Source organism: Hyla sarda, unplaced genomic scaffold (assembly GCF_029499605.1).
Source record: "Hyla sarda isolate aHylSar1 unplaced genomic scaffold, aHylSar1.hap1 scaffold_288, whole genome shotgun sequence".
In the NCBI taxonomy this organism is placed as follows: domain Eukaryota; kingdom Metazoa; phylum Chordata; class Amphibia; order Anura; family Hylidae; genus Hyla; species Hyla sarda.
This window is the reverse complement of record NW_026609586.1, coordinates 293,985-359,734: the sequence shown is the minus strand read 5'-3', so window position 1 is coordinate 359,734 and position 65,750 is coordinate 293,985. Positions and strand designations below refer to the sequence as shown.

The window sequence follows — 65,750 nt, the reverse complement described above, 5'->3', positions numbered from 1 at the left end:
GGTAACAATGACCCCTTATTATTATTCTGTGGGTCCATAAGGTAACAATGACCCCTTATTATTATTCTGTGGGTCCATAAGGTAACAATGACCCCTTCTCATTATTCTGTGGGTCCATAAGGTAACAATGACCCCTTCTCATTATTCTGTAGGTCCATAAGGTAACAATGACCCCTTCTCATTATTTTGTGGGTCCATAAGGTAACAATGACCCCTTCTCATTATTCTGTGGGTCCATAAGGTAACAATGACCCCTTCTCATTATTCTGTGGGTCCATAAGGTAACAATGACCCCTTCTCATTATTCTGTGGGTCCATAAGGTAACAATGACCCCTTCTCATTATTCTGTAGGTCCATAAGGTAACAATGACCCCTTCTCATTATTCTGTAGGTCCATAAGGTAACAATGACCCCTTCTCATTATTCTGTGGGTCCATAAGGTAACAATGACCCCTTCTCATTATTCTGTAGGTCCATAAGGTAACAATGACCCCTTCTCATTATTCTGTAGGTCCATAAGGTAACAATGACCCCTTCACATTTTTCTGTAGGTCCATAAGGTAACAATGACCCCTTCTCATTATTCTGTGGGTCCATAAGGTAACAATGACCCCTTCTCATTATTCTGTGGGTCCATAAGGTAACAATGATCCCTTATTATTATTCTGTAGGTCCATAAGGTAACAATGACCCCTTCTCATTATTCTGTAGGTCCATAAGGTAACAATGACCCCTTCTCATTATTCTGTAGGTCCATAAGGTAACAATGACCCCTTCTCATTATTCTGTGGGTCCATAAGGTAACAATGATCCCTTATTATTATTCTGTAGGTCCATAAGGTAACAATGACCCCTTCTCATTATTCTGTAGGTCCATAAGGTAACAATGACCCCTTCTCATTATTCTGTAGGTCCATAAGGTAACAATGACCCCTTCTCATTATTCTGTAGGTCCATAAGGTAACAATGACCCCTTCTCATTATTCTGTAGGTCCATAAGGTAACAATGACCCCTTATTATTATTCTGTGGGTCCATAAGGTAACAATGACCCCTTATTATTATTCTGTGGGTCCATAAGGTAACAATGACCCCTTCTCATTATTCTGTGGGTCCATAAGGTAACAATGACCCCTTCTCATTATTCTGTAGGTCCATAAGGTAACAATGACCCCTTCTCATTATTTTGTGGGTCCATAAGGTAACAATGACCCCTTCTCATTATTCTGTGGGTCCATAAGGTAACAATGACCCCTTCTCATTATTCTGTGGGTCCATAAGGTAACAATGACCCCTTCTCATTATTCTGTGGGTCCATAAGGTAACAATGACCCCTTCTCATTATTCTGTGGGTCCATAAGGTAACAATGACCCCTTCTCATTATTCTGTGGGTCCATAAGGTAACAATGACCCCTTCTCATTATTCTGTGGGTCCATAAGGTAACAATGACCCCTTCTCATTATTCTGTAGGTCCATAAGGTAACAATGACCCCTTCTCATTATTCTGTGGGTCCATAAGGTAACAATGACCCCATCTTATTATTCTGTAGGTCCATAAGGTAACAATGACCCCTTCTCATTATTCTGTAGGTCCATAAGGTAACAATGACCCCTTCTCATTATTCTGTGGGTCCATAAGGTAACAATGACCCCTTCTCATTATTCTGTAGGTCCATAAGGTAACAATGACCCCTTCTCATTATTCTGTAGGTCCATAAGGTAACAATGACGCCTTCTCATTATTTTGTGGGTCCATAAGGTAACAATGACCCCTTATTATTATTCTGTGGGTCCATAAGGTAACAATGACCCCTTTCTCATTATTCTGTGGGTCCATAAGGTAACAATGACCCCTTCTCATTATTCTGTAGGTCCATAAGGTAACAATGACCCCTTCTCATTATTCTGTGGGTCCATAAGGTAACAATGACGCCTTCTCATTATTCTGTAGGTCCATAAGGTAACAATGACGCCTTCTCATTATTCTGTGGGTCCATAAGGTAACAATGACCCCTTATTATTATTCTGTGGGTCCATAAGGTAACAATGACCCCTTCTCATTATTCTGTGGGTCCATAAGGTAACAATGACGCCTTCTCATTATTCTGTAGGTCCATAAGGTAACAATGACCCCTTCTCATTATTCTGTAGGTCCATAAGGTAACAATGACCCCTTATTATTATTCTGTGGGTCCATAAGGTAACAATGACGCCTTCTCATTATTCTGTAGGTCCATAAGGTAACAATGACCCCTTATTATTATTCTGTGGGTCCATAAGGTAACAATGACCCCTTCTCATTATTCTGTGGGTCCATAAGGTAACAATGACCCCTTATTATTATTCTGTGGGTCCATAAGGTAACAATGACCTCTTCTCATTATTCTGTGGGTCCATAAGGTAACAATGACCCCTTCTCATTATTCTGTGGGTCCATAAGGTAACAATGACCCCTTATTATTATTCTGTGGGTCCATAAGGTAACAATGACCCCTTCTCATTATTCTGTGGGTCCATAAGGTAACAATGACCCCTTCTCATTATTCTGTAGGTCCATAAGGTAACAATGACCCCTTCTCATTATTTTGTGGGTCCATAAGGTAACAATGACCCCTTCTCATTATTCTGTGGGTCCATAAGGTAACAATGACCCCTTCTCATTATTCTGTAGGTCCATAAGGTAACAATGACGCCTTCTCATTATTCTGTAGGTCCATAAGGTAACAATGACGCCTTCTCATTATTCTGTAGGTCCATAAGGTAACAATGACCCCTTCTCATTATTCTGTGGGTCCATAAGGTAACAATGACTCCTTCTCATTATTCTGTAGGTCCATAAGGTAACAATGACCCCTTCTCATTATTCTGTGGGTCCATAAGGTAACAATGACCCCTTCTCATTATTCTGTGGGTCCATAAGGTAACAATGACCCCTTCTCATTATTCTGTGGGTCCATAAGGTAACAATGACCCCTTCTCATTATTCTGTGGGTCCATAAGGTAACAATGACCCCTTCTTATTATTCTGTAGGTCCATAAGGTAACAATGACCCCTTCTCATTATTCTGTAGGTCCATAAGGTAACAATGACCCCTTCTCGTTATTCTGTGGGTCCATAAGGTAACAATGACCCCTTCTCGTTATTCTGTAGGTCCATAAGGTAACAATGACCCCTTCTCGTTATTTTGTGGGTCCATAAGGTAACAATGACCCCTTATTATTATTCTGTGGGTCCATAAGGTAACAATGACCCCTTCTCATTATTCTGTGGGTCCATAAGGTAACAATGACCCCTTCTCATTATTCTGTAGGTCCATAAGGTAACAATGACCCCTTCTCATTATTCTGTAGGTCCATAAGGTAACAATGACCCCTTCTCATTATTCTGTGGGTCCATAAGGTAACAATGACCCCTTCTCATTATTCTGTGGGTCCATAAGGTAACAATGACCCCTTCTCATTATTCTGTGGGTCCATAAGGTAACAATGACCCCTTCTCATTATTCTGTGGGTCCATAAGGTAACAATGACCCCTTATTATTATTCTGTGGGTCCATAAGGTAACAATGACCCCTTATTATTATTCTGTGGGTCCATAAGGTAACAATGACGCCTTCTCATTATTCTGTAGGTCCATAAGGTAACAATGACCCCTTCTCATTATTCTGTGGGTCCATAAGGTAACAATGACCCCTTCTCATTATTCTGTGGGTCCATAAGGTAACAATGACCCCTTCTCATTATTCTGTAGGTCCATAAGGTAACAATGATGCCTTCTCATTATTCTGTGGGTCCATAAGGTAACAATGACCCCTTCTCATTATTCTGTAGGTCCATAAGGTAACAATGACCCCTTATTATTATTCTGTGGGTCCATAAGGTAACAATGACCCCTTCTCATTATTCTGTGGGTCCATAAGGTAACAATGACCCCTTCTCATTATTCTGTGGGTCCATAAGGTAACAATGACCCCTTCTCGTTATTCTGTAGGTCCATAAGGTAACAATGACCCCTTCTCATTATTCTGTGGGTCCATAAGGTAACAATGACCCCTTATTATTATTCTGTGGGTCCATAAGGTAACAATGACGACTTCTCATTATTCTGTGGGTCCATAAGGTAACAATGACCCCTTATTATTATTCTGTGGGTCCATAAGGTAACAATGACGCCTTCTCATTATTCTGTGGGTCCATAAGGTAACAATGACGCCTTCTCATTATTCTGTAGGTCCATAAGGTAACAATGACCCCTTCTCGTTATTCTGTAGGTCCATAAGGTAACAATGACCCCTTCTCATTATTTTGTGGGTCCATAAGGTAACAATGACCCCTTCTCATTATTCTGTGGGTCCATAAGGTAACAATGACCCCTTCTCATTATTCTGTAGGTCCATAAGGTAACAATGACGCCTTCTCATTATTCTGTAGGTCCATAAGGTAACAATGACGCCTTCTCATTATTCTGTAGGTCCATAAGGTAACAATGACCCCTTCTCATTATTCTGTGGGTCCATAAGGTAACAATGACCCCTTCTCGTTATTCTGTGGGTCCATAAGGTAACAATGACCCCTTATTATTATTCTGTAGGTCCATAAGGTAACAATGACCCCTTCTCATTATTCTGTGGGTCCATAAGGTAACAATGACGCCTTCTCATTATTCTGTAGGTCCATAAGGTAACAATAACCCCTTCTCGTTATTCTGTGGGTCCATAAGGTAACAATGACCCCTTCTTGTTATTCTGTAGGTCCATAAGGTAACAATGACCCCTTCTCGTTATTTTGTGGGTCCATAAGGTAACAATGACCCCTTATTATTATTCTGTGGGTCCATAAGGTAACAATGACCCCTTCTCATTATTCTGTGGGTCCATAAGGTAACAATGACCCCTTCTCATTATTCTGTAGGTCCATAAGGTAACAATGACCCCTTCTCATTATACTGTAGGTCCATAAGGTAACAATGACCCCTTCTCATTATTCTGTGGGTCCATAAGGTAACAATGACCCCTTCTCATTATTCTGTGGGTCCATAAGGTAACAATGACCCCTTATTATTATTCTGTGGGTCCATAAGGTAACAATGACCCCTTATTATTATTCTGTGGGTCCATAAGGTAACAATGACGCCTTCTCATTATTCTGTAGGTCCATAAGGTAACAATGACCCCTTATTATTATTCTGTGGGTCCATAAGGTAACAATGACCCCTTCTCATTATTCTGTAGGTCCATAATGTAACAATGACGCCTTCTCATTATTCTGTGGGTCCATAAGGTAACAATGACCCCTTCTCATTATTCTGTGGGTCCATAAGGTAACAATGACCCCTTATTATTATTCTGTGGGTCCATAAGGTAACAATGACCCCTTCTCATTATTCTGTAGGTCCATAAGGTAACAATGACCCCTTCTCATTATTCTGTAGGTCCATAAGGTAACAATGACCCCTTCTCATTATTCTGTAGGTCCATAAGGTAACAATGACCCCTTCTCATTATTCTGTGGGTCCATAAGGTAACAATGACCCCTTATTATTATTCTGTAGGTCCATAAGGTAACAATGACCCCTTATTATTATTCTGTAGGTCCATAAGGTAACAATGACCCCTTATTATTATTCTGTGGGTCCATAAGGTAAAAATGACCCCTTCTCATTATTCTGTAGGTCCATAAGGTAACAATGACCCCTTATTATTATTATTCTGTAGGTCCATAAGGTAACAATGACCCCTTATTATTATTCTGTAGGTCCATAAGGTAACAATGACCCCTTATTATTATTCTGTAGGTCCATAAGGTAACAATGACCTCTTCTCATTATTCTGTAGGTCCATAAGGTAACAATGACCCCTTCTCATTATTCTGTGGGTCCATAAGGTAACAATTACCCCTTATTATTATTATTCTGTAGGTCCATAAGGTAACAATGACCCCTTCTCATTATTCTGTAGGTCCATAAGGTAACAATGACCCCTTCTCATTATTCTGTGGGTCCATAAGGTAACAATGACCCCTTATTATTATTATTCTGTAGGTCCATAAGGTAACAATGACCCCTTATTATTATTCTGTAGGTCCATAAGGTAACAATGACCCCTTATTATTATTCTGTAGGTCCATAAGGTAACAATGACCCCTTATTATTATTCTGTAGGTCCATAAGGTAACAATGACCCCTTATTATTATTCTGTAGGTCCATAAGGTAACAATGACCCCTTATTATTATTCTGTAGGTCCATAAGGTAACAATGACCCCTTATTATTATTCTGTAGGTCCATAAGGTAACAATGACGCCTTCTCATTATTCTGTGGGTCCATAAGGTAACAATGACCCCTTCTCATTATTCTGTGGGTCCATAAGGTAACAATGACCCCTTCTCATTATTCTGTGGGTCCATAAGGTAACAATGACCCCTTATTATTATTCTGTGGGTCCATAAGGTAACAATGACCCCTTCTCATTATTCTGTAGGTCCATAAGGTAACAATGACCCCTTCTCATTATTCTGTGGGTCCATAAGGTAACAATGACCCCTTATTATTATTATTCTGTAGGTCCATAAGGTAACAATGACCCCTTCTCATTATTCTGTGGGTCCATAAGGTAACAATGACCCCTTATTATTATTCTGTAGGTCCATAAGGTAACAATGACCCCTTCTCATTATTCTGTGGGTCCATAAGGTAACAATGACCCCTTCTCATTATTCTGTGGGTCCATAAGGTAACAATGACCCCTTCTCATTATTCTGTAGGTCCATAAGGTAACAATGACCCCTTCTCATTATTCTGTAGGTCCATAAGGTAACAATGACCCCTTCTCATTATTCTGTGGGTCCATAAGGTAACAATGACCCCTTCTCGTTATTCTGTAGGTCCATAAGGTAACAATGACCCCTTATTATTATTCTGTAGGTCCATAAGGTAACAATGACCCCTTCTCATTATTCTGTAGGTCCATAAGGTAACAATGACCCCTTCTCATTATTCTGTGTGTCCATAAGGTAACAATGACCCCTTCTCATTATTCTGTAGGTCCATAAGGTAACAATGATCCCTTATTATTATTCTGTGGGTCCATAAGGTAACAATGACCCCTTCTCATTATTCTGTAGGTCCATAAGGTAACAATGACCCCTTCTCATTATTCTGTGGGTCCATAAGGTAACAATGACCCCTTATTATTATTCTGTAGGTCCATAAGGTAACAATGACCCCTTATTATTATTCTGTGGGTCCATAAGGTAACAATGACCCCTTATTATTATTCTGTAGGTCCATAAGGTAACAATGACCCCTTCTCATTATTCTGTAGGTCCATAAGGTAACAATGACCCCTTCTCATTATTCTGTGGGTCCATAAGGTAACAATGACCCCTTATTATTATTCTGTAGGTCCATAAGGTAACAATGACCCCTTCTCATTATTCTGTGGGTCCATAAGGTAACAATGACCCCTTCTCATTATTCTGTGGGTCCATAAGGTAACAATGACCCCTTATTATTATTCTGTGGGTCCATAAGGTAACAATGACCCCTTCTCATTATTCTGTAGGTCCATAAGGTAACAATGACCCCTTCTCATTATTCTGTAGGTCCATAAGGTAACAATGACCCCTTATTATTATTCTGTAGGTCCATAAGGTAACAATGACCCCTTATTATTATTCTGTAGGTCCATAAGGTAACAATGACCCCTTATTATTATTCTGTGGGTCCATAAGGTAACAATGACCCCTTCTCATTATTCTGTGGGTCCATAAGGTAACAATGACCCCTTATTATTATTCTGTAGGTCCATAAGGTAACAATGACCCCTTCTCATTATTCTGTAGGTCCATAAGGTAACAATGACCCCTTATTATTATTCTGTAGGTCCATAAGGTAACAATGACCCCTTCTCATTATTCTGTGGGTCCATAAGGTAACAATGACCCCTTCTCATTATTCTGTGGGTCCATAAGGTAACAATGACCCCTTATTATTATTCTGTGGGTCCATAAGGTAACAATGACCCCTTCTCATTATTCTGTAGGTCCATAAGGTAACAATGACCCCTTCTCATTATTCTGTAGGTCCATAAGGTAACAATGACCCCTTCTCATTATTCTGTGGGTCCATAAGGTAACAATGACCCCTTATTATTATTCTGTAGGTCCATAAGGTAACAATGACCCCTTCTCATTATTCTGTGGGTCCATAAGGTAACAATGACCCCTTCTCATTATTCTGTGGGTCCATAAGGTAACAATGACCCCTTCTCATTATTCTGTGGGTCCATAAGGTAACAATGACCCCTTATTATTATTCTGTGGGTCCATAAGGTAACAATGACCCCTTATTATTATTCTGTAGGTCCATAAGGTAACAATGACCCCTTCTCATTATTCTGTGGGTCCATAAGGTAACAATGACCCCTTCTCATTATTCTGTAGGTCCATAAGGTAACAATGACCCCTTCTCATTATTCTGTAGGTCCATAAGGTAACAATGACCCCTTCTCATTATTCTGTAGGTCCATAAGGTAACAATGACCCCTTATTATTATTCTGTAGGTCCATAAGGTAACCTTGACCCCTTCTCATTATTCTGTGGGTCCATAAGGTAACAATGACCCCTTCTCATTATTCTGTAGGTCCATAAGGTAACAATGACCCCTTATTATTATTCTGTAGGTCCATAAGGTAACAATGACACCTTCTCATTATTCTGTGGGTCCATAAGGTAACAATGACCCCTTATTATTATTCTGTGGGTCCATAAGGTAACAATGACGCCTTCTCATTATTCTGTGGGTCCATAAGGTAACAATGACCCCTTATTATTATTCTGTGGGTCCATAAGGTAACAATGACCCCTTATTATTATTCTGTAGGTCCATAAGGTAACAATGACCCCTTATTATTATTCTGTAGGTCCATAAGGTAACAATGACCCCTTCTCATTATTCTGTGGGTCCATAAGGTAACAATGACCCCTTCTCATTATTCTGTAGGTCCATAAGGTAACAATGACCCCTTCTCATTATTCTGTGGGTCCATAAGGTAACAATGACCCCTTATTATTATTCTGTAGGTCCATAAGGTAACAATGACCCCTTATTATTATTCTGTAGGTCCATAAGGTAACAATGACCCCTTCTCATTATTCTGTGGGTCCATAAGGTAACAATGACCCCTTATTATTATTCTGTGGGTCCATAAGGTAACAATGACCCCTTATTATTATTCTGTAGGTCCATAAGGTAACAATGACCCCTTCTCATTATTCTGTGGGTCCATAAGGTAACAATGACCCCTTCTCATTATTCTGTAGGTCCATAAGGTAACAATGACCCCTTATTATTATTCTGTAGGTCCATAAGGTAACAATGACCCCTTCTCATTATTCTGTGGGTCCATAAGGTAACAATGACCCCTTATTATTATTCTGTGGGTCCATAAGGTAACAATGACGCCTTCTCATTATTCTGTGGGTCCATAAGGTAACAATGACCCCTTATTATTATTCTGTGGGTCCATAAGGTAACAATGACCCCTTATTATTATTCTGTAGGTCCATAAGGTAACAATGACCCCTTATTATTATTCTGTAGGTCCATAAGGTAACAATGACCCCTTCTCATTATTCTGTGGGTCCATAAGGTAACAATGACCCCTTATTATTATTCTGTGGGTCCATAAGGTAACAATGACCCCTTATTATTATTCTGTAGGTCCATAAGGTAACAATGACCCCTTCTCATTATTCTGTGGGTCCATAAGGTAACAATGACCCCTTCTCATTATTCTGTAGGTCCATAAGGTAACAATGACCCCTTCTCATTATTCTGTAGGTCCATAAGGTAACAATGACCCCTTCTCATTATTCTGTGGGTCCATAAGGTAACAATGACCCCTTCTCATTATTCTGTGGGTCCATAAGGTAACAATGACCCCTTATTATTATTCTGTAGGTCCATAAGGTAACAATGTCCCCTTCTCATTATTCTGTAGGTCCATAAGGTAACAATGACCCCTTCTCATTATTCTGTAGGTCCATAAGGTAACAATGACCCCTTCTCATTATTCTGTAGGTCCATAAGGTAACAATGACCCCTTCTCATTATTCTGTAGGTCCATAAGGTAACAATGACCCCTTATTATTATTCTGTGGGTCCATAAGGTAACAATGACCCCTTATTATTATTCTGTGGGTCCATAAGGTAACAATGACCCCTTCTCATTATTCTGTGGGTCCATAAGGTAACAATGACCCCTTCTCATTATTCTGTAGGTCCATAAGGTAACAATGACCCCTTCTCATTATTTTGTGGGTCCATAAGGTAACAATGACCCCTTCTCATTATTCTGTGGGTCCATAAGGTAACAATGACCCCTTATTATTATTCTGTAGGTCCATAAGGTAACAATGACCCCTTCTCATTATTCTGTGGGTCCATAAGGTAACAATGACCCCTTATTATTATTCTGTGGGTCCATAAGGTAACAATGACCCCTTCTCATTATTCTGTGGGTCCATAAGGTAACAATGACCCCTTCTCATTATTCTGTAGGTCCATAAGGTAACAATGACCTCTTATTATTATTCTGTAGGTCCATAAGGTAACAATGACCCCTTATTATTATTCTGTGGGTCCATAAGGTAACAATGACCCCTTCTCATTATTCTGTTGGTCCATAATGTAACAATGACCCCTTCTCATTATTCTGTAGGTCCATAAGGTAACAATGACCCCTTCTCATTATTCTGTAGGTCCATAAGGTAACAATGACCCCTTATTATTATTCTGTAGGTCCATAAGGTAACAATGACCCCTTCTCATTATTCTGTGGGTCCATAAGGTAACAATGACCCCTTATTATTATTCTGTGGGTCCATAAGGTAACAATGACCCCTTATTATTATTCTGTAGGTCCATAAGGTAACAATGACCCCTTCTCATTATTCTGTGGGTCCATAAGGTAACAATGACCCCTTCTCATTATTCTGTAGGTCCATAAGGTAACAATGACCCCTTCTCATTATTCTGTAGGTCCATAAGGTAACAATGACCCCTTCTCATTATTCTGTAGGTCCATAAGGTAACAATGACCCCTTCTCATTATTCTGTGGGTCCATAAGGTAACAATGACCCCTTATTATTATTCTGTAGGTCCATAAGGTAACAATGACCCCTTCTCATTATTCTGTAGGTCCATAAGGTAACAATGACCCCTTCTCATTATTCTGTAGGTCCATAAGGTAACAATGACCCCTTCTCATTATTCAGTAGGTCCATAAGGTAACAATGACCCCTTATTATTATTCTGTGGGTCCATAAGGTAACAATGACCCCTTATTATTATTCTGTGGGTCCATAAGGTAACAATGACCCCTTCTCATTATTCTGTGGGTCCATAAGGTAACAATGACCCCTTCTCATTATTCTGTAGGTCCATAAGGTAACAATGACCCCTTCTCATTATTTTGTGGGTCCATAAGGTAACAATGACCCCTTCTCATTATTCTGTGGGTCCATAAGGTAACAATGACCCCTTCTCATTATTCTGTGGGTCCATAAGGTAACAATGACCCCTTCTCATTATTCTGTGGGTCCATAAGGTAACAATGACCCCTTCTCATTATTCTGTAGGTCCATAAGGTAACAATGACCCCTTCTCATTATTCTGTAGGTCCATAAGGTAACAATGACCCCTTCTCATTATTCTGTGGGTCCATAAGGTAACAATGACCCCTTCTCATTATTCTGTAGGTCCATAAGGTAACAATGACCCCTTCTCATTATTCTGTAGGTCCATAAGGTAACAATGACCCCTTCACATTTTTCTGTGGGTCCATAAGGTAACAATGACCCCTTCTCATTATTCTGTGGGTCCATAAGGTAACAATGACCCCTTCTCATTATTCTGTGGGTCCATAAGGTAACAATGATCCCTTATTATTATTCTGTAGGTCCATAAGGTAACAATGACCCCTTCTCATTATTCTGTAGGTCCATAAGGTAACAATGACCCCTTCTCATTATTCTGTAGGTCCATAAGGTAACAATGACCCCTTCTCATTATTCTGTGGGTCCATAAGGTAACAATGATCCCTTATTATTATTCTGTAGGTCCATAAGGTAACAATGACCCCTTCTCATTATTCTGTAGGTCCATAAGGTAACAATGACCCCTTCTCATTATTCTGTAGGTCCATAAGGTAACAATGACCCCTTCTCATTATTCTGTAGGTCCATAAGGTAACAATGACCCCTTCTCATTATTCTGTAGGTCCATAAGGTAACAATGACCCCTTATTATTATTCTGTGGGTCCATAAGGTAACAATGACCCCTTATTATTATTCTGTGGGTCCATAAGGTAACAATGACCCCTTCTCATTATTCTGTGGGTCCATAAGGTAACAATGACCCCTTCTCATTATTCTGTAGGTCCATAAGGTAACAATGACCCCTTCTCATTATTTTGTGGGTCCATAAGGTAACAATGACCCCTTCTCATTATTCTGTGGGTCCATAAGGTAACAATGACCCCTTCTCATTATTCTGTGGGTCCATAAGGTAACAATGACCCCTTCTCATTATTCTGTGGGTCCATAAGGTAACAATGACCCCTTCTCATTATTCTGTGGGTCCATAAGGTAACAATGACCCCTTCTCATTATTCTGTGGGTCCATAAGGTAACAATGACCCCTTCTCATTATTCTGTGGGTCCATAAGGTAACAATGACCCCTTCTCATTATTCTGTAGGTCCATAAGGTAACAATGACCCCTTCTCATTATTCTGTGGGTCCATAAGGTAACAATGACCCCATCTTATTATTCTGTAGGTCCATAAGGTAACAATGACCCCTTCTCATTATTCTGTAGGTCCATAAGGTAACAATGACCCCTTCTCATTATTCTGTGGGTCCATAAGGTAACAATGACCCCTTCTCATTATTCTGTAGGTCCATAAGGTAACAATGACCCCTTCTCATTATTCTGTAGGTCCATAAGGTAACAATGACGCCTTCTCATTATTTTGTGGGTCCATAAGGTAACAATGACCCCTTATTATTATTCTGTGGGTCCATAAGGTAACAATGACCCCTTTCTCATTATTCTGTGGGTCCATAAGGTAACAATGACCCCTTCTCATTATTCTGTAGGTCCATAAGGTAACAATGACCCCTTCTCATTATTCTGTGGGTCCATAAGGTAACAATGACGCCTTCTCATTATTCTGTAGGTCCATAAGGTAACAATGACGCCTTCTCATTATTCTGTGGGTCCATAAGGTAACAATGACCCCTTATTATTATTCTGTGGGTCCATAAGGTAACAATGACCCCTTCTCATTATTCTGTGGGTCCATAAGGTAACAATGACGCCTTCTCATTATTCTGTAGGTCCATAAGGTAACAATGACCCCTTCTCATTATTCTGTAGGTCCATAAGGTAACAATGACCCCTTATTATTATTCTGTGGGTCCATAAGGTAACAATGACCCCTTATTATTATTCTGTGGGTCCATAAGGTAACAATGACGCCTTCTCATTATTCTGTAGGTCCATAAGGTAACAATGACCCCTTATTATTATTCTGTGGGTCCATAAGGTAACAATGACCCCTTCTCATTATTCTGTGGGTCCATAAGGTAACAATGACCCCTTCTCATTATTCTGTGGGTCCATAAGGTAACAATGACCCCTTATTATTATTCTGTGGGTCCATAAGGTAACAATGACCTCTTCTCATTATTCTGTGGGTCCATAAGGTAACAATGACCCCTTCTCATTATTCTGTGGGTCCATAAGGTAACAATGACCCCTTATTATTATTCTGTGGGTCCATAAGGTAACAATGACCCCTTCTCATTATTCTGTGGGTCCATAAGGTAACAATGACCCCTTCTCATTATTCTGTAGGTCCATAAGGTAACAATGACCCCTTCTCATTATTTTGTGGGTCCATAAGGTAACAATGACCCCTTCTCATTATTCTGTGGGTCCATAAGGTAACAATGACCCCTTCTCATTATTCTGTAGGTCCATAAGGTAACAATGACGCCTTCTCATTATTCTGTAGGTCCATAAGGTAACAATGACGCCTTCTCATTATTCTGTAGGTCCATAAGGTAACAATGACCCCTTCTCATTATTCTGTGGGTCCATAAGGTAACAATGACTCCTTCTCATTATTCTGTAGGTCCATAAGGTAACAATGACCCCTTCTCATTATTCTGTGGGTCCATAAGGTAACAATGACCCCTTCTCATTATTCTGTGGGTCCATAAGGTAACAATGACCCCTTCTCATTATTCTGTGGGTCCATAAGGTAACAATGACCCCTTCTCATTATTCTGTGGGTCCATAAGGTAACAATGACCCCTTCTTATTATTCTGTAGGTCCATAAGGTAACAATGACCCCTTCTCGTTATTCTGTAGGTCCATAAGGTAACAATGACCCCTTCTCGTTATTCTGTGGGTCCATAAGGTAACAATGACCCCTTCTCGTTATTCTGTAGGTCCATAAGGTAACAATGACCCCTTCTCGTTATTTTGTGGGTCCATAAGGTAACAATGACCCCTTATTATTATTCTGTGGGTCCATAAGGTAACAATGACCCCTTCTCATTATTCTGTGGGTCCATAAGGTAACAATGACCCCTTCTCATTATTCTGTAGGTCCATAAGGTAACAATGACCCCTTCTCATTATTCTGTAGGTCCATAAGGTAACAATGACCCCTTCTCATTATTCTGTGGGTCCATAAGGTAACAATGACCCCTTCTCATTATTCTGTGGGTCCATAAGGTAACAATGACCCCTTCTCATTATTCTGTGGGTCCATAAGGTAACAATGACCCCTTCTCATTATTCTGTGGGTCCATAAGGTAACAATGACCCCTTATTATTATTCTGTGGGTCCATAAGGTAACAATGACCCCTTATTATTATTCTGTGGGTCCATAAGGTAACAATGACGCCTTCTCATTATTCTGTAGGTCCATAAGGTAACAATGACCCCTTCTCATTATTCTGTGGGTCCATAAGGTAACAATGACCCCTTCTCATTATTCTGTGGGTCCATAAGGTAACAATGACCCCTTCTCATTATTCTGTAGGTCCATAAGGTAACAATGATGCCTTCTCATTATTCTGTGGGTCCATAAGGTAACAATGACCCCTTCTCATTATTCTGTAGGTCCATAAGGTAACAATGACCCCTTATTATTATTCTGTGGGTCCATAAGGTAACAATGACCCCTTCTCATTATTCTGTGGGTCCATAAGGTAACAATGACCCCTTCTCATTATTCTGTGGGTCCATAAGGTAACAATGACCCCTTCTCGTTATTCTGTAGGTCCATAAGGTAACAATGACCCCTTCTCATTATTCTGTGGGTCCATAAGGTAACAATGACCCCTTATTATTATTCTGTGGGTCCATAAGGTAACAATGACGACTTCTCATTATTCTGTGGGTCCATAAGGTAACAATGACCCCTTATTATTATTCTGTGGGTCCATAAGGTAACAATGACGCCTTCTCATTATTCTGTGGGTCCATAAGGTAACAATGACGCCTTCTCATTATTCTGTAGGTCCATAAGGTAACAATGACCCCTTCTCGTTATTCTGTAGGTCCATAAGGTAACAATGACCCCTTCTCATTATTTTGTGGGTCCATAAGGTAACAATGACCCCTTCTCATTATTCTGTGGGTCCATAAGGTAACAATGACCCCTTCTCATTATTCTGTAGGTCCATAAGGTAACAATGACGCCTTCTCATTATTCTGTAGGTCCATAAGGTAACAATGACGCCTTCTCATTATTCTGTAGGTCCATAAGGTAACAATGACCCCTTCTCATTATTCTGTGGGTCCATAAGGTAACAATGACCCCTTCTCGTTATTCTGTGGGTCCATAAGGTAACAATGACCCCTTATTATTATTCTGTAGGTCCATAAGGTAACAATGACCCCTTCTCATTATTCTGTGGGTCCATAAGGTAACAATGACGCCTTCTCATTATTCTGTAGGTCCATAAGGTAACAATAACCCCTTCTCGTTATTCTGTGGGTCCATAAGATAACAATGACCCCTTCTTGTTATTCTGTAGGTCCATAAGGTAACAATGACCCCTTCTCGTTATTTTGTGGGTCCATAAGGTAACAATGACCCCTTATTATTATTCTGTGGGTCCATAAGGTAACAATGACCCCTTCTCATTATTCTGTGGGTCCATAAGGTAACAATGACCCCTTCTCATTATTCTGTAGGTCCATAAGGTAACAATGACCCCTTCTCATTATACTGTAGGTCCATAAGGTAACAATGACCCCTTCTCATTATTCTGTGGGTCCATAAGGTAACAATGACCCCTTCTCATTATTCTGTGGGTCCATAAGGTAACAATGACCCCTTATTATTATTCTGTGGGTCCATAAGGTAACAATGACCCCTTATTATTATTCTGTGGGTCCATAAGGTAACAATGACGCCTTCTCATTATTCTGTAGGTCCATAAGGTAACAATGACTCCTTATTATTATTCTGTGGGTCCATAAGGTAACAATGACCCCTTCTCATTATTCTGTAGGTCCATAATGTAACAATGACGCCTTCTCATTATTCTGTGGGTCCATAAGGTAACAATGACCCCTTCTCATTATTCTGTGGGTCCATAAGGTAACAATGACCCCTTATTATTATTCTGTGGGTCCATAAGGTAACAATGACCCCTTCTCATTATTCTGTGGGTCCATAAGGTAACAATGACCCCTTATTATTATTCTGTGGGTCCATAAGGTAACAATGACGCCTTCTCATTATTATGTGGGTCCATAAGGTAACAATGACCCCTTATTATTATTCTGTGGATCCATAAGGTAACAATGACCCCTTCTCATTATTCTGTGGGTCCATAAGGTAACAATGACCCCTTATTATTATTCTGTGGGTCCATAAGGTAACAATGACCCCTTCTCATTATTCTGTGGGTCCATAAGGTAACAATGACCCCTTATTATTATTCTGTGGGTCCATAAGGTAACAATGACGCCTTCTCATTATTCTGTGGGTCCATAAGGTAACAATGACCCCTTCTCATTATTCTGTGGGTCCATAAGGTAACAATGACCCCTTCTCATTATTCTGTGGGTCCATAAGGTAACAATGACCCCTTCTCATTATTCTGTAGGTCCATAAGGTAACAATGACCCCTTCTCATTATTTTATAGGTCCATAAGGTAACAATGACGCCTTCTCATTATTCTGTGGGTCCATAAGGTAACAATGACCCCTTCTCATTATTCTGTAGGTCCATAAGGTAACAATGACCCCTTCTCATTATTTTATAGGTCCATAAGGTAACACTGACCCCTTCTCATTATTCTGTAGGTCCATAAGGTAACAATGACCCCTTCTCATTATTCTGTGGGTCCATAAGGTAACAATGACCCCTTCTCATTATTCTGTGGGTCCATAAGGTAACAATGACCCCTTATTATTATTCTGTGGGTCCATAAGGTAACAATGACGCCTTCTCATTATTCTGTGGGTCCATAAGGTAACAATTACCCCTTCTCATTATTCTGTGGGTCCATAAGGTAACAATGACCCCTTCTCATTATTCTGTAGGTCCATAAGGTAACAATGACCCCTTCTCATTATTCTGTAGGTCCATAAGGTAACAATGACCCCTTCTCATTATTCTGTAGGTCCATAAGGTAACAATGACCCCTTATTATTATTCTGTGGGTCCATAAGGTAACAATGACCCCTTCTCATTATTCTGTGGGTCCATAAGGTAACAATGACCCCTTCTCATTATTCTGTGGGTCCATAAGGTAACAATGACCCCTTCTCATTATTCTGTAGGTCCATAAGGTAACAATGACCCCTTCTCATTATTCTGTAGGTCCATAAGGTAACAATGACCCCTTCTCATTATTCTGTAGGTCCATAAGGTAACAATGACCCCTTCTCATTATTCTGTAGGTCCATAAGGTAACAATGACCCCTTCTCATTATTCTGTGGGTCCATAAGGTAACAATGACCCCTTCTCATTATTCTGTGGGTCCATAAGGTAACAATGACCCCTTATTATTATTCTGTAGGTCCATAAGGTAACAATGACCCCTTCTCATTATTCTATAGGTCCATAAGGTAACAATGACCCCTTCTCATTATTCTGTAGGTCCATAAGGTTATATTGATCCCCGAATTATAAAGGTTTGGAAAAAATCCTAACTACATGCAGGAAAATGTATACGTTAAATTTTCATCTTCTGACCCCTATAACTAATATTTTTCCACGTACAGGGCGCTATGAGGGCTCATTTTTTGCTCCGTGATTCGAAGTTTTTAGCGGTACCATTTATGTTCTGATCAGACTTTTTACAAATTTATTTGTGGTATAAAAAGTGCACTATTCTGGACTTTGGAATTTTTTTGCGCGTACGCCATTGACCGTGCGGTTTTAAAAGCGATATATTTTTATAATTCGGACATTTCCGCACGCGGTGATACCATATATGGTTATTTTTATTTACACTGTTTTATTTTGTTACTAGGAAATGTCGGGTGATTTAAACTTTAAATTCAGAAGGGAATACCTGAAAGGGTTAACTTTTTTACCTTTTTTTGCGATCTCATCGCTCCTATAGGGACCTTACATTGGCTGATTACATACACAGATTGTTGTCATGCCGTTGCATAGTAACAAGCTGTGTAATCGGTGATTGATTGCTCCAGCCTGTAACCCAATCAGAGCCGGGACCCCGCCGGAGGAAGGTAGGGACTGCTGATCGCGACAGCGCAATTTTATCGCCATGACCCCGATCAGCCCGACTGAGCAGCCGGGAAGCATTTACTTTCACTTTCGATGCGGCGCTCAGCTTTGAGGGCCGCATCGTAAGGGTTAATAGCGAGTGGCTGAACGAGATCGTGGCCGCACGCTATTGGCCGCGGGTCCCAGCTGTGAATAGGCGCCGGGACCATCCCACCGGGACCCCGCGTTATAGACAGGGACCGGACTTAGGACGTACTCATACGTCCTAAGTCCTTAAGGGATTAAATGTTGTGGCGGCTCCGTAGCTTCTGGTAAAGGAGTTTTAAAGGGGTACTCCGGTGGATACTTTTAAATATATATTTTTTTTTTTTATCATCGGGTGCCGGAAAGTGAAACAGATTTGTAAATCACTTCTATTAAAAAATCTTAATCCTTACAGTACTTATTAGCTGCTGAATACTACAGAGGAAATTATTTTCTTTTTGGAACTCAGAGCTCCCTGCTGACATCATGACCACAGTGCTCTCTGCTGACATCATGACCACAGTGCTCTCTGCTGACATCATGACCACAGTGCTCTCTGCTGACATCATGACCACAGTGCTCTCTGCTGACATCATGACCACAGTGCTCTCTGCTGACATCATGAACACAGTGCTCTCTGCTGACATCATGAACACAGAGCTCTCTGCTGACATCATGAACACAGAGCTCTCTGCTGACATCATGAACACAGAGCTCTCTGCTGACATCATGAACACAGAGCTCTCTGCTGACATCATGAACACAGAGCTCTCTGCTGACATCATGACCACAGAGCTCTCTGCTGACATCATTACCACAGAGCTCTCTGCTGACATCATGACCACAGAGCTCTCTGCTGACATCATGACCACAGAGCTCTCTGCTGACATCATGACCACAGAGCTCTCTACTGACATCATAAACACAGTGCTCCCTGCTGACATCATGACCACAGAGCTCTCTGCTGACATCATAAACACAGTGCTCTCTGCTGACATCATGAACACAGAGCTCTCTGCTGACATCATGAACACAGTGCTCCCTGCTGACATCATGAACACAGAGCTCTCTGCTGACATCATGAACACAGTGCTCCCTGCTGACATCATGAACACAGAGCTCTCTGCTGACATCATGACCACAGAGCTCTCTGCTGACATCATGAACACAGTGCTCTCTGCTGACATCATGAACACAGAGCTCTCTGCTGACATCTTGAATACAGAGCTTTCTGCTGACATAACCACAGAGCTCTCTGCTGACATCACGAGCACAGTGCTCTCTGCTGACATCTCTGTCCATTTTAAGAACTGTCCAGAGTAGAAGAAAATCCCCATAGAAAACATATGCTGCTCCGGACAGTTCCTAAAATAGAGATGTCAGCAGAGAGCACTGTGGTTGTGATGTCAGCAGAGAGCACTGTGGTTGTGATGTCAGCAGAGAGCACTGTGGTTGTGATGTCAGCAGAGAGCACTGTGGTCGTGATGTCAGCAGAGAGCACTGTGGTTGTGATGTCAGCAGAGAGCTCTGTGTTCCAAAAAGAAAACCATTTCCTCTGTAGTATTTAGCAGCTTAACTTTCTGGCGCCAGTTGATTTAAAAAACAAAAAGTTTCCACCGGAGTACCCCTTTAACTGTATATCTTGCCGCCGCAGAGAGTAATGACCAATGGCGCCATTTCTGTGATTTCTCGGACATTGTGCTGATCAGGTTTCTATGTGTTGTAGAGAACGGGATAACGGTGATGATACAGACCAGCGCGCGGAGCCCAGCGGCATCGGACATTGGCCTGCGCCTGGTGTTTGACCTGCCGGCAACGTACCCGTCCTGCCCCCCCAACCTCTCGGTCAGCTCAGAGGAACTCACCAGGGCGCAGTGTGCGGAGCTGCGGGACAGGATACTGGAGCGGGCGTGGGATCGGCTCTCGGAACCCATGATACACGACCTGGTCTCCTGGGCGCAGCAGAATTGTGACAGCATCATTGGGAACTACGTCCAAGATGGAGGACGCCTCACGACGGACCAGGGGACATGGACCACCCTGTTACATTTAGATCACATGAGGGCCAAGAACAAATACGCCAAAACCATTGAAAAATGGGCGACGGATCTGAAACTGAGCGGGAAACTGATGTTTATGGGGAAGATGATCCTGATCCTGCTGCAGGGGACCAGGAGTCAAATCCGGGTGAGAACGCGTTGTTACCGATGGCGAATTATCAGTCTGCACCAGACTGCGCCAAATCTGTATCATGTACCATCGCGTAATTATAAATCTGTCAGAATGTTGGAGACGCCGCCCAATCGCTATGAAACCGGCGCGGGGAGAAGTGACGATTAGCCAAAAAGTGTTGCAATGCGCTGAATACCTCTGTATTATAACCCGTCACCCTTATGTTACCCTCGTGAGCGCCAAACTGATGATACATGCGGATGTTTTAAGTTGGTGAGTAATGTCTGTTAGCAGCCGGGACTCACCGCTACTGCCGGACAGTAAAGGGAACCAATCATCAATATGTACCCCCCCCCCCATAGCCATAATTAACGCTTCTCTGAGCATTCGATAAGTGTCCTTACCATATTATCCTTAGTGACGCCGCAATCTTCATAAAATAACTTTATAAATTGTCGCAGCAGTTACACCTCTCCTGTCCTTCCCTCTGGGCCTGCGCGAGACTTGCAGGAGAGACGGGGAAGATTCTGCCGCGCACCGAGCTGTAATGTCCATGTGGATCCATCCCAAACCTGTGCAGATCAGCTGATCCATCCTCTTCTGATATATATCTGGTCCCTTATGATATCGGCTTTACTAGAGGTGTATGTGTCCGGGTCACAGCGCTGAGGTCAGGACCGGCCCTACAATGGGTCCCGCTGCTAATAGCCGGCATGCAGCCGGAGGACTCGCCTCTTGTTCCCTGGTGTCCGCGGCTCTGTCATTGATAGATTCTGGCTGGACCAGACTTTATTAATGGATCACAGATCAATGGAGTTCTATGGATCTGATCTGTATGAGGAATCTGATGATTCTCCTAAAGGACCAATAAAGTGTAAAAAAATTTAAAAAAAAGTAGGGCGGGGCGGTATATACCAGTTCATACCGAATTTTTTGGGCTGCACGATATGAATCTTCCCCCATACCGCAATACCGGTTGGGCCCCTCCCCCTCGGGAATGTATTATCAGCCCAGCGCTGCGCTGTCCCCACATCGGGGAACTAACCCTATGTTACCCGCCAGCACTGTTCTGCCCCCCCCCCCCCCCAATTAATGATCAGCCCACCGGGGCACTACTCACATATGTCAAGCACTGCACTCCTCCTCTTTGTTGGGGGCCGCCGGGTGCTGAAACTCTATACTGTATGCCAGTGGTCTCCAACCTGCGGACCTCCAGATGTTGCAAAACTACAACTCCCAGCATGCCCGGACAGCCGTTGGCTGTCCGGGCATGCTGGGAGTTGTAGTTTTGCAACAGCTGGAGGTCCGCAGGTTGGAGACCACTGGCATACAGTGAGTTCCGGCGGCCCCCAACAAAGAGGAGGAGGGCAGTGCTTGACATATGTGAGTAGTGCCCCGCTGGGCTGATCATTAATCGGGTCACATGATTTGGGGGGGGAAGCTGAACACCGCGCGTGGGTCACATGATTGGGGCGGGGCGGGGGGAAATACCGTTATATACCGTGGAACCGCTGTAAGTTAAAAAAATACCGTGATGCACATATTTGGTCATCCCGCCCAGCCCTAAAAAAAAAAAAAAAAAAAAAAAGTTTAATAAAGTCCTAAGAGTCCAAATCCCTTCCCTTTTCCCATCTTCTAAATAAAAAAACATGTAAACGTAATAAAAATGAACATATTAGGTATCGGCGCATGCGGAATTATCCGAATTATTAAAATATAACATTATTCATCCCCCACGGTCAATGTCGTAAAAGTAACAAAATACAGAACCCCAGAATTGCGTTATTTTTTTTATCGTGTCCTGATATGCATGTTCCTTTTTTTTTTTTTTGGGGGGGGGGGGGGGGGGGGGGGATTACAGGATGTGGAGCGGACATTCCTTTTGGGCTTTCTGAGTGACCTTGCTCAATATGTTCTGGATCTCCTGATGGGACTTTACCCCGCACCAGCCTGGGCGCTAACATGACCCGATCGGTGGAGACATTTTCTGTTGTGTAACGTTAATAACTTTTTTATCCCGTTTTTGGCTTTTTTGATTTTTTTTTTTTTTTTGTAGGAATATTTGGTTCTCCAGAAAACCTGCAAAGTTGATGTTGATTCAAGTGGAAAGAAATGTAAAGAGAGGATGATGAGAGTTTTGTGTGACATGAAGTCCCCTCCGGGCCATGACAGGTACCACGAGCATCCTATCTGCCCCTCCCGGCATTATTATGGCTCTGACAGGGTTAGAGGCACTATCCCCTCCCCCAGGGTCTGGAAGTGGTAGACTGCAGCCCCTCCCCAAGAGACAGGAAGTGAAGGAGTGCAGCCCCTCCCCCAGGGACAGGAAGTGATGGAGTGCAGCCCCTCCCCCAGGGTCAGGAAGTGATGGAGTGCAGCCCCTCCCCCAGAGACAGGAAGTGATGAAGTGCAGCCCCTCCCCCAGGGACAGGAAGTGACAAAGTGCAGCTCCTCCCCCCAGGGACAGGAAGTGACGGAGTGCAGCTCCTCCCCAGAGACAGGAGGTGATGGAGTGCAGTCCCTCCCCCAGGGACAGGAAGTGATGGAGTGCAGTCCCTCCCCCAGGGACAGGAAGTGATGGAGTGCAGTCCCTCCCCCAGGGACAGGAAGTGACGGAGTGCAGCTCCTCCCCCCAGGGACAGGAAGTGATGGAGTGCAGCTCCTCCCCCAAGGGACAGGAAGTGACGGAGTGCAGCTCCTCCCCCAGGGACAGGAAGTGACGGAGTGCAGCTCCTCCCCCCAGGGACAGGAAGTGATGGAGTGCAGCTCCTCCCCCAAGGGACAGGAAGTGACGGAGTGCAGCTCCTTTTATTATTTACTGAAACTCAGCCCATTAGGACTAAGTATAAAGGTCCACTTCTTGTTGGTCCTTTTTGGACGAACACTTAAACTTCCGCGCAGTACACCTGCAGTGTGCGCTGATAAACAGGGCTGACCGATGCTGTTATGTAAAACTCACAATGCCCCCCCCCCCCAACATGTTTCGTCTCAGGGGTGACGTCCTCAGAGGTTAAGGGGCAATGACCATGAGGCACGCCACATAGGGGGTTTATATCACCTCCCTCATCCACATCATAGCCACTCCCTCACATTCTCAACCAATGATACAATTAACACCTTAATCGACAGGTCATTCAACCTATCCTGGGATCTGTAAGGTAAACAAATTGGGGAACTATCTCCCATGCAGATAAGAACCCGCTTCTTCATTCACCATTTGGACTGTCATTCAACTTAGCACAAAAGGGATTCGTTCACCAATGTACTCCTTACCGGAACTCCATCATTTCCACAAACTCAGATATATGCGGCCGATCCTCCCAGTACTTCTAAGTGCGCCTGCGTCCTCTCTGGCGCATGCGCCCGCCTTTGTAAACAAAGCTCTGTCACAATGTCCTTCTGCGCTCATGTACATGCTTGGCGCATGCGCGATTCTCTCTTCACTTCCGTGTCAATGGAGAGACCGCGCATGCGGGAAAACTTAAAGCCCAAATGTGTCAAAGCTCTATACTTATAAAGAAAAGTGATAAGATACTTAATATGTCCTCACTGAATATTTATGTACTCTCTGTATTTAGTGAAGGTGATTTGTCTCACAGGTAAGTATAAGGACTAAGTGGATTGTGGTGAGTTTGAAATAAGAGAAATGACATTTTGTTTATGAATAAGTGTTGGAATTCTATGAATAAAATGATATATTATTATGTATGTGGAGCCTGAATCTATGGACTGAAGATGTATATCTACCTTATTGATATATATGGGTTCTCAAAAAGAATTCATATCCATTTTTGACAATAATACAAATAAAATTTCTTAACAGTAATATTTTGTGGGTGGGCATCTCAATCCTGTATGTGCTGTAGATTCCCTTTGAATGCAGTTGTAAGAGATCGCATAGTAATTAATAATTGTTCCCTGTTTGATATTTACCATCATGTTTGTAAACAAGAGGAGGGGGTGCCTTTCGTGGATGGAGGGGGGTGCCTTTCGTGGATGGAGGGGGGTGCCTTTTGTGGATGGAGGGGGTGCCTTTTGTGGATGGAGGGGGTGCCTTTTGTGGATGGAGGGGGTGCCTTTTGTGGATGGAGGGGGTGCCTTTTGTGGATGGAGGGGGTGCCTTTTGTGGATGGAGGGGGGTGCCTTTTGTGGATGGAGGGGTCGCTTTTTGTGGATGGAGGGGGGTGCCTTTCGTGGATGGAGGGGTCGCTTTTTGTGGATGGAGGGGGTGCCTTTTGTGGATGGAGGGGGGTGCCTTTTGTGGATGGAGGGGGGTGCCTTTTGTGGATGGAGGGGGGTGCCTTTTGTGGATGGAGGGGGGTGCCTTTTGTGGATGGAGGGGGGTGCCTTTTGTGGATGGAGGGGGTGCCTTTTGTGGATGGAGGGGGTGCCTTTTGTGGATGGAGGGGGGTGCCTTTTGTGGATGGAGGGGTCGCTTTTTGTGGATGGAGGGGGGTGCCTTTCGTGGATGGAGGGGGTGCCTTTCGTGGATGGAGGGGGTGCCTTTCGTGGATGGAGGGGGTGCCTTTTGTGGATGGAGGGGGTGCCTTTTGTGGATGGAGGGGGGTGCCTTTTGTGGATGGAGGGGGGTGCCTTTTGTGGATGGAGGGGGGTGCCTTTTGTGGATGGAGGGGGGTGCCTTTTGTGGATGGAGGGGGGTGCCTTTCGTGGATATCAGTGGTAGGGCTCAGCTCTCAAATCATTTAAATCATTCATTCTGAAGAAAAACATTTTAGTTATTTAATTCGGTGTCATATACCGGTAGCTTTTGATGAAGTATCCCTATAAAAAGGCTAAAAAAGTAAAACCCTCATTCAGGCCCAAAGGGCTCCTGGACTTCAATTTATAAATCCAAAAGGCTTCTTCCTTTAGCAGCTTCCGATTTAAATTACCGCATCTTGGACCTAAATTGCATTTCTGAATGCCCCAAAATTTGAGCAACATGACATTACCACTGTGGAATTCTCTAACATGCCTCGACAAGGGGGTGTCCATGTGGGTACTGATGGTTAATTGCCGATACCGATAATCTCAAAAATCGTGAAAATCGGCCGATAATATTGGCCAAACCGATAATCGGTCGATCCCTACTATGGACCATTGATTCCTTCACATTTTGTCCTCGGCGATACATGATAGCTGGACTATTCGGTAATATTTCTTTAAGGTCCGCATCACTAATTAGAAGTGGCCAATATTTCTCCATTGAATTCATTTATTGGATTTCTCGGGAGAATGGTATAGATGGATCTATCCTCTAGTAATGTCATTACCATCCTTTTATAATCTCCTTTGTCCATAAGGACAATATTCCCTCCCTCGTCTGCTGGTTTGCAGAAAAGGGAGTCGTTGTTCACCAGTTCTTCTAGTGCTTTAGTTTCCTCTATTGAAATATTAGAATGTCTCATGTCAGGTTGTATTCTGGAGACTTCTTGACACACCATGTTGACAAATGTGTCGATATTAGGGCATTGAGACAAGCTAGGTGTAGTAGTGGATCTGGGAGGTAGGTTAAAAAATGGTGGGCTCATTACAACCCCTACTTCATTCTCCCTTTCAAGATCCTACAGAATCTGAATGGCTTCTCTTTGGTCATTACTAATCTCATTATTTGTTACATTTTGATGTACTTTCTGTAGAGCAAATTTTCTGGCGAACAAATTAATGTCCTTTACCCATTCAAAGGACTTAAACCTGGGTGTAGGGGTAAAGGACAACCCTTTTTGGAGAACCCTTATCTGGCTTTTGGTAAGGGAATAAGAGGATAGATGAAAAATTAGCAAATCTTGTGTCCCTGACTTTAGTACAAATTGGGACCCGGTGCCTTGTCCCGAGGCACCGTCCCTATCCCTAAAAAAGGGGATGAGGTTGATGCGTAACCCACGGTAAGTGATTTTCTGTTGTGTATATGTCTCTAAACTCGCCACCTTCCACCATGAACGTAAGTATTGTTTGTATGTTTTTTGCAAGTCCCTGAACGCTAAGAATATATCAATTTGGTCCAAGGAAGCCTATTACTGGAAAAGACGTGTGCTGCTTGGCTCAAAAAGTTATGAATATTTGGTCCTGATAATAAAAAGCTTCCAGCCATGACAATAGTGCACTCTGTGCAAGGGTCAAGGGTTAATGGAGTGATCAACTCCTTTCTCAAGAATGCTCAAATAATAGATCTCAAGGATCAAAGACCCAAGTGAGGGGTGGACTTAACACACGTTTATTATATACTGCAACTCTGCCCATTAGGACTGAGTAAAAGAGTCCACTTGTTATCCCTCACTACACATTTGTAAAACTTGGGTCTTTGATCCTTGAGATCTATTATTTGAGCATTCTTGAGAAAGGAGTTGATCACTCCATTAACCCCAGACCCTTGCACAGAGTGCACTATTGTCATGGCTGGAAGCTTTTTATTATCAGGACCAAATATTCATAACTTTTTGAGCCAAGCAGCACACGTCTTTTCCAGTAATAGCCTTCCGTTGGACCAAATTGATATATTCTTAGCCTTCAGGGACTTGCAAAAAACATACAAACTATACTTACGTTCATGGTGGGAGGTGGCGAGGTTAGAGACATATACACAACAGAAAATCACTTACCGTGGGTTACGCATCAATATACTACCAAATTCACATCAGGAGGGTCCCGAATTCATAGCAGGTTGGGAAAACCTCCTTACTGACTGTACAATTTGCATGCAGGAGTATCTTCTCAATTACGAAAAGCAAGTATTGAGACGTAGTGGGGCACAACTTGAGAAACAGATCACAGAAAGACAGTCGTTTAAGGCGACTGCAGAGTTTAACAATCTTGAATCCAGACTTCAAAAGCATATTGAGTCATTCCAACAGGAGACATCGCAAGATCGAAAACATCGCAAATATATCCGCAAAAACATTGCAAGTATATACGCGATAAACAGGATTTTGAAATGGGTGTAATCTACATAAAGAGGAATAAGAACTTTAATTACAACTCCAACCCCTACACTGATATTTCTGAATCAGACATTTCTGAATCTGAGGACCTCAGTAAAGGAGGGCCCAATAATTACACAGAAAGTAGAGGGCGTAGAAGAGGGGGAAGAGGAGGTTATTCCCGGAGATCACCTGTAAATACTAGATCTAGTGAACCAAGATGTCCCCCAGTAGCAACAAGAGACCCAGGATTTCCAAATTAGAACAATACTCAAGTTGGATATATACCACCTACACCTGGATCCTCCTCTTTCTTACATTTAGCGCCATTAGCCACCCATCCCATTGCGAATATAGCACCACCTGTCTCAGTGCCATCCATGACCATCACCAACCAAGGAGGAACCTCATCCCCTTTTTTAGGGATAGGGACGGTGCCTCGGGACAAGGCACCGGGTCCCAATTTGTACTAAAATCAGGGACACAAGATTTGCAAATTTTTTATCTATCCTCTTATTCCCTTACTGAAAGCCAGATAAGGGTTCTCCAAAAAGGGTTGTCCTTTACTCCTACACCCAGGTTTAAGTCCTTTGAATGGGTAAAGGACATTAATTTGTTCGCCAGAAACTTGGCTCTACACAAAGTACATCAAAATGTAACAAGAGATTAGTAATGACCAAAGAGAAAGAGAAGCCATTCAGATTCTAGAGGATCTTGAAAGGAAAAGAAAGCATTAGAAGAACTGGCAAACAATGACTCCCTTGTCTGCAAACCAGCAGACAAGGGAGGGAATATTGTCCTTATGGACAAAGGAGATTATAAAAGGATGGTAATGAGATCCATCTATACCATTCTCCCGAGGAATCCAATAGATGAATTCAATAAGGAATTGAGAACCATACTTACAACAGCGAAGGATGAAGAGTTAATATCAGAGGATGAGTTAGAGGTTCTTTACAACCCTACCCCCACCATAGCGACCATGTATGCACTTCCCAAAGTGCACAAAAAGGTCCGGCCTATTCCTGGTTGCTCGATTGTATCAGGGAATGACAACATCACCCAGGGAATCAGCCTATACATTGATCAATTTCGTGCACAGTTTGTGACTGGTTTGCCATCATACCTGCAGGACACTAAGGATGTCGTAACCAAACTGCAGGAATTAACTTTTACAGCAACCACACTTATTACAAGTCTAGATGTTGAGTCCCTATACACAAACATTGTTCATGATTTAGGAATACAAGAAACCAGGTATTTTTTGAGCACTAGGGGAACACATTATCACAGTCACAATGATTTTTTGATTACACTGCTACGTTTTGTACACACACAATTTTTTTTCAGTTTGATCGTAAATTCTATTTTCAAATTAAGGGCACCGCTATGGGTATATATGTGCACCAAATTCTGCAAATTTATTTCTTGGGTGATGGGAGAACACTTTTGTTTTTTCTGAGTTTACAAGTCACATTTTATTTTGGGGGAGATTTATCGACGACATTTAGATTTTTTTGGGTCGGCACTATCAAGGAATTTAATTTATTTGTCTCTGCATTAAACACTAATAACATAGGCATGAAATTCACGTCAGAGATTCACACCAATACTATAAATTTTTTGGTCCTGGAAATATCACTGGACTTGGATGGGACTGTGTAAAGAAAGGAAACTTCAACAGTTTCCTACATTGGAACAGTTATCACCCGCCTTCCCTCAAAAGAGAGATACCCATAGGACAATACCTTTGGGCCAAAATAAATTGTTCAAACAAAGAGACTTTTCAGAAAGAGTGCAAGGAACTGTATATAAGATTCCTGGGTCGTGGATACCCCAAGAAATGGCTCCATAGAGCGAGAGCCACACCACGTGGCAAATTATTGACAAGCCAGCCCAGATCTGGTAATTATTCTCAAAAAATAATTAGCTGCATTGGAACTTTTGATTCCAATAATAAACAAGTTGTGAAGATTTTGGAGAAATATTGGCCACTTCTTATTAGTGATGCAGACCTTACAGAAGTATTACCGAATAGACCAGCTATCACGTATCGCCGACGACAAAATGTGAAGGAATCACTGGTCTATAGTTTTTCAGAAACTAATACACAGATGTGGTTAAAATCACCCACCACTGGATCATATGCTTGTGGGGGTTGTACCTTTTGCACGTTTATACCAAAAATGAAGGAATTCATCAACCCTGTGGATAAAAAGTATAATGTCAAAACATTCATAAATTGCCAGACAACTGGGCTCATTGCCCATGTCCAAAACTTTACGTGGGCAAGACAATTCAGCAATTGCGAAGAAGGATATCGACAAGGGACACCCCCTTGTCGAGGCATGTTAGAGAATTCCACAGTGGTAATGTCATGTTGCTCAAATTTTGAGGCATTCAGAAATGCAATTTAGGTCCAAGACGCGGTAATTTAAATCGGAAGCTGCTAAAGGAAGAAGCCTTTTGGATTTATAAATTGAAGTCCAGGAGCCCTTTGGGCCTGAATGAGGGTTTTACTTTTTCGGCCTGTTGATAGGCATACTTCATCAAAAGCTACCGGTATATGACACCGAATTAAATAACTAAAATGTTTTTCTTCAGAATGAATGATTTATGGTAAATGATTTGAGAGCTGAGCCCTACCACTGATATCCACTAAATACAGTGAGTACATAAATATTCAGTGAGGACATATTAAGTACCTTATCACTTTTCTTTATAAGTATAGAGCTTTGACACATTCGGACTTTAAGTTTTCCCGCATGCGCGATGTCTCTCCATTGACACGGAAGTGAAGAGAGAATCGCGCATGCGCCAAGCATGTACATGAGCGCAGGAGGACATTGTGACAGAGCTTTGTTTACAAAGACGGGCGCATGCGCCAGAGAGAACGCAGGCGCACTTAGAAGTACTGGGAGGATCGGCCGCATATATCTGAGTTTGTGGAAATGATGGAGTTCCGGTAAGGAGTACATTGGTGAACCAATCCCTTTTGTGCTAAGTTGAATGACAGTCCAAATGGTGAATGAAGAAGCGGGTTCTTATCTGCATGGGAGATAGTTCCCTGATTTGTTAACCTTACAGATCCCAGGATAGGTTGAATGACCTGTCGATTAAGGTGTTAATTGTATCATTGGTTGAGAATGTGAGGGAGTGGCTATGATGTGGATGAGGGAGGTGATATAAACCCCCTATGTGGCGTGCCTCATGGTCATTGCCCCTTAACCTCTGAGGACGTCACCCCTGAGACGAAACATGTTGGGGGGGGGGGGGGGGGGAATTTTACATAACAGCATCGGTCAGCCCTGTTTATCAGCGCACACTGCAGGTGTACTGCGCGGAAGTTAGTGTTCGTCCAAAAAGGACAACAATATACAGAAAGGTTACAGTGCCTATGATGCTGGGTTTTTAATTTATGATCAGCTCATTATTATGATTTCAAGAAGTGGACCTTTTTACTCAGTCCTAATGGGCAGAGTTGCAGTATATAATAAACGTGTGTTAAGTCCACCCCTCACTTGGGTCTTTGATCCTTGAGATCTATTATTTGAGCCTTTCAGAGTGCTGCCCCTCACTCAGAGACAGGAAGTGATGGAGTGAAGCTCCTCCCCCAGGGACAGGAAGTGACGGAGTTCAGCTCCTCCCCCAGGGACAGGAAGTGACAGAGTTCAGCTCCTCCCCCAGGGACAGGAAGTGACGGAGTGCATAATAAAGTTATTATGTAAAACCTGATTTAAGTAATGATACTTCCTCTTTCAGACATATGACCGCTGATGTCTCTTTTGTGTCCCAGGTTTCCATCATTCGAGGTGGCAGAGTTTTCCTCCATTGCTGAATTAGAGAAGGAGTTTGTCGGGGCCGGGCTCTCCCAGGTTTTCACAGAACATGTTCGGGGTCTATTCTGACAGACATTTCTTTATATAGCGCCAAAGTATTCCGCAGTGCCGTAGAGGATTGTCACAATATGGATTCCAGGATGAACCTGTTAGGAGTGGAAGGAAAATGACATAAATATAAATTTTATTGACTGAAGATAAAAAATGGTGGTAATGGGGGGGGGGGGGGAAACATACACAGCATACATACACCCTGCTGTGTATGTTTCTCACCCCACCCCATTACCACCATTTTTTATCTTTCAACAAAATTGTATTTTTATTCTTGAAAAATGACCCCAGTGTTTTCTTAGTGTTTTATATTATCGTGTAGAAAAGAAAAACAAAGGTTAAAAAAGACAAAATGTGAAATTTTTTTTTTAATAAAAAGAATAAATTACTATTCACCTAAACCCGTCTCCCTCTCCCCGACCTTTTATCGTCATCTTGTGTTTCACATTACAATGCGACTGGTTCCCTGTAAATAAATCCTGCCCTCAATACCCTGTCTGAAAGGGAAGGGAAACTGTTCACCCACAACTGAGCCTGTGCCCCCATAACTGAGCCTGTGCCCCCATAACTGAGCCTGTGCCCCCATAACTGAGCCTGTGCCCCCATAACTGAGCCTGTGCCCCCATAACTGAGCTTGTGCCCCCATAACTGAGCCTGTGCCCCCATAACTGAGCCTGTGCCCCCACAACGGAGCCTGTGCCCCCATAACTGAGCCTGTGCCCCCATAACTGAGCCTGTGCCCTCATAACTGAGCCTGTGCCAATATAATTGAGCCTGTGCCCCCATAACTGAGCCTGCGCCTCCATAACTGAGCCTGTGCCCCCATAACAGCCTGCGTCCCCATAACTGAGCCTGCGTCCCTATAACTGAGCCTGCGTCCCTATAACTGAGCCTGTGTCCCTATAACTGAGCCTGCGTCCCCATAACTGAGCCTGTGTCCCCATAACTGAGCCTGTGTCCCCATAACTGAGCCTGTGTCCCTATAACTGAGCCTGTGTCCCTATAACTGAGCCTGTGTCCCTATAACTGAGCCTGTGTCCCTATAACTGAGCCTGTGTCCCTATAACTGAGCCTGTGTCCCTATAACTGAGCCTGTGTCCCTATAACTGAGCCTGTGTCCCTATAACTGAGCCTGTGTCCCTATAACTGAGCCTGTGTCCCTATAACTGAGCCTGCGTCCCTATAACTGAGCCTGCGTCCCCATAACTGAGCCTGCGTCCCCATAACTGAGCCTGCGTCCCCATAACTGAGCCTGCGCCCCCATAACTGAGCCTGCGTCCCCATAACTGAGCCTGCGTCCCCATAACTGAGCCTGCGTCCCCATAACTGAGCCTGCGTCCCCATAACTGAGCCTGCGTCCCCATAACTGAGCCTGCGTCCCCATAACTGAGCCTGCGTCCCTATAACTGAGCCTGCGTCCCTATAACTGAGCCTGTGTCCCTATAACTGAGCCTGTGCCCCCATAACTGAGCCTGCGTCCCCATAACTGAGCCTGCGTCCCCATAACTGAGCCTGCGTCCCTATAACTGAGCCTGCGCCCCCATAACTGAGCCTGTTCCCCCATAACTGAGCCTGCGCCCCCATAACTGAGCCTGCGTCCCCATAACTGAGCCTGCGTCCCTATAACTGAGCCTGCGCCCCCATAGCTGAGCCTGTTCCCCCATAACTGAGCCTGCGCCCCTACAACTGAACCTGCGCCCCTACAACTGAGCACGTGCCCCTATAACTGAGCCCCTGCCCCTATAAGTGAGCCCGTGCCCCCACAACTGAGCCCGTGCCCCCACAACTGAGCCCGTGCCCCCACAACTGAGCCTGTGCCCCCACAACTATTATGTAGAAGATGGAGGAGAGAACCCTGAAGTGACATCATCTGTTTCTCTGCTGGATTTCTCCATTGTTTATTTTAGAGTACATGAAGAATCTGTGACTGTATCCTGGCTCCTGAGCCACTAACCTGGATGTGTTGTGTGTCACCCATTTATTGTGAGTGACCGCACCCATGTATACGCAACAACGCTGCTTTTGAGGTTGGGGGAGACTCAAGTTGTCCGTCCACCACAATATTGTATTTTCTGTAATATCTATATGTTTGGGAATAACATAAACTATATACCTTAAGAGTTCTCTCAGGGAAAAACAGCACAAAGAGATACGAGTCTTCAGCACCACAACGCTGAGTGTACACAAACTACTTAAAGGGTAACTCTCATTAAAATGTATTTTTGCTATTGCACTCCTTATGGTAAATAAATCATATTTCTAATATACTTTGTTTAAAAAATTAAGTTTTCTATGTTTTATTTGTGCTTAAAAAAGCTCAGGAGCTCATTTTCCCCCATCTCACACACAGACAGGAAGTACAGCCTGGAGTGCTGTTGGTTGGACCCCCCCCCCCCCCCTCAGCACTCCAGGCTGCACTTTCTATGTTTGGACCTCGATCCTAAGTCTGTGTATAAGATGGGGGAAAATGTGCTCTTGAGCTTTTTTTAAGCACAAATAAAATATAGAAAATTTCTTTTTTTTTTTAACAAAGTAAATTAGAAATATTTTTTATTTACCATAAGGAGTGCAATAGCAAAAATTAATTTTAATGAGAGTTACCATTTAAGAGATACCATTGATTTACAAAATATGACTGATCGCGGAAAAACCCTGTCTTCTGTGTATGGCTAGGGATGATATTACCCCTTACTTGGATTCATTGGGCAGGCAAGATACTGATTCATGGGGAGCATAAAAAGATACTGAGTTATGGGGAGCAGAGAAGATACTGAGCCACAGGGAGTAGCAGAGATACTGAGCCACAGGAGCAGAAGAGATACTGAGCCACAGGAAGCAGAAGAGATACTGAGCCACAGGAGCAGAAGGGATACTGAGCCACAGGAGCAGAAGGGATACTGAGCCACAGGAGCAGAAGAGATACTGAGCCACAGGAGCAGAAGAGATACTGAGCCACAGGAGCAGAAGGGATACTGAGCCACAGGAGCAGAAGAGATACTGAGCCCCAGGGAGCAGAAGAGATACTAAGCCACAGGAGCAGAAGAGATACTGAGCCCCAGGGAGCAGAAGAGATACTGAGCCCCAGGGAGCAGAAAAGATACTGAGCCATGGGTAACAGAAGAGATACTGAGCCATGAGTAACAGAAGAGATACTCAGCCAAGGTGAGCAGAAGAGATATTGAACCGTGGGGAGCAAAAGAGATACTGAACCACGGGGAGCAAAAAATATATTATGCCATGGAAAGCAGAAAAGATACTGAGCCATGGGAAGCAGAAAAGATACTGAGCCATGGAGAGCAGAAAAGATACTGAGCCATGGAGAGCAGAAAAGATACTGAGCCATGGAGAGCAGAAAAGATACTGAGCCATGGAGAGCAGAAAAGATACTAAGCTATGGGGAGCAGAAAAGATACTGAGCTACGAGGAGCAGATAAGATACTGAGCCATGTGGAGCAGAAGAGATACTGAGCCATGGGGAGCAGATGAGATACTGAGCCATGTGGAGCAGAAGAGATACTGAGCCATGGGGAGCAGATGAGATACTGAGCCATGGAGAACAGTAAAGATACACAGCCACGGGGGGCAGAAGAGATACTGAGCCATGGGGAGCAGAAGAGATCCTGAGCTACGGGGAGCAGAAGAGATACTGAGCCATGGGAAGCAGAAAAGATACTGAGCCACAGGGAGCAGAAAAGATACTGAGCCACGGGGAGCAGAAAAGATACTGAGCCACGGGGAGCAGAAAAGATACTGAGCCACGGGGAGCAGAAGAGATAGTGTGCCATGGGAAGCAGATAAGATACTGAACTACAGGGAGCAGATAAGATACTGAACTACAGAGAGCAGATAAGATACTGAGCCATGGGAAACAGAAGAGAACGGTCACTGGTGTAAAAAGGTAATAATGCTTTAAAAAGATGGAAAAGTATATAAAAAGATATCAAAAGCCTTCAAGATACAGTCAGTCCTGTTCAATCTCTTATTAAGAAGTATGATACCATGTGATGCCAAGCCAAGGTCAGGTGACCAAGAAAGCTTTTACCATAACTGCCAGAAGAATTGTTCAGGATACAAAGAAACCCCCCACAGGAGTAATACAGGCGGCTCCGGAGAAAGACCCTGCGGTTGTATCATGGAGAACGATATCACAATACAGGAAAAGCACGAGCTGCAGGGTGTAGTTACCAGAAAGAACCAATACTGCACCAATGCCACAAAAAGACAGTTACAATGTGGGTATATGCCTCAGTACACACAGGGCAGATAATCCTGTCACCTGATACACAATACACCTGAAGTAACTGATGTATATACAGTGGGGCGTATATTAAGCGCCCAGATTGGGAAAATCACAATGTGAACTTCGTCGAGGATGTTCGGGGCCACAAGTGCACGTTCAGACACATGGAACATTTTCTCTAAAAGGTTTCCTCCCAGAGATCTGCGCAGACTTAGATCATGTTTATCGTGCGCCGCTCTCCAGTGTAATATCACTTTAAAAACCTTCCCGCCATTATCGCTAACAGCCTTTTCCATAACAGAGAAACTTTAAGACATTTAAAACGATTTCAGCCGCCGAGAAGGAAATTTATTAAGTGCTTTTCTGTACTCGATGGCGGCACTTAGAGAAATAATCTATGACTCTCCGGATTATGTGATCATGAATCACGCTGCCGTGTCGCCGTACGTGCAGACGCACATAACATTAACCAAATATTTTATGAATTACAAAAAATTATTAAATGCATCTATAACTGGAGCCGAGCGGCCTAGAGGGGAAACCAAAAAAAAAAACACTTGTCAGGTTCTCAGATTTTTTTGGCACTTTGTGTCTTTAGAGATCGTCTACTAATGATTTAAAGGGTTACTCCACTGGCCAGCGTTCAAAACAAAATGTTCCAAACACTGTTTTTGTGTGGTAGGGTAGGCCAGGCCCCTCATGGCATCACGGACATGCCCCCTCAATGCAAGTCTATATGGGATAGGCTTGCATTGAGGGGGCGTGGCCATGGCATCATGAGGGGCGTGGTCGACCCCCACAGTGCGAAAACAGCATTCGGAACATTTAAGGCAGATATCAATATGGCTGCCGGAGTATCTCCATAAAGATAAATCTCTATAAAGCTAAAATTATAGACTTCCCCAGGGATGTTCAACTTTTAATTAAGTCGGAGATTTACATCTTCTATTAATCTCCGTGATCTTGTGCTTTAAAGGGGTACACCGCTAAAAACATCTTATCCCCTATCCAAAGGAGATCTTCGCTGTGGCACCCTGTCATTCGAGGCACGGAGTTAACTGCGCTCCGTGCCCGATGACTGGTGAACATGGCCGCCATGCCCCCTCCAGTCACGTCTATGGGAGGAGGCGTGACAGCTATGTACTAACCCTTACTCCCATAGACATGAATGGAGGGGGTGTGGCATGATGTCACGGACACGGAATCTGCAAGCTTCCATATTCCGGACGCTGACGCTGCTGGCCCAGTGGTCGTGGGGGTCCCCAGCTGCAGGACCCCTTTGGATAGGGGATAAGATGTTTCCAACAGAGTAGCCCTTTAATTCACCTTCAGTAAATGTGATAGACGAACATGAATCCCGGGCGGTTTTTATATTTTTATGTGAATTATAACTTTTATGTATTTTCCCAAGAATTTCTGCAAATCTGAACATCTGTAAAACCAAATGTGTGACGTGTCTTATAGAAAGGAAATTTATGCTAAATCTTCCGTGAACTTATGGTCGCAGACGTGGACTATAACCCCCATCGTGTTATATGTGGACCAGGGTAAAGGTCACTATAGACCTAACAGTTATTGTCTGTCTCATCATAAAGTCCACTGCAGTGATCAGCTGATCTCATGGGTCCGGATCAAGAACCCCCGACTAACCACCAACATGGCCACTGCTCATTCCTCTCATTATACTATTACTTACAGACAATGATGAGATACGACACACACAGAGTCTATGGGGCCACACCCTACGGATCCCTTTAGACAGGCGGCCACAGTGCAAGTTGAGCTCTTGCTCTTTGTTACTGTGCTCAATGATCTGCAGGATGGGCTGATCACTGGATGGTTCTTGTGGCCCTTTACTTCCATCATTCGTCAATTGCATATCCCTGTACATGGTCACTCATATTCCCACAACCCTGTTCACACGCATCTCTGGTGACTATAAGAGTGATGAATGGTTTGGTCTGATGAGAGTGATGAGGGGAGTAGTCTCTGATATGTCACGTGACCAAGTGATTCAACCCAAAGTTCTCCTGTGAACCCCACAATGTCCTTTTTCTAATGTAGCTGAGCTGTTTCCCTCAGTCACTTATACACAACTTGGGTAGTCGGGTAAAGGATGATTTTATTCACGGTCCCTTGAATTGAAGCGGCTTTGGCAGATAGATTGTAGGAGAAATAAAACTGGTGCTTCTTGTACGTGAATGTCACGTAGGGCAGGGATAGAGTGCAGCCCTAATCTTGCCCACTCCCTCTGTCCCTGCCTACTTGCGTACCCATCCTAAATAACAGGTCCACAACCACGAAGACGGTCCCTTCCTAAATAAGTGAGGGACAGTCACAAGTCAAAATAATAAGATACAATACAGTAGGATGTCGGGGAAACAGCTGGAGGCACACAAAACTAACGGAAATAAAACTAAACACGCACACAGAAAGCGAAGTCCTGACATAAGTTATTTATAGGCAATATCCACGAAGAAGCTATATATCCACCAATATATGGAGGGTAATAATCTCAGTAAACTCAGACACCCTAAAGCACAAACTCACGCGGCGTGCGTGTATATATATATAATACATATACACATGCACAAATACACTCGTGCTTTTATGCACAAATACATAAACACAAAAATCAATTCCACACTATCCAAATATGAGCATACACACTGAAATGCATCTATCCAACTATCCTAATGTCTAGCAGGTCAAATCAGTGTGTATGCTCATATTTGGATAGTGTGGAATTGATTTCATCTTGATGTTATTACCTTTGTGAACGTTTTGCATTATATATTTGAGATTGGTCTTACTCTCTATTCAGCAATTTTTGTGGCAGGATTGTCCTCTCCCTGAAGAGTGGGTCATTTACCCAGCACGGGGTGGGTGTAGTAGGGTCACATTCCTCCACCCAGAATGTATGTTTTTTAATTGTTTTTAAATGTCTGTATACTCTCTTCTTTTTTGCATATTGAAATAAAGATGTTTTTTTTGTATGGCACATGAGACTGATTAAATAATTTATTCGTGTGCAGCATCGTATAGTTGCTAGCTTTCTCTCTTTTTTTTCTGAAATAGTACACATACATAAACAGACCTGCACTCATATAGGTGCAGTATAGTTCCCCCACATTAGGTTGGCAGTATAGTTCCCCCACATTAGGTTGGCAGTATAGTTCCCCCACATTAGGTTGACAGTACAATTCCCCCACATTAGGTTGGCAGTACAGTTCCCCCCACATTAGGTTGGCAGTACAGTTCGCCCCACATTAAGTTGGCAGTACAGTTCCCCCCACATTAGGTTGGCAGTACAGTTCCCCCCACATTAGGTTGGCAGTACAGTTCCCCCACATTAGGTTGGCAGTACAGTTCCCCCACATTGGGTTCAGTACAGTTCCCCCACATTAGGTGCATTATAGTTCCCCGCATTAGGTGCAGTATAGTTCCCCACATTAGGCACAGTATAGTTCCCTCACATAAGGTGCACTATAGTTCCCCCACATTAGGTAGATTAAAGTTCCCCACATTAGGTGCAATATAGTTCCCCACATTAGGTGCAGTATAGTTCCCCACATTAAGTGCAGTATAGTTCCTCCACATTAGGTGCAGTATAGTTCCCCCCACATTAGGTGCACTATAGTTCCCCCACATTAGGTAGATTAAAGTTCCCCACATTAGGTGCAATATAGTTCCCCACATTAGGCGCAGTATAGTTCCCCACAGTAGGTGCAGTACAGTTCCCCCCACATTAGGTGCAGCACAGTTCCCCCCACATTAGGTGCAGTACAGTTCCCCCACATTAGGTTCAGTACAGTTCTCCCACATTAGGTTCAGTACAGTTCTCCCACATTAGGTGCAGTACAGTTCTCCCACATTAGGTTCAATTTAGTTCCCCCACATTAGGTGCAGTATAGTTCCCCCACATTAGGTGCAGTATAGTTCCCCCACATAAGGTGCAGTACAGGTTCCCCCACATTAGGTGCAGTATAGTTCCCCCACATTAGGTGCAGTATATTTCCCTCACATTAGGTGCAATATAGTTCCCCACATTAGGTGCAGTACAGTTCCCCACATTAGGCGCAGTATAGTTCCCTCACATTAGGTGCAATATAGTTCCCCACATTAGGTGCAGTATAGTTTCCTCACATAAGGTGCAGTACAGGTTCCCCCACATTAGGTGCAGTATAGTTCCCTCACATTAGGTGCAGTATAGTTCCCCAAATTAGGCGCAGTATAGTTCCCCCACATTAGGTGCAGTATAGTCCCCCACATTAGGTGCAGTATAGTTCCCCCACATTAGGCGCAGTATAGTTCCCCCCACATTAGGTGCAGTATAGTTCCCCCCACATTAGGTACAGTATAGTTCTCCACATTAGGTGCGGCAGTGTTCCCCACAGACATACAGCCTTCAGCCATATACAGGCTGTATGTCTGTGTACTGCTCCACTTCAGTGTTCTGACCATCGCTCCTCCGGTCCGGGGTCACGGTCTACTGTTATGGCCTAGGTTGGCAGTATAGTTCCCCCACATTAGGTTGGCAGTATAGTTCCCCCACATTAGGTTGACAGTACAGTTCCCCCACATTAGGTTGGCAGTACAGTTCCCCCCACATTAGGTAGGCAGTACAGTTCCCCCACATTAGGTTGGCAGTATAGTTCCCCCACATTAGGTTGGCAGTATAGTTCCCCCACATTAGGTTGACAGTACAGTTCCCCCACATTAGGTTGGCAGTACAGTTCCCCCCACATTAGGTTGGCAGTACAGTTCGCCCCACATTAAGTTGGCAGTACAGTTCCCCCCACATTAGGTTGGCAGTACAGTTCCCCCCACATTAGGTTGGCAGTACAGTTCCCCCCACATTAGGTTGGCAGCACAGTTCCCCCACATTGGGTTCAGTACAGTTCCCCCACATTAGGTGCATTATAGTTCCCCACATTAGGTGCAGTATAGTTCCCCACATTAGGCACAGTATAGTTCCCTCACATAAGGTGCAGTACAGTTCCCCCACTTTAGGTGCAGTATAGTTCCCCACATTAAGTGCAGTATAGTTCCTCCACATTAGGTGCAGTATAGTTCCCCCCACATTAGGTGCACTATAGTTCCCCCACATTAGGTAGATTAAAGTTCCCCACATTAGGTGCAATATAGTTCCCCACATTAGGCGCAGTATAGTTCCCCACATTAGGTGCAGTACAGTTCCCCCCACATTAGGTGCAGCACAGTTCCCCCCACATTAGGTGCAGTACAGTTCCCCCCACATTGGGTGCAGTACAGTTCCCCCCACATTAGGTTCAGTACAGTTCTCCCACATTAGGTTCAGTACAGTTCTCCCACATTAGGTTCAGTATAGTTCCCCCACATTAGGTGCAGTATAGTTCCCCCACATTAGGTGCAGTATAGTTCTCCCACATTAAGTTCAGTACAGTTCCCCCACATTAGGTTCAGTACAGTTCTCCCACATTAGGTTCAGTACAGTTCTCCCACATTAGGTGCAGTATAGTTCCCCCACATTAGGTGCAGTATAGTTCCCTCACATTAGGTGCAATATAGTTCCCCACATTAGGTGCAGTACAGTTCCCCACATTAGGCGCAGTATAGTTCCCTCACATTAGGTGCAATATAGTTCCCCACATTAGGTGCAGTATAGTTTCCTCACATAAGGTGCAGTACAGGTTCCCCCACATTAGGTGCAGTATAGTTCCCTCACATTAGGTGCAGTATAGTTCCCCACATTAGGCGCAGTATAGTTCCCCCACATTAGATGCAGTATAGTCCCCCACATTAGGTGCAGTATAGTTCCCCCACATTAGGTGCAGTATAGTTCCCCCCACATTAGGCGCAGTATAGTTCCCCCACATTAGATGCAGTATAGTCCCCCACATTAGGTGCAGTACAGTTCCCCACATTAGGTGCAGTATATTCCCCCCACATTAGGTGCAGTATAGTTCCCCCCACATTAGGTACAGTATAGTTCCCCCACATTAGGTGCAGTATAGCCCCCACATTAGGTGCAGTATAGTTCCCCCACATTAGGTGCAGTATAGCCCCCACATAAGGTGCAGTATAGTTCCCTCACATTAGGTGCAGTATAGTTCCCTCACATTAGGTGCAGTATAGTTCCCCACATTAGGCGCAGTATAGTTCCCCCACATTAGATGCAGTATAGTCCCCCACATTAGGTGCAGTATAGTTCCCCCACATTAGGCGCAGTATAGTTCCCCCCACATTAGGTGCAGTATAGTTCCCCCCACATTAGGTACAGTATAGTTCTCCACATTAGGTGCGGCAGTGTTCCCCACAGACATACAGCCTTCAGCCATATACAGGCTGTATGTCTGTGTACTGCTCCACTTCAGTGTTCTGACCATCGCTCCTCCGGTCCGGGGTCACGGTCTACTGTTATGGCCTATAGACCATAGCAGTAGGTCCCGGGACTAAAGGAGCGGTGGTCGGAACACTGAAGATGATGTGCTGCCAGCTGGTGCTGGTGACTTACCATGCCGGCTGGTGCGTGTCCTCTTTGTCGATGCTCCGCTCCTCTGTTGCTATAGGCAGTGACGTCCCTGTGTGCGCTACCTCCCGTCGGCCCCTGCATTTTTAAAGTTAATGCGGGGCCGCAGAAAGGTAACAAGACATCCTTGTGTCCCAAAAAGATCTTTTGGGACACAGGGATGTCCAGAATGTGATGGGGGCCCCTGCAGGCTGCTCTGTGGCGGCCGCAAATCCCCCCGGGCTTGATTAGGGTGTGCCCAGGCACACCCCGCACACCCCATGCGCACGCCTATGCTCATAGATCACCGAAAGGTGATTCAAAAAGACCTGTAGGTTCCCATATATATCCAAACATCTTTATTAGAAAACCACAACAAAAACTTTTTTTTAAATGATAGTGCATTTCCTCTACTGGTATAAAGTGCAACAGTATTTGGATCTGAACAGACCTCAATCGTTACCAGCGTAAAATATCTGTTTGTACCTGTAATGGCATAAGGAGTGTGCACTTATTAAAAGCTTTAACTCTCAGCCTCCCCAACATGTTTCGCTACCAGATGTAGCTTTGTCAAGAGGACACAGGGCTGAGTGTGAAAATGGCAAACAAGGGGTTACAAAGCCTCCTATGAGGACATGACAGGGTGGGAGGTTCTGTGTTTAGATTGGTCCATATCCCATCAGTCCAATCACTCTCTCATTAATTGGGATTGACAGCTGGTTGTACCAATAGGAGAGTTCTTAATGTGGGACTAATTCCATTGGTCAATCACATCCCTATGACGAGCTGCACTAACAACCCTGCGCTAGCACTTAGACTAAAAACGCCATTGAGATCACTCCCATTGGATAGCGAAGTGCTAGCGCAGGGTTGTTAGTGCAGCTCGTCATAGGGATGTGATTGACCAATGGAATTAGTCCCACATTAAGAACTCTCCTATTGGTACAACCAGCTGTCAATCCCAATTAATTAGAGAGTGATTGGACTGATGGGATATGGACCAATCTAAACACAGAACCTCTCACCCTGTCATGTCCTCATAGGAGGCTTTGTTTGCCATTTTCACACTCAGCCCTGTGTCCTCTTGACAAAGCTACATCTGGTAGCGAAACATGTTGGGGGGGGGGGGGGTCGCTGAGAGTTAAAGCTTTTAATAAGTGCACACTTCTAATGCCGTTACAGGTACAAACAGATATTTTATGCTGGTAACGATTGAGGTCTGTTCAGATCCAAATACTGTTGCACTTTATACCAGTAGAGGAAATGCACTATCATTTAAAAAAAGTTTTTGTTGTGATTTTCTAATAAAGATAAGTTTGGATATACAGTGATCCCTCAACTTACAATGTCCTTAACATACAATAGTTTCAACATACAATGGTCTTTTCTGGACCATTGTAACTTGAAACCAGACTCAACATACAATGCTATGGAATCTGCGAAATGTGTCAATGGCTGGAAGAACCGACCAATCAGAATGGATATTTCACTGGTAAAACCCCTGTATTCCTAAAGTGCATGCACTGACAGGTGTCAGATAGCGCCCCCTACAGTACAGGGTAGTATTACATGTTCTGTACTCTTTACCTGTATTACTGAAGTGTATACACTGACTGGAGTCTGGTAGCGCCCCCTACAGTACAGGGTAGTATTACATGTTCTGTACTCTTTACCTGTATTACTGAAGTGTATACACTGACTGGTGTCTGGCAGCGCCTCCTACAGTACAGGGAGGTATTACATGTTCTGTACTCTTTACCTGTATTACTGAAGTGTATGCACTGACTGGTGTCTCGTAGCGCCCCCTACAGTACAGGGTAGTTTAACATGTTCTGTACTCTTTACCTTTATTACTGAAGTGTATGCACTGACTGGTGTCTGGTAGCGCCTCCTACAGTACAGGGAGATATTACATGTTCTGTACTCTTTACCTGTATTACTGAAGTGTATGCACTGACTGGTGTCCGATAGCGCCCCCCTACAGTACAGGGAGGTATTACATGTTCTGTACTCTTTACCTGTATTACTGAAGTGTATGCACTGACTGGTGTCTGGTAGCGCCCCCTACAGTACAGGGAGGTATTACATGTTCTGTACTCTTTACCTGTATTACTGAAGTGTATGCACTGACTGGTGTCTGGTAGCGCCCCCTACAGTACAGGGAGGTATTACATGTTCTGTACTACTCTTTACCTGTATTACTGAAGTATATGCACTGACTGGTGTCTGGTAGCGCCCCCTACAGTACAGGGAGGTATTACATGTTCTGTGCTCCTCTTTACCTGTATTACTGAAGTGTATGCACTGACTGGTGTCTGGTAGCGCCCCCTACAGTACAGGGAGGTATTACATATTCTGTAGTCTCTACCTGTATTACTGAAGTGTATGCACTGACTGGTGTCTGGTAGCGCCCCCTACAGTACAGGGAGGTATTACATGTTCTGTTCTCTTTACCTGTATTACTGAAGTGTATGCACTGACTGGTGTCTGGTAGCGCCCCCTACAGTACAGGGAGGTATTACATGTTCTGTACTCTTTACCTGTATTACTGAAGTGTATGCACTGCCTGGTGTCTGGTGGCGCCCCCTAGAGTACAGGGAGGTATTACATGTTCTGTACTCTTTACCTGTATTACTGAAGTGTAAGCACTGACTGGTGTCTGGTAGCGCCCCCTACAGTACAGGGAGGTATAACATATTCTGTACTCTTTACCTGTATTACTGAAGTGTATGTACTGACTGGTGTCTGGTAGCACCCCCTACAGTACAGGGAGGTATTACATGTTCTGTACTCTTTACCTTTATTACTGAAGTGTATGCACTGACTGGTGTCTGGTAGCGCCCCCTACAGTACAGGGAGGTATTACATATTCTGTACTCTTTACCTGTATTACTGAAGTGTATGCACTGACTGGTGTCTGGTAGCGCCCCCTACAGTACAGGGAGGTATTACATGTTCTGTAGTCTTTACCTGTATTACTGAAGTGTATGCACTGACTGGTGTCTGGTAGCGCCCCCTACAGTACAGGGAGGTATTACATGTTCTGTACTCTTTACCTGTATTACTGAAGTGTATGCACTGACTGGTGTCTGGTAGCGCCCCCCACAGTACAGGGAGGTATTACATGTTCTGTACTCTTTACCTGTATTACTGAAGTGTATGCACTGACTGGTGTCTGGTAGCGCCCCTTACAGTACAGGGAGGTATTACATGTTCTGTACTCTTTACCTGTATTACTGAAGTGTATACACTGACTGGAGTCTGGTAGCGCCCCCTACAGTACAGGAAGGTATTACATGTTCTGTACTCTTTACCTGTATTACTGAAGTGTATGCACTGACTGGTGTATGGTAGCGCCCCCTACAGTACAGGGAGGTATAACATGTTCTGTACTCTTTATCTGTATTACTGAAGTGTATGCACTGACTGGTGTCTGGTAGCGCCCCCTACAGTACAGGGAGGTATTACATGTTCTGTACTCTTTACCTGTATTACTGAAGTGTATACACTGACTGGAGTCTGGTAGCGCCCCCTACAGTACAGGGAGGTATTACATGTTCTGTACTCTTTACCTGTATTACTGAAGTGTATGCACTGACTGGTGTCTGATAGCGCCCCCTACAGTACAGGGAGGTATTACATGTTCTGTACTCTTTACCTTTATTAATGAAGTGTATGCACTGACTGGTGTCTGGTAGCGCCTCCTACAGTACAGGGAGGTATTACATGTTCTGTGCTCTTTACCTGTATTACTGAAGTGTATGCACTGACTGGTGTCTGGTAGCGCCCCCTACAGTACAGGGAGGTATTACATGTTCTGTTCTCTTTACCTGTATTACTGAAGTGTATGCACTGACTGGTGTCTGGTAGCGCCCCCTACAGTACAGGGAGGTATTATATGTTCTGTACTCTTTATCTGTATTACTGAAGTGTATGCACTGACTGATGTCTGGTAGTGCCCCCTACAGTACAGGGAGGTATTACATATTCTGTAGTCTTTACCTGTATTACTGAAGTGTATACACTGACTGGTGTCTGGTAGCGCCCCCTACAGTACAGGGAGGTATTACATGTTCTGTACTCTTTACCTGTATTACTGAAGTGTATGCACTGACTGGTGTCTGGTGGCGCCCCCTACAGTACAGGGAGGTATTACATGTTCTGTACTCTTTACCTGTATTACTGAAGTGTATGCACTGACTGGTGTCTGGTGGCGCCCCCTACAGTACAGGGAGGTATTACATGTTCTGTGCTCTTTACTGTCACGATGCCGGCTGGCAGGTAGTGGATCCTCTGTGCCAGAGAGGGATTGGCGTGGACCGTGCTAGTGGATCGGTTCTAAGTCACTACTGGTTTTCACCAGAGCCCGCCGCAAAGCGGGATGGTCTTGCTGCGGCGGTAGTGACCAGGTCGTATCCACTAGCAACGGCTCAACCTCTCTGACTGCTGAAGATAGGCGCGGTACAAGGGAGTAGACAGAAGCAAGGTCGGACGTAGCAGAAGGTCGGGGCAGGCAGCAAGGATCGTAGTCGGGGGCAACGGCAGGAGGTCTGGAACACAGGCTAGGAACACACAAGGAAACGCTTTCACTGGCACAATGGCAACAAGATCCGGCGAGGGAGTGAAGGGGAAGTGAGGTATAAATAGGGAGTGCACAGGTGAACACACTAATTGGAACCACTGCGCCAATCAGCGGCGCAGTGGCCCTTTAAATCGCAGAGACCCGGCGCGCGCGCGCCCTAGGGAGCGGGGCCGCGCGCGCCGGGACAGGACAGACGGAGAGCGGGTCAGGTACGGGAGCCGGGATGCGCATCGCGAGCGGGCGCTACCCGCATCGCGAATCGCATCCCGGCTGGAGACGGTATCGCAGCGCACCGGGTCAGTGGAGCTGCCCGGAGCGCTGCGGTAGCGAGAGAGAAGCGAGCGCTCCGGGGAGGAGCGGGGACCCGGAGCGCTCGGCGTAACAGTACCCCCCCCCCTTGGGTCTCCCCCTCTTCTTAGAGCCTGAGAACCTGAGGAGCAGACTTTTGTCTAGGATGTTGTCCTCAGGTTCCCAGGATCTCTCTTCAGGTCCACAGCCCTCCCAATCCACCAAAAAGAACTTTTTTCCTCTGACCGTCTTGGAGGCCAGTATCTCTTTCACTGAGAAGACGTCAGAAGAACCGGAGACAGGAGTGGGAGAAACTAATTTGGGAGAGAAACGGTTGATGATGAGTGGTTTAAGAAGAGAGACATGAAAGGCATTAGGAATACGGAGAGAAGGAGGAAGAAGAAGTTTGTAAGAGACAGGATTAATCTGGCACAAGACTTTGAAAGGACCAAGATAGCGTGGACCCAGTTTGTAACTGGGGACACGAAAGCGGACATATTTAGCGGAGAGCCATACCTTGTCTCCGGGAGCAAAAATGGGGGGAGCTCTTCTTTTCTTATCGGCAAACTTTTTCATGCGAGATGAAGCCTGTAAAAGAGAATCTTGGGTCTCTTTCCATATGGTGGAAAGATCACGAGTCACTTCATCTACAGCGGGCAAACCAGAGGGCAAGGGAGTAGGGAGGGGGGGAAGAGGGTGACGGCCGTACACCACGAAAAATGGGGATTTGGAGGAAGATTCAGAGACTCTAAAGTTATACGAGAATTCGGCCCATGGTAGAAGATCTGCCCAATCATCCTGGCGGGAGGAAACAAAATGTCGTAAATAATCACCCAAGACCTGGTTAATTCTTTCTACTTGTCCATTGGATTGAGGATGATATGCAGAAGAAAAGTTTAATTTAATCTTGAGTTGTTTACAGAGAGCCCTCCAGAATTTTGACACGAATTGGACGCCTCTATCCGAGACTATCTGTGTGGGCAACCCGTGAAGACGAAAAATGTGTACAAAAAATTGTTTAGCCAACTGAGGCGCTGAAGGAAGACCAGGAAGAGGGATGAAATGTGCCATCTTGGAGAATCGATCAACGACCACCCAAACAACAGTGTTGCCACGGGATGGGGGTAGGTCTGTAATAAAATCCATACCAATCAGAGACCAAGGCTGTTCGGGGACAGGCAGAGGATGAAGAAAACCAGCGGGCTTCAGGCGAGGAGTCTTATCCCGGGCACAGACAGTGCAGGCTCGCACAAAGTCCACGACATCCGTCTCCAGAGTCGGCCACCAATAGAAGCGAGAGATGAGTTGCACAGATTTCTTGATGCCTGCATGACCTGCGAGATGGGAGGAGTGACCCCATTTGAGGATTCCGAGGCGTTGGCGTGGAGAGACGAAGGTCTTTCCTGGAGGAGTTTGCCTGATGGAGGCTGGAGAAGTGGAAATCAGGCAGTCAGGAGGAATGATGTGTTGCGGAGAGAGTTCAACTTCCGAGGCATCCGAGGAACGAGAGAGAGCATCGGCCCTAATGTTCTTATCGGCAGGCCGAAAGTGAATTTCAAAATTAAATCGGGCAAAGAACAGAGACCACCTGGCCTGGCGAGGATTCAGCCGTTGGGCAGACTGGAGATAGGAGAGGTTCTTGTGATCGGTGTAAATAATAACTGGAAATCTTGATCCCTCCAGCAGATGCCTCCATTCCTCAAGTGCTAATTTAATGGCTAGAAGCTCTCGATCCCCGATGGAGTAGTTCCTCTCCGCCGGAGAGAAGGTCCTAGAAAAAAAACCACAAGTAACAGCATGCCCGGAAGAATTTTTTTGTAGAAGGACCGCTCCAGCTCCTACAGAGGAGGCATCAACCTCCAATAGGAAGGGTTTAGATGGGTCAGGTCTGGAGAGCACGGGAGCCGAAGAAAAGGCAGACTTGAGCCGTTTAAAGGCGTCTTCCGCTTGAGGAGGCCAAGACTTGGGATTGGCATTTTTTTTGGTTAAAGCCACGATAGGGGCCACAACGGTAGAAAAATGTGGAATAAATTGCCTGTAATAATTGGCGAACCCCAAAAAACGTTGGATAGCACGGAGTCCGGAGGGGCGTGGCCAATCTAAGACGGCAGAGAGTTTGTCTGGATCCATTTGTAGTCCCTGGCCAGAGACCAAGTATCCTAGGAAAGGAAGAGATTGGCATTCAAACAGACATTTCTCTATCTTGGCATAAAGTTGATTGTCACGAAGTCTCTGAAGAACCATACGGACATGCTGGCGGTGTTCTTCTAGATTGGCAGAAAAAATCAGGATATCGTCCAGATATACAACAACACAGGAGTATAAGAGATCACGAAAAATTTCATTAACAAAGTCTTGGAAGACGGCAGGGGCGTTGCACAGGCCAAAGGGCATGACCAGATACTCAAAGTGTCCATCTCTAGTGTTAAATGCCGTTTTCCATTCATCCCCCTCTCTGATGCGGATGAGATTATAAGCACCTCTTAAGTCCAGTTTGGTAAAGATGTGGGCACCTTGGAGGCGATCAAAGAGTTCAGAGATGAGGGGTAGGGGGTAGCGGTTCTTTACCGTGATTTTATTAAGACCGCGGTAGTCAATGCAAGGACGTAGAGAGCCATCTTTTTTGGACACAAAGAAAAATCCGGCTCCGGCAGGAGAGGAGGATTTACGGATAAAGCCTTTTTTTAAATTTTCCTGGATGTACTCCGACATAGCAAGAGTCTCTGGGGCAGAGAGAGGATAAATTCTGCCCCGGGGTGGAGTAGTGCCCGGGAGGAGGTCAATGGGACAATCATAAGGCCTGTGAGGAGGTAGAGTCTCAGCTTGTTTTTTGCAAAAAACATCCGCAAAGTCCATATAGGCCTTAGGGAGACCGGTTACAGGGGGAACCACAGAGTCACGGCAAGGGGTACTGGGAACCGGTTTTAGGCAGTCCTTGAAACAAGAGGGCCCCCAACTCTTGATCTCCCCAGTGGACCAATCCAGGGTTGGGGAATGAAGTTGAAGCCAGGGTAGTCCAAGGAGGATTTCGGAAGTGCAATTGGGGAGGACCAAAAATTCAATCTTCTCGTGATGAGGTCCGATGCACATTAGAAGGGGCTCCGTGCGGAAACGTATGGTACAGTCCAATCTTTCATTGTTTACACAATTGATGTAGAGGGGTCTGGCGAGACTGGTCACTGGGATGTGTTCGGTACTGGCACAGTACAGGCAGAGATTCTCCATGCGGCGTCGTGTCCTCTCTTGAGGTGTCAGGCGAGACCGGTCGACCTGCATAGCCTCCACGGCGGGAGGCACAGGAACGGATTGCAGGGGACCAGAGGAGAGAGGAGCCGGGGAGAAAAAACGCCTTGTGCGAACAAAGTCCATATCCTGGCGGAGCTCCTGACGCCTTTCGGAAAAACGCATGTCAATGCGAGTGGCAAGATGGATGAGTTCATGTAGGTTAGCAGGGATTTCTCGTGCGGCCAGAACATCTTTAATGTTGCTGGATAGGCCTTTTTTAAAGGTCGCGCAGAGGGCCTCATTATTCCAGGATAATTCTGAAGCAAGAGTACGGAATTGTACGGCGTACTCGCCAACGGAAGAATTACCCTGGACCAGGTTCAACAGGGCAGTCTCAGCAGAAGAGGCTCGGGCAGGTTCCTCAAAGACACTTCGAATTTCCGAGAAGAAGGAGTGTATAGAGGCAGTGACGGGGTCATTGCGGTCCCAGAGCGGTGTGGCCCATGACAGAGCTTTTCCAGACAGAAGGCTGACTACGAAAGCCACCTTAGACCTTTCAGTAGGAAACTGGTCCGACATCATCTCCAAGTGCAGGGAACATTGGGAAAGAAAGCCACGGCAGAATTTAGAGTCCCCATCAAATTTATCCGGCAAGGATAGTCGTAGACCAGAAGCGGCCACTCGCTGCGGAGGAGGTGCAGGAGCTGGCGGAGGAGATGATTGCTGAAGCTGTGGTAGTAGCTGCTGTAGCATCACGGTCAGTTGAGACAGCTGTTGGCCTTGTTGCGCTATCTGTTGTGACTGCTGGGCGACCACCGTGGTGAGGTCGGCGACAACTGGCAGAGGAACTTCAGCGGGATCCATGGCCGGATCTACTGTCACGATGCCGGCTGGCAGGTAGTGGATCCTCTGTGCCAGAGAGGGATTGGCGTGGACCGTGCTAGTGGATCGGTTCTAAGTCACTACTGGTTTTCACCAGAGCCCGCCGCAAAGCGGGATGGTCTTGCTGCGGCGGTAGTGACCAGGTCGTATCCACTAGCAACGGCTCAACCTCTCTGACTGCTGAAGATAGGCGCGGTACAAGGGAGTAGACAGAAGCAAGGTCGGACGTAGCAGAAGGTCGGGGCAGGCAGCAAGGATCGTAGTCGGGGGCAACGGCAGGAGGTCTGGAACACAGGCTAGGAACACACAAGGAAACGCTTTCACTGGCACAATGGCAACAAGATCCGGCGAGGGAGTGAAGGGGAAGTGAGGTATAAATAGGGAGTGCACAGGTGAACACACTAATTGGAACCACTGCGCCAATCAGCGGCGCAGTGGCCCTTTAAATCGCAGAGACCCGGCGCGCGCGCGCCCTAGGGAGCGGGGCCGCGCGCGCCGGGACAGGACAGACGGAGAGCGGGTCAGGTACGGGAGCCGGGATGCGCATCGCGAGCGGGCGCTACCCGCATCGCGAATCGCATCCCGGCTGGAGACGGTATCGCAGCGCACCGGGTCAGTGGAGCTGCCCGGAGCGCTGCGGTAGCGAGAGAGAAGCGAGCGTGTATGCACTGAAGTGTATGCACTGACTGGTGTCTGGTGGCACCCCCTACAGTACAGGGAGGTGTTACATGTTCTGTGCTCTTTACCTGTATTACTGAAGTGTATGCACTGACTGGTGTCTGGTAGCGCCCCCTACAGTACAGGGAGGTATTACATGTTCCGTACTCTTTACCTGTATTACTGAAGTGTAAGCACTGACTGGTGTCTGGTAGCGCCCCCTACAGTACAGGGAGGTATAACATGTTCGGTACTCTTTACCTGTATTACTGAAGTGTATGTACTGACTGGTGTCTGGTAGCGCCCCCTACAGTACAGGGAGGTATTACATGTTCTGTACTCTTTACCTTTATTACTGAAGTGTATGCACTGACTGGTGTCTGGTAGCGCCAACTACAGTACAGGGAGATATTACATGTTCTGTTCTCTTTACCTGTATTACTGAAGTGTATGCACTGACTGGTGTCTGGTAGTGCCCCCTACAGTACAGGGAGGTATTACATGTTCTGTGCTCCTTTTTACCTGTATTACTGAAGTGTATGCACTGACTGGTGTCTGGTGGCGCCCCCTACAGTACAGGGAGGTATTACATGTTCTGTACTCTTTACCTGTATTACTGAAGTGTATACACTGACTGGAGTCTGGTAGCGCCCCCTACAGTACAGGGAGGTATTACATGTTCTGTACTCTTTACCTGTATTACTGAAGTGTATGCACTGACTGGTGTCTAGTAGCGCCCCCTACAGTACAGGGAGGTATAACATTTTCTGTACTCTTTACCTGTATTACTGAAGTGTATGTACTGACTGGTGTCTGGTAGCGCCCCCTACAGTACAGGGAGGTATTACATGTTCTGTACTCTTTACCTGTATTACTGAAGTGTATGCACTGACTGGTGTCTGGTGGCGCCCCCTACAGTACAGGGAGGTATTACATGTTCTGTACTCTTTACCTGTATTACTGAAGTGTATGCACTGACTGGAGTCTGGTAGCGCCCCCTACAGTACAGGGAGGTATTACATGTTCTGTACTCTTTACCTGTATTACTGAAGTGTATGCACTGACTGGTGTCTGGTAGCGCCCCCTACAGTACAGGGAGGTATTACATGTTCTGTACTCTTCACCTGTATTACTGAAGTGTATACACTGACTGGTGTCTGGTAGCGCCCCCTACAGTACAGGGAGGTATTACATGTTCTGTACTCTTTACCTGTATTACTGAAGTGTATACACTGACTGATGTCTGGTAGCGCCCCCCACAGTACAGGGAGGTATTACATGTTCTGTACTATTTACCTGTATTACTGAAGTGTATACACTGACTGGTGTCTGGTAGTGCCCCCTACAGTACAGGGAGGTATTACATGTTCTGTACTCTTTACCTGTATTACTGAAGTGTATGCACTGACTGGTGTCTGGTAGCGCCCCCTACAGTACAGGGAGGTATAACATGTACGGTACTCTTTACCTGTATTACTGAAGTGTATGTACTGACTGGTGTCTGGTAGCGCCCCCTACAGTACAGGGAGGTATTACATGTTCTGTACTCTTTACCTTTATTACTGAAGTGTATGCACTGACTGGTGTCTGGTAGCGCCAACTACAGTACAGGGAGATATTACATGTTCTGTTCTCTTTACCTGTATTACTGAAGTGTATGCACTGACTGGTGTCTGGTAGTGCCCCCTACAGTACAGGGAGGTATTACATGTTCTGTGCTCCTTTTTACCTGTATTACTGAAGTGTATGCACTGACTGGTGTCTGGTGGCGCCCCCTACAGTACAGGGAGGTATTACATGTTCTGTACTCTTTACCTGTATTACTGAAGTGTATACACTGACTGGAGTCTGGTAGCGCCCCCTACAGTACAGGGAGGTATTACATGTTCTGTACTCTTTACCTGTATTACTGAAGTGTATGCACTGACTGGTGTCTAGTAGCGCCCCCTACAGTACAGGGAGGTATAACATTTTCTGTACTCTTTACCTGTATTACTGAAGTGTATGTACTGACTGGTGTCTGGTAGCGCCCCCTACAGTACAGGGAGGTATTACATGTTCTGTACTCTTTACCTGTATTACTGAAGTGTATGCACTGACTGGTGTCTGGTGGCGCCCCCTACAGTACAGGGAGGTATTACATGTTCTGTACTCTTTACCTGTATTACTGAAGTGTATGCACTGACTGGAGTCTGGTAGCGCCCCCTACAGTACAGGGAGGTATTACATGTTCTGTACTCTTTACCTGTATTACTGAAGTGTATGCACTGACTGGTGTCTGGTAGCGCCCCCTACAGTACAGGGAGGTATTACATGTTCTGTACTCTTCACCTGTATTACTGAAGTGTATACACTGACTGGTGTCTGGTAGCGCCCCCTACAGTACAGGGAGGTATTACATGTTCTGTACTCTTTACCTGTATTACTGAAGTGTATACACTGACTGATGTCTGGTAGCGCCCCCCACAGTACAGGGAGGTATTACATGTTCTGTACTATTTACCTGTATTACTGAAGTGTATACACTGACTGGTGTCTGGTAGTGTCCCCTACAGTACAGGGAGGTATTACATGTTCTGTACTCTTTACCTGTATTACTGAAGTGTATACACTGACTGGAGTCTGGTAGCGCCCCCTACAGTACAGGGAGGTATAACATGTTCTGTACTCTTTACCTGTATTACTGAAGTGTATGCACTGACTGGTGTCTGGTAGCGCCCCCTACAGTACAGGGAGGTATTACATGTTCTGTACTCTTTACCTGTATTACTGAAGTGTATGCACTGACTGGTGTCTGGTAGCGCCCCCTACAGTACAGGGAGGTATTACATGTTCTGTACTCTTTACCTGTGCCAGAGTTAGCTGCTCCTTTGGACATCAGGTGAGGGCGGCTCCATTTTCCTTTTTTAGGACACTGTGTGTTCTGTACAGGACCCTGAAGAAGCTCCTGTCCTCTACATAGACCAGTGTTTCCCAAAGTTGGTGCCTCCAGCTGTTGCAAAACTACAACTCCCAGCATGCCCGGACAGCCAAAGGCCGCAGCTGGTTAATTACTACTCCCATTATGGAATATACTTGTTTCCATGATGGGAGTAGTAGTAGTCCCTCAGCTCTGTAGGAGTCTGCTGATGTCACCTCTTCTGAGCATGCTCAGATGTAATTACGAATATTTCAAACCCGGGTGCAGACGGAAGACATTAAAGGTTCACCCGTTTGCCATAGACTTCAATGTTAAAATTATGATGTCCGTGTTTTCTTCCGGAAATGAGTGCAGACGGGTGCAGACGGGTGCAGACGGGTGCAGACGGGTGCACAGGGATGTAAACGGATTGTAAATAAATACCATTGACATGAATAGGATTTAAAAAAAAAACGTTTTTAATCTGTTTACAGTCTGCAAAAATGGCGGAACTGAAATGGGGATAAAAGAACGGGGACTGACGGCCGTATGAACGCACCCTTAGGGCAGGATCCTGCATTCATTAGTCAGGAGTCCCTTGTGATTAGATCAATCATCCAGCTGTACAGAATAATGCAGCACATTAACCCCTTAACGACCACGGACGTAAATGTACGTCCTGGTTTGGCGGGACTTCGCGCACCAGGACGTATATTTATGTCCTGTGTATGACCGCGAGCATCGGAATGGTACTTCGCATCATACATGGCAGGTTCTGGCTGCTAGCAGCAGCCGGGGACCCGCCGGTAATGGCCGACATCCGCAATAGCGCGGATGTCCGCCATTAACCCCTCAGATTCCGTGATCAATACAGATCACGGCATCTGCGGCAGGGCGGTACTTTGAATGGATGATCGGATCGCCCCGCAGCGCTACCACGGGGGATCCAATCATCTGTAATGGCGGACGGAGATCCCCTCACTTGGCTCCGTCATCTCCCGGCATCTCCTGCTCTGGTCTGAGATCGAGCAGACAATATAAGAAGATCTCCGATAATACTGATCAGTGCTGTGTCCTATGTATAGCAGTGAACAGTATTAGCAATCAAAGGATTCCCATAGATAGTCCCCTATGGGGACATAAAAAGTGTAAAAAAAAAAGTTGAAAAATGGAAAAAGAAAAAAGTGAAAAATCCCCTCCCCCAATAAAAATTAAAATTGTCAGTTTTTCCCATTTTACACAAACATATTTGGTATCACCGCGTGCGTAAATGTCCGAACTTTCAAAATATAATGTTAATGATCCCGTATGTTAAATGGCGTAAACCAAAAAAGTTTAAAAAAGTCCAAAAATGCTGCTTTTTTATCACGTTTTATTCAATTTTTTTTTATAAAAAATGATCTAAAAGTTTTATATATGCAAATGTGGTATCAATAGAAAGTACAGATGACGGCACAAAAAATGAGCCCTCATACCGCCCTATATACGGAAAAATGAAAAAGTTATAGGTGGTCAAAATAGGGCGATTTTAGATTACTGATTTTGTACAAAAAATCTTACTTTTATATTTTTGGACCGCTTAAAAAAAAATCTATCTCGCCATGGGGATCATTTTAATCATATTGACCCACAGAATAAAGAACACATGTCATTTTTACCATAAAGTGTACAGTGTGAAAACGAAACCCTCCAAAATGTGCAAAATTGTGGTTTTCATTAAAATTTCCTTCCTTCCTTAAAAAAATATTTTTTTGGGGATCGCCGTACAATTTAATGGTGAAAGGAGAGAGTTCATTGCAAAGTACAATTGGTCACGCAAAAAACAAGCCCTTATATGGGTCTGTAGATCGAAATATAAAATAGTTATGGATTTTAGAAGGCGAGGAGGAAAAAACGCAAAAATAAAATTGGCCTGGTCCTTAAGGTTAAAATGGGCTTGGTCCTTAAGGGGTTAAAGTACTTTAACCCTCTGTGTTCTGTAGAACTCAGTGAATGCTTAGACGTGTGGTGCTAACAGAAAGTTATACCTTTTATGCAAACAATACAATATTTAGGACACATACCTTATATGCAGCAAACCTTTGTATTAGCTCAGCCGCCACAAACTCCACACATGAGAAAAACGACCCTTCTACAGGGGAATGTCCACTTTATCCAAAGTTAGATTCACTTAATACAAAAGTGCAATAGTAAAGGACATGAGCATTATATTCACCCGGTGCAGAGATAAAGCAGATCGTGAACTCAACACGGCGTCTTCAGAACAATTTCATCCCTTTCTGGGGCAGTCCGTTCCTGGCCGCTGAGAGCTGCCATCCTGAGGGCTGAGTGGAAGCGCTCGCTGGCATGTGAGCAACGGTCTGGACGTTTCAGGAGTTGCCTCCCTTTCTCAACCCAACTGTTGCTCACACGCCAGAGAGCACTTCCACTCAGCTCTCAGGAAGGCGGCAGAGTACGTGACATTCTAATGCGATCCCTGTAGAAGTGTCATTTTCCTCATTTGTGGATCGGTCTATGCGGCTTGAGTTTTACGGGGCCTCGAGCGAGACACAAGGGAGCCACCTGATGGTGCACTACACCTGTTGTCCGTTGTGGTTTGGATTGTATGTGGGCCACCACAAACTCCCCCTCTTCAGATTTGGTGCTAATTTGGAGGGTGGATCTAGACTAGAAAACAGGATGTTAGCAATACACAGTGCGGGGTGTACAAAATCGGAATGTTATATGAGCAAAGGGTTAATGGAATATACAAGAAAATATTTGATACTGACAAAACAGTAAAGAATTTTCTCTCTCTGAGAAATCTTTTTTTAGTGCAGTTAATGTCGTGCACACAATATAGGTGCTTGGCGGTAGAGTCGTTGGGGGGAGGGGTTATCAAAGGATTTACATTTGTTTTTCCCATCTAAAATTTTCACATGGAAACTCGCAGTCTAAATACGTGCAACTTTAGAGGATTTTTAGTACATGATGATGCATTCTAAGCTGTTTTAAATGGAAAAATGCATTGGTGCTGAATTTATCAATTGCGACTTTACGGCAAAAATTCGCATCAGCCGAAAAAATGGTGAAATGCCAGACCATCCAGTCTAAACGAGTGGTCTTCAACCTGTGGACCTCCAGATGTGGCAAAACTACAATTCCCAGCATGCCCGGACAGCCGTTGGCTGTCCGGGCATGCTGGGAGTTGTAGTTTTGCCACATCTGGAGGTCCACAGGTGGAGGATCACTGGTCTAAAGCGTAGATCCTGAAGTCCGTGCGCAGAATTTATTAGGAGCAGTTTGACTTTTGATCAATTCGGCGCACAATAGACCGGCCTTACGCTCTGTAGTTTTGGTCTATATTGATGCCGGACACAGACGACTGATTACTCCCCCTTTATGTCCACTGGTAAAGGGATTTAATAGTCCATTAATATGAATAATGCAATGAAACAAAGTCAATTGGTAAGGAACATATAAATATAGGACTTTTACGGCAAGATGCAAAGAACAGGAAGAGTTTAATAAGTGATGTATTGCCGAACGTAAAGACGTAAAGAGTAATTGTACTTAGGGCTGGGCGGGATGACCAAATATGTGTATCGCGGTATTATTGTAACTTATGGCGGTTCCACGGTATATAACGCTATTCCCCCTCCCCCAAAATTAATTATTAGCCCAGCACTGTCCCCATCGGGGTAAATACTTACATGTCATCCACAAGCGCTGCCTCCTGGTCCTCCTGTTTGTTGCGGCCGCCGGCGCTGACACTCTCTATACTGTGCGGTATCCCAATGCCCGGGCTGCAAAAGGTGAACAAAATAAACTCATGTGTGTTCCGACGTCGGCCTTACGCTGGGGACGGGAACGTCAGAGAGCCGTCAGCTTATCACCGGCCGCAGCGATGTTCCGCCATGGCCGATGATAGACTGAACGCACTGTCATGTAAGAAGCTCTGGACGGCTCATTACATGACAGTACACTCAGCCTATCACCAGCTGAGGCGGAACATCGCTGCGGCCGGTGATAGGCTGACGGCTGTACGTCGTTCCAGTCCCTGGGAAGTCCGGACCGACGAGGAAGGTGAGTTAAAGGAAAACTGTCAGATATTTTCTCCGGCACTCTCCACAGGTACTGGTGTGGTGGACAGTGCGGGAGATGCTGATTAAAACGAGCCCTACCTTGTCCAGATCGGCGCCACCGTTCTCCCGCAATTGTAGTTTTATTATGTGTTGAAGTCTTCCTCCTGTAACTGGCACAGGGGCGGGGCTTCGGCACTTAACTGGCACTCACGTCAGCGCCGCTTATGAATATTCATCCCCCCTCTCCCCAGTTAGGAGCCGCAAAGAGAAAGAGTACTGGGGATGAATATTCATAAGCGGCGCTGACATCAGTGCCAGTTAAGTGCCGAAGCCCCGCCCCCGTGCCAGTTACAGGAGGAAGACTTCAACACATAATAAAACTACAATTGCGGGAGAACGGCGGCGCCGATCTGGACAAGGTAGGGCTCGTTTTAATCAGCATCTCCCGCACTGTCCACCACACCAGTACCTGTGGAGAGTGCGGGAGAAAATATCTGACAGTTTTCCTTTAATGTTTATTTTGTTTACCTTTTGCAGCCCAGGCATAGGGATAGAGAGAGAGGTATAGAGAGGTGGTCTTCAACCTGCGGACCTCCAGATGTTGCAAAACTACAACTCCCACCATGCTGTCCGGGCATGCTGGGAGTTGTAGTTTTGCATATCTGTAGGTTGAAGACCACTGGTATAGAGGGTCAGCACCGGCGGCCGCAACAAACAGGAGGACGAGGAGGGCAGCGCTTGCGGGTGATATGTGAGTAGTAGCGCTGGGCTGATAATTAATTTAGGGGGGGGCGCATAACAGGGCTCGCGGGCCACATATGATGAATTCCCCGATGTGGGGACAGCACAGCGGGCTGATAATTTATTCATTGCCGAGGGGGAGGGGCCCAACCGGTATTGCGGTATGGGTTAAAATTCATATCGTTCAGCACAAAAATTTCGGTATTCGGTATGAACCGGTATATACCGCCCAGCGCTAATTGTACTGATGAAGGATATTCTTCAGCCTCTGGATCAGGCAGGTGGGACCCTCGGGTAGGTCGTCTGCTGACAGGATGGGGGTTCTCACTTGTTGGCTTTTGTGCTGGTTCTACAGAAGCGGGGATCGCAGCAGGTGCGCAGTACTATAGTCCAGGTATAAGTCCAGACATATGGGGGGGGGGGGGGGGGGGGGTGATCATCTCACAGATCCTGGATCAGGAGGATTCACCTGTGTAATCTGCTGTGAAGGTTGATACAATTGTGGAGGATCGTCCTTTACACACAATGTTGGGTGGTGATGATGAATTTGCGCCTCATACTCGCCAGAGTCGCGGTTCGGCAGTAAGGTTTACACTCAGGTTTGGCTTTTCTATTGGATCCAGTAGGAAGAAGTATCAGTCTTTCCTTTATACAGGGGGGGGGGGGGGGAGAAGTATTTGATATTTACTCTTCAACTGTGAGAGACGGAATCTAAGATAAAAATCCAGAAATCACATTGTATCATTTAAAAAAAAAAAAATAATTAGCATTTTATTGCCTGACATAAGTATTTGATACAGAACTTAATGTTTGGTCCAGAAACCTTTGTTTACGATTACAGAGATAAAACGTTTCCTGGAGTTCTCGGCCTGGTTTACAGACACTGCAGCAGGGATTTTGGCGCACTCCTCCATACAGACCTTCTCCAGATCCTTCAGGTCTCAGGGCTGTCGCTGGGCAATACGGACCTTCAGCTCCCTCCAAAGATTTCCTATTGGTTTCAGGTCTGGAAACTGACTAGACCACTCCAGGACCTTGAGATGCTTCTTACGGAGTCACTCCTTAGTGGCCCAGGTTGTGTGTTTCGGCTCCTTAGTTGCCCTGGCTGTGTGTTTTGGCTCCTTAGTTGCCCTGGCTGTGTGTTTCGGCTCCTTAGTTGCCCTGGCTGTGTGTTTTGGCTCCTTAGTTGCCTTGGCTGTGTGTTTCGGCTCCTTAGTTGCCCTGGCTGTGTGTTTTGGCTCCTTAGTTGCCCTGGTTGTGTGTTTTGGCTCCTTAGTTGCCCTGGCTGTGTGTTTTGGCTCCTTAGTTGCCCTGGCTGTGTCTTTTGGCTCCTTAGTTGCCCTGGCTGTGTGTTTTGGCTCCTTAGTTGCCCTGGCTGTGTGTTTTGGCTCCTTAGTTGCCCTGGCTGTGTGTTTTGGCTCCTTAGTTGCCCTGGCTGTGTGTTTTGGCTCCTTAGTTACCCTGGCTGTGTCTTTCGGCTCCTTAGTTGCCCTTGCTGTGTCTTTCGGCTCCTTAGTTGCCCTTGCTGTGTCTTTCGGCTCCTTAGTGGCCCTGGTTGTGTGTTTCGGCTCCTTAGTTGCCCTGGCTGTGTGTTTTGGCTCCTTAGTTGCCCTGGCTGTGTGTTTTGGCTCCTTAGTTACCCTGGCTGTGTCTTTCGGCTCCTTAGTTGCCCTGGCTGTGTCTTTCGACTCCTTAGTTGCCCCGGCTGTGTGTTTCGGCTCCTTAGTTGCCCTGGCTTTGTGTTTTGGTTCGTTGTCATGCAGGAAGGCCCAGCCATGAACCATTTTCAATGCTCTTACTGAGGGAAGGAGGTTGTTGGCCAAGATCTCACGATACATGGCCCCATATATCCTCCCCTCAATACTCATCCTCTTCCATCCTCCCCTCAATACGTGGCCCCATCCATCCTCCCCTTGATAAGTGGCCCCATCCATCCTCTACTTAATACATGGCCCCTTCCATCTTTCCCTTAATACGTGGCCCCTTCCATCTTTCCCTTAATACGTGGCCCCTTCCATCTTTCCCTTAATACGTGGCCCCTTCCATCTTTCCCTTAATACGTGGCCCCATCCATCCTCCCCTCCATACGCGGCCCCATCCATCTTCCCCTCCATACGTGGCCCCATCCGTCCTCCCCTCCATACGCGGCCCCATCCATCTTCCCCTCCATACGTGGCCCCATCCATCCTCCCCTCAATACATGGCCCCATCCATCCTCCCCTCAATACATGGCCCCATCCATCTTCCCCTCCATACGTGGCCCCATCCATCCTCCCCCTCAATGCATGGCCCTTTCCATTCTCCCCTCAATACATGGCCCTTTCCATCCTCCCCTCAATACACGGCCCCTTCCATCCTCCCCTCAATACATGGCCCTTTCCATCCTCCCCTCAATACATGGCCCCATCCATCCTCCCCTCAATACGATGCAGTCGTCCTGTCCTCAAAGAATTATGTCTCCACCTCCATGCCTCACAGTCGGGATGGTGATCTTGGGGTTGTTCTCATCCTTCTTCTTCCTCCAAACCCGGCGAGTGGAGTTTAGACCAAAAAGCTCTATTTTTGTCTTTTCAGACCACATGACCCTCTCCTCCTCTGGATCATCCAGATTGTCATTGGTAAACTTCAGACGGGCCTGGACATGTGCTGGCTTGAGCAGGGGGATCTTGCGTGCCCTGCAGCATATTAATCCATGATGGTGTAGTGTGCTACTAATGGTTTTCTTGGAGACTGTGGTCCCAGCTCTTTTCAGGTCATTGACCAGGTCCGGCCGTGTAGTTATGGGCTTATCCCTCTCCTTCCTCATGATCATTGATGCCCCTTGAGATCTTACTTGGAGCCCCAGATCGAGGAAATTGACCGCCATCTTGAAGTTCTTCCATTTTCTAATAATTGCGCCAACAGTTGTTTCCTTCTCACCGAGCTGCTTGTCTATTGTCCTGTAGCCCATCCCGGCCTTGTGCAGGTCCACAATGTTATCCCTGATGTCCTTACACAGCTCTGGTCTTGGCCATTATGGAGAGGTTGGAGACAGGGAACTACAGAGAAATTTGTGAAGTTCTTTCCAGTCTGACCACAGTGCTCTCTGCTGGCACCTCTGTCCATGTCAGGAACTGTCCAGAGCAGGAGAGGTTTTCTATGGGGATATGATTCTATTCTGGACAGTTCCTGACATGGACAGAGGTGTCAGCAGAGAGCACTGGGGTCATGTTCCTTTCTATAGATTCCTGATTTTGGCTCAACAATTGCAGTGGTAGATCTCCAAAAAACACCAGAAAACAACCTTGGAGACCGATCCTTATGCTGGGTTCACATAACATTGTTACCAATACGGGAGCGCATACGGCTGGGAGGAGCCAAAACCTTGCGCTCCCGTATCCCTGCCGTATGACTCCCGTATGGAATTCATTTCAATGAGCCTGACGAAATGAGACGATGACTCCGGTCGGCTCATTTTTGCCCCATATGCAGTTTTCCCACCGCACCTAAGATTGTAGTCGACCGGAGTCAGCGTCTCATTCCGCCCGGCTCATTGAAATGAATTCCATACGGGCGGCATACGGCAGGCATACGGGAGCGCAAGGTTTTGGCTCCTCCCAGCCGTATCCGGTCCCGTATTAGTAAAAACGTGATGTGAACTCAGTCTTATATTGTAGGGTTCTTGTTCCTATAATGTAGTGTTTTCCAACCAGGGTGCCTCCAGGTGTTGCAAAACTACAACTCCCAGCATGCCCAGACAGCCTTTGGCTGTCCGGGCATGCTGGGAGTTGTAGTTTTGCAGCACCTGGAGGCACGCTGGTTGGAAAACATTGCTATAATGAGTCAGGTTTGGCAGGTCCATACGATTAAAATGATCCCCAACTTATTTAGGTTTTATTTTGTTTTACTACTTAAAAAAACAAACAAAAAAAAAACTTTTTGTACAATAATCATTATGCTTAAAGTTTTTTCTTTTTTAAAATGAACTGGTGCCAGAAAGTTAAACAGATTTTTAAATGAAACATTTGAGAGAGCATAGAAAATAAGCGTCACTCACCACAGACAGCTGGCGACAACTTCTTTATCTCTTAGGCGTGCAGTAAAACATGCAGGTGCAGGGAGACAAGGACGCCGGGGAATCCGGCTGACTGGTCACAGCCGTATCGTGCTTCCGCACTTCGTCAGACCATCCAAATGACTTCTAAATGACTTCTATTAAAAAATCTTAATCCTTCCAGTACTTATTAGCTGCTGAATACTACAGAGGAAATTCTTTTTTTTTTTGGAACACAGAGCTCTCTGCTGACATCATGACCACAGAGCTCTCTGCTGACATCATGAACACAGAGCTCTCTGCTGACATCATGAACACAGAGCTCTCTGCTGACATCATGACCACAGTGCTCTCTGCTGACATCATGAACACAAAGCTCTCTGCTGACATCATGACCACAATGCTCTCTGCTGACATCATGACCACAGAGCTCTCTGCTGACCTCATGAACACAGAGCTCTCTGCTGACATCATGAACACAGAGCTCTCTGCTGACATCATGAACACAGAGCTCTCTGCTGACATCATGACCACAGTACTCTCTGCTGACATCATGAACACAGAGCTCTCTGCTGACATGAACACAGAGCTCGCTGCTGACATCATGACCACAGTGCTCTCTGCTGACATCTCTGTCCATTTTAGGAACTGTCCAGAGCAGCATATGTTTTCTATGGGGATTTTCTCCTACTCTGGACAGTTCTTAAAATGGACAGAGATGTCAGCAGAGAGCACTGTGCTCATGATGTCAGCAGAGAACTCTGTGTTCCAAAAAGAAAAGGATTTCCTCTGTAATATTTGATGACGATTGCCGCCAGGACACAGGTACCCATTCACAGGATGCCACAACATTTATATTGTGGACCTGAGGAAGGCGTGAGAGAGCGCCGAAACGCGTTGTCCAGTTGTACTTTTTATGTACGAATGAAATAAAAAGAATCCTGTGTACCTATTGGCCTACCGACTTAACAGTAGCGCTTGGGTACAGAACCCCCGCATTTTCTGTACTTCCTTTATATATACTCTGTAGTATTTAGCAGCTAATAAGTACTGGAAGGATTAAGATTTTTTAATAGAAGTAATTTACAAATCTGTTTAACTTTCTGGCACCAGTTGATTAAAAAAAAAAAAAAAGTTTCCCCCCGAAGTACCCCTTTAAAATCCTCCTCTTCTGACCACTATAACTCTTTTATTTTTCCGTGTACGCGGCTGTACGAGGGCTCATTTTTTGCATCATGATCTGTAATTTTTACTGGCACCATTTTTTTTCATGGGACTTTTTGATTACTTGTTATAAATTTATTTCTGGTATATGAATTTTTTTTTACATTATCGTAATTTAAATAACGATATAGTTTAATAGTTTGCACATTTACGCACGAGGGATACCACATATGTTTTTTATTTAACAATGGGAAAAGGGGGGACCTGCGCCCGGTCTCGGTATAAAACGGGGGTCACGCCGTCATACCGGGTCGGTCCTGGTGGCTAATGACAGCCGGGACCCTGGGCTAATATCATTGTGCTGCGCGCTGTTAACCCTTTAGACGCGGCATTCAAAGTTGATCACCGCGTCTAAAATGAAAGTAAAAGCTTACGGGCAGCCATCAAGGTGAAATCGCGATGTCCCGATCAGCTAGAACGCGAGCAGAGGTCCCCTCACCTGAGATCCAGGCTTGAACAATCGACCGCCAATTGTACTGATCTTTGCCGTGTCAATGCAAGGTAATGATCTGTGTATGAGATCAGTATGTGCAGTGAAATAGCCACTAGAGGGAGCTAGAACACCGCAAAAAAAAAAAAAAAAGTAAAGAAAAAAAGTTAATAAAGATCATTTAACCCCTAC

General features: G+C 45.0%; 1 protein-coding gene across 1 annotated transcript; it reads left to right on the top strand.

The window, feature by feature from the left end:
* The first annotated feature begins 20,381 nt into the window (after positions 1-20,381).
* Positions 20,382-31,957, top strand: RWDD3 (RWD domain containing 3). Its single transcript, XM_056553363.1, has 3 exons — positions 20,382-21,011; positions 23,053-23,168; positions 31,710-31,957. Exons 1-3 carry the CDS (start codon positions 20,568-20,570, stop codon positions 31,819-31,821), a joined length of 672 nt encoding a protein of 223 aa, XP_056409338.1. The 5' UTR covers positions 20,382-20,567; the 3' UTR covers positions 31,822-31,957.
* The last annotated feature ends 33,793 nt before the right edge of the window (positions 31,958-65,750 follow it).

What these genes read in the sequence shown, in the direction of transcription:
- RWDD3 (XM_056553363.1), top strand. Translation starts at nt 20,568, where the DNA reads ATGATACAGACCAGCGCGCGGAGCCCAGCGGCATCGGACATTGGCCTG. An exon ending in GGACCAGGAGTCAAATCCGG is followed by an intron (nt 21,012 to 23,052) that starts GTGAGAACGCGT and finishes TTTTTTTTGTAG; the next exon opens with GAATATTTGGTTCTCCAGAA. An exon ending in TCCCCTCCGGGCCATGACAG is followed by an intron (nt 23,169 to 31,709) that starts GTACCACGAGCA and finishes TTTGTGTCCCAG; the next exon opens with GTTTCCATCATTCGAGGTGG.